At 37.3% G+C, this 72089-nt stretch overlaps 4 protein-coding genes and 1 non-coding gene across 9 annotated transcripts; 4 read left to right on the top strand and 1 right to left on the bottom strand.

Moving 5' to 3' along the window:
* Window positions 1-816: 816 nt before the first annotated feature.
* On the top strand, window positions 817-6851 carry LOC127083451 (uncharacterized). Of its 5 annotated transcripts, none has more exons than XM_051023765.1 (10): window positions 817-927; window positions 1517-1644; window positions 2234-2375; window positions 2463-2735; window positions 2820-2967; window positions 3526-4509; window positions 4654-4892; window positions 4987-5060; window positions 5970-6069; window positions 6500-6851. In XM_051023765.1, exons 2-10 carry the CDS (start codon window positions 1589-1591, stop codon window positions 6521-6523), a joined length of 2040 nt encoding a protein of 679 aa, XP_050879722.1. In that variant the 5' UTR covers window positions 817-927; window positions 1517-1588; the 3' UTR covers window positions 6524-6851. The 5 variants fall into 5 exon arrangements, with proteins under 5 accessions (XP_050879722.1, XP_050879723.1, XP_050879721.1 ...); XM_051023764.1 differs by lacking the exon at window positions 817-927 and adding an exon at window positions 972-1351; XM_051023763.1 differs by lacking the exon at window positions 817-927 and adding an exon at window positions 972-1429.
* Window positions 6852-27995: 21144 nt separating this feature from the next.
* Window positions 27996-28439, bottom strand: LOC127079976 (uncharacterized). Its single transcript, XM_051020325.1, has one exon. It carries the CDS (start codon window positions 28437-28439, stop codon window positions 27996-27998), a length of 444 nt encoding a protein of 147 aa, XP_050876282.1.
* Window positions 28440-43189: 14750 nt separating this feature from the next.
* LOC127083449 (glucan endo-1,3-beta-glucosidase 11) lies at window positions 43190-44650 on the top strand. The gene has a single exon (XM_051023761.1). It carries the CDS (start codon window positions 43362-43364, stop codon window positions 44415-44417), a length of 1056 nt encoding a protein of 351 aa, XP_050879718.1. The 5' UTR covers window positions 43190-43361; the 3' UTR covers window positions 44418-44650.
* An 11208-nt stretch (window positions 44651-55858) lies between these two features.
* Window positions 55859-61679, top strand: LOC127083448 (TMV resistance protein N). The gene is made up of 6 exons (XM_051023760.1): window positions 55859-57051; window positions 57130-58228; window positions 58320-58604; window positions 58684-59661; window positions 59769-60572; window positions 60671-61679. Exons 1-6 carry the CDS (start codon window positions 56576-56578, stop codon window positions 60986-60988), a joined length of 3960 nt encoding a protein of 1319 aa, XP_050879717.1. The 5' UTR covers window positions 55859-56575; the 3' UTR covers window positions 60989-61679.
* On the top strand, window positions 61559-61673 carry LOC127090053 (U5 spliceosomal RNA). Its single transcript, XR_007791588.1, has one exon. It is a non-coding gene; the product is annotated as a U5 spliceosomal RNA (small nuclear RNA).
* Window positions 61680-72089: the final 10410 nt, after the last annotated feature.

Below are 72089 nucleotides of genomic sequence, written 5' to 3'. Positions count from 1 at the left end.
ACGTGATTGAAGGGCCGTCAAAAATAGTTATTTTGATCCAGTATAAATAAAGGGTCTTAGTGTTAGGATAGTGTGTCAAAGTGTGTACAAAATCTGTAAATTTACCAAGTACTCGTATGAAGAAGAATCGTAAATCACAAAATGTACGTTTGTTTACACCATTGTTAGTTACTTTAAAACAATACAAATTTATCTTTACTTTTCTTCCAGAAATAGATTTCTTTACTTCTTCATTTCAAACACTCTTCTTTTACTTCATCATTTACCGTCTTAAGATTTTTTTGCTTTAAACATTTGCTTTTGCTAGTTGGTCATTATCATAAGTCCTTTACAATTTCTCTATTCATATTAGCCTTTTTATAAGTTTTTAAACACTAGTTCTACGCGTACTGTCGAAGTGTTCTTTATTACCAAAACTCATTTTCAAAACAATTAGCACATGTCCTAGGATCAATCTGATCGATCCTGCGAGTAATCAAATTTAAAAATTTAGAAGATCAGCGGTTGTTTACCAATTTTCAAGATAAATAGTAAGAAGTTGTGTGAAATATAGAGATGCGAGGGTGATATTTATAGAAGAAGCAAATCATGCATGCGCCAGAGTACTGGACTTCACACACATACAAGCATGCGCCAATGCATGTGGCGCATATACACATGCATGCGGCAATGCATATGGCGCCTACATGCATTGGTTTTGCATGCATGCGTCAAAGCTAATGACGCCTCCTCTCTATTTTAATTATTTTTTTTAAAACGGGATATTTATAAATTTAAATTGAAATCAATGGTTATTTAAAAAAAATATCATAAAAAATTCTCGGAGAATCCACATTTTAATAAATCGCGTGCCACGGCCTCTACATACTCGCTATTATCCAAATTCATGCTCCCGCGTTGAATGCTTCGCTCCTTCCCCTTTTTGAGGTTTGTTATTTCTTTCCTTTCCTTTTTCTTTGTGTTTTAGAAAAGAAAATTCTACTCTTTTTTCTTTTGTTCGATTGCATCACCACATATTACCATTTGCCCTTGCACCACCGTCTCATTTTTGTCCTCATTTATTTCCCCTGTTTCTATTTTAAAGATTTTTAACAACACACATACACACCAAAAATCGAAAAAATAATAATTAAAGAAAAAACGAACGTGTTCCTGAGTTCAACCACTTTCTCTCTCTTGTTTCTCCCTCATTTTCTTTCTCTCTCTTCTGAAACGAATTGAAATTGGCACAATCGCCAACAGAAATTCGCTGACACGCTTTGAAACCTATCTGTGCTACGCATTTATGAACTCTTATCTCCCTCTTTAATTCCTTCTCCTCTGCTATCTGTTATGAAGTTACTCTGTGGCGGTTGTTCTTTCATCCTCTTCTCACTCATCATCACATTTCATTCTTCATTTTTCTTGAATTTCAATTTCAATCTCTCAGGTCTTCTGTCTAATGCTTCGTTCAAGAATTCCGTGAATCAATGAATGCATTGTAAAGAGTGACTCTGTTTTTCGGATTTTGAAACAGGTGCTAGTGGAAAATTTGTTCAAGGTTTTGGTGATACTAACAAAGGCTTTCAAGGCGTTGTTGTTTCTCTAGATGGAGAAATGTGACGATGAACGCTGCATTTTTCCTCTTACGGGTTTGCAAATTAGGTATGTTTTCATGATTATGCATGTATAGGTGCCTTTGAATTCTTGATCGTGTGTTGAGGAAATGCTGTTGTGAAATTGAAGATGGAATTGATGTGAATTTAATTTTGACTTTAATTTATTTATTTGTTTTTTTGGTTATAATTATAGGGTTCGATTTTGTTGGATCATGCATTTATTTCTTTTTTTATGTGAAATCTTTTGTCATCTAAAATTGAAATGAGCTTTGTTTCATTCATGAGCCTGGTGCTGCGTTCTATGTTTTCTTATAAAAAATATTTGATCATAGGCAATTTACTGTTTTATGTTTTTCAAGATTCAATGAAACTTGCATCGTTCTTTTGGAATTGGAAAGGTTAGCTGGTATGATGCTATTGATTCTTTTAAATGTACAATGATATTGCTTTCAGTTATAGGGATTTAAGAATTCAACAAAGTTTTCTGTTATTGTAACCAAAAATGTTTATGTTGTTGCTGTTGGTGGTTATCTACTACTGTGTTTACATGGATTAATAATACTAAGTTAGCAGTGTTATTTGTGTTTCTGTTTTTCTCATACTGATCCAATTCATCTATGTGATGTATTTTGCAGAGACTTGCAATCTTATTTTGCAGATCTTAGTCTTTTCCTCGCAAATGATAGTAAAAAAATGTATATTTTTGTTGACAATAGACCATGGTTGAGAGACCTTGGTTCACGGGGAGCACACTTTTGGCAATTGATGGTTACCAAGGTTGATAAACACACCCCAATCATTTGAAGTAATTTTCTTTTAGGTTTTGTCCTGGAATACAAGTTAATTGTTTTTGTTTATCTGCAGTCGAGGTTGTCTCCTTTTGCATACAGCAAAAATCGAAGAGAAAAAAAAGAAGGAAAGGAGGTTTCTTCTCAACCAAGCACAAGTAAACCAAAGAACTTGTTCTCAGTGATTGAAGCAGTAGCGTCATCAAGAAAGAGAGTGTTGCTGCCTGTAAAACACATAAAGAATTCTTTGCAACTGAGCAGTGAACTACATAGAACTCTACATGGCTTTATTGTATTTGAAGTTGCATGGAACAATGTTCGTGGTATCAACTACTTTAATGAGCTCCAGGTGTTACAATCTCTCTGGCAAGCTTGTTATTTTTTCAGTTTGTTGTCTGTACTATTGTTTATTGATTTTTCTTTTATTTTTCAGACTGATACATCACTGGCTATAGAAGCTAAACTTATGAAAAGATGGGAATTTGACAATATTGCTCAAGCTGCAAGCTGTATGTCTTCATGGTTCTCAGGAACACTTTCTGAACAGCTACTTTTGAAAGGGCGCCTGGAGTCTGCCTCAGGTGGTAACAGGGATTCCTATCATTGCTTTCATGTCAATGTACATATTACATCTAAATTTAGGATAGTCTTTGTAAGAAGCATCTAGCTGTCTGTAGCTTTCACATTTCCCGTGAGAGCAGACATATACATATGTACTGAGTGATACAGACATCTATCTCAATGCACACACACATCTCATAAAATTTCTATATATGGTTTAATTAGTTATAAGCTTGGGTGGAAATGGCCCATGCTTAGTGAGAGACATTTCTGTATTTTTAATGTTACATAGAGTAGAAGCTAAAGGGACTGGACTCTGGAGGCATCTTGTCCCCACTTAATCCCTCTCTATCCATCCAATTTTCCTTAACCTTTCTTTGGGTGGGGGTGAGGGTTGAGTTGGAACAATCAGAATTATACTCAAGAAGCTTAGTTTATTATTTTATTCTTTTTCCAAACATGACCCCTGACTATAGAGTTTATTGTATCTTACATGATCGATACTAGAGTCTGCATTGTTTTTTAGTTCTGTACTAACACGGATTTTCAATAAACATTTCTTTGTGAAATTTTGACAGGGGAAATATTTTATGATGCTAGTGAAATTTTGACAGGGGAAATATTTTATGATGCTAGTGAAATTCTTCCTGAGAATGTATCTGTTGATGATGATGACGATAACATTTGCAATGGTACCATAACTTTTGAAGATAGTTTGGATACCACAACAGGAGCATATTCTGATGACGCCAAAGCGACAACTGACATGCTGCACACACCTCCTCCTTCTGGGCCTAATAAGAGAAGAAGATTATCGCCTTTTAGTGCTGAAGTGGATGTTGATAGCTATTCAGCAGCTGAAATTAATAACTCGTTGAATTGTTCTCCGAGGTCTGCATCTGTTTCTGAGGATGGGGTTGAAACCACTCAGTATAGTGATGCTCTACTGTTATTTAGGTTTAATGATCACGACCTCCCATTCAAATTAAGGGATGTTATTGTATCTGATCTGCGATTGCTTACTTTGTTAGAGGCTGGTCTTCCATCTTGGGTGATCTTCCTTCAATCATATCCAGTGTTATGCAATCTTTATCGTCCTTGGATGTGCCCGCTAGTTAGACTGTTATATGTTATAATGTCATTTGTCACTGTCCTCATTGGATTCTATGATTTATACAAAAATGTTCCAGTTCTCAAGGCAACTGCATCTCGTATATGTGGGCCTCTTTTTGATTGGATTGAAACTTGGGAGATGGTTTCAAGGGTCAAATACTTAGGGACAATGCTGTTTCTACATAACTTCCAGAAGGCTGTTAGGTGGTGTCTCGCCTTAACACATACTACACGGTCCTTTTTTTCAGTTCTTATTCAACCTCTTATAGAGTCAATTGTGGAGATTTTTGGATTTCTTCTCCCAAGCTTAAATATTTTGTTTGAACTATTAGAAAGCATATTTTCTGTCATTTGGTTTGGGATTGAGACTTCTTGCAATCTAGTGGGAGATGTGGTGGAGCTACTCTTTTTGCCACTGTGGTTTATCCTCACTGTTGTTTGGAGGATTGGTAGGTCATCATGTGTTTTGGACTACTAGTGCTGCCTGTTATTTTTTAAATTTGTCATTGCTTTTAACAACATAGCATATAATTTTCATCTGAGATACGATCTATACTAATTACCTGCATGTTCTTTTCTTCAATGTACTGCAGCTACTTGTGTCTTATATCCTCTATTTCGGATTCTCTGGGAATTTCTATATGCTCCTGTTCGTCTAGTCGTGGCACTGTTCAGTTTTCTGGCTGTAATATGCACACGCATTTTTAATATACTTGGAGAGACATGGAAGTTTCTTGGTAGCATAATCCAATTTGCTTCGTCCTCTGAAGCCACAGTCAGCAGTTATGAAGTTTCCATGTGGCGCTCTCTTTGGAATGATCTTTTTTCACAGGTTGTAAGATGGCCTATCAATAGTTTTTGGATGTATGTAATTTCATCAAAGACGGTTATCCTGATTGGCGGACTTCTTATACTTTCTTTTTCAGATTTTCCGAGCTCTCAAAAGCATAGTATATGGGCTTGTTGCCTTTTTCGCAGCCTGCAACAGGCATCGACTAAGGTATATTTTTATTCTATTCCTACATTGTCAAAGAATTTATCGATCATGTTGTTTGCATTTTTCTACTATAGCTTAAAAGACTGTTATTTAAAACTCATTGAGCAATTGCACTGACGGATAAATTTAATCATAAAGTCAATATTATATTTAAGGGTAACATTGACATGAGACATTCAATATTAGAGTGATGTGTACTTCTTTAATTGAATTTCAAGGGAACACTTGTCATTTTTGGTAGAATAGCAAAATTAATATTGGAAGTGAAGTCATTCATTGCTTTAGATGTAAGGAATTTGTTAAATAAGCCACAGGGTTCATCTAAGTGAGAATTGAAAAATCCAAATCTATACACACAGGTACCAAAATTTCTAAATTTAAAATAGTATTATAATGGCTTTATCATTTTTAGTAGAATAGGGGAATTTAGTATTGGAAGTGAAGCCTGTCATTGCTTTAGATGTAACTGTAAGGAATTTGGTAAATATGGCACGCGGTTCATCTAAGTGAGAACTGAGAAATCCAAATCTATATAGACACTACCAAAATTTCTAAATTAAAAATAGTATTATGATGGCTTTACCATTGTATTGACAATGTATTATGGCAATATATTTATGAAAATATATTTTAAGAGTAGCTTAAGAGATTGATTCTGACTAGGAAACTCCATAATCCACGTGTTAGTAGATTGAGCCTTGCGTGGCTCACAAAAATTGATGTTAGAAGGGGCCTTGAACTTTCAAACGATTTAGCTAGTTGGAAAATAGGATGTCTCTGTTCAATGAACGAGTTAGGGATTGGTAAAAAGTAACACAATGATAGACTTAAAGTTAACTTACAATTAATTTCCATTTGTGAAAAGGCTGAATAAATATTTGTCGCTAACTTTAATTTGGCGTTGTCATGCAGTATCTATAATCATGTACAGGAGTTTATCCAAAGATTATATGGTCGGTGCCAAAGATCACATCAATCAGATAATAGAAAAATTTGTTTGACAGTGGATCTGGTGAGAACTGTTAAATTGAGTAGAATGTTGTTTGTTGTGGAAAGTCTTATTCTAATTCTTATATAATAATCTTTTCTTTTTAATTTTTTAGAATCCCTGTTCCATGTTGACGTGGTATTTAGTTTTGAAAGAAGAAAAATGATAAATAAGCTGGAGCAAAACTCTCCACTGATTTAAAATGGAATTGTTTAAAAATACACAACAAATCAAAATTGATTCTGGAGCATGTAGTTGCTTCTAATAGTTACAGCATTGCTACATGTTACTTTCTGTTAAATAAATTAGATTAAGTCTATTTTTTACTGCTTCTATTTTGCAAATATATTTGATGACATTCTTGAGTTGTGCTGCTTTGTATGGAAATAAGCTATCAATGAAGACATTAATTGATCCTCAAGGTCACTTATATAATATTGACTTGAATTTCCAGGCAGAAGAAAAGAAGAAAGTTTAGCTCTATCTATCAAGATACTACTCTCGCTTTCGCAAAAACCAGTTTGACAATCCTGACATCAACCAACTGCACAGAAACATGGTGTTCAGGCGTTTAGGCATCCGGTTGTACAGCTGCTTCTTCTGCAATCCTGATACGATTACATACAAAGAGTCTGAGATATTCGTTTGCTCGGTGACAATTACATAGTCTAAGTTATCATATGTATATATGCATAGAAAACATGTAAAGCAACTAATTCCTTCAATGTATATTCAACATATCAATTTTGCATAGTTGATAACCACGCAGTATATAAATTTCTAAGTAGCATTGTGCCCGTGTTTTATCTAGAAGTGAGCAACTGCATAATAATGCCATGAATTTTAACTTATTGTTATATCCTAGGAATAAATTCAATCCTCTGGCCCTATTTAACATGGGATCTCTTATTTTAAAAACAATTAAAATAAAATATTACTACAGGCTTTAAGTAGTACTCCCTCCGTTTTTTATTATAAGTCGTTTTTGACTTTTCACACGTATTAAGAAATGTAATAATTGTGGTATAAAAATGAGAAATTATGAAAGATTTTACAAAATTATCCTTCATTAATGATATTGGAAAGATAAATTGATATAATTGAAAGGAGATAAAATAATAAATATTTAAGGGTATAATAGGAAACATAACATTAATGATTCATTGGTTTTATAAAACGACTTATATTGTGGTACAAAATATTTTTCCAAAGCGACTTATAATAAAAAACGGAGGTAGTATTTGCTAACATTTCTTAATTATATCACATATTCTTACAATATGTAATGAATACTTAAAACAAATATAAAGTAAATACTCTCTTCTAAGATAAACTTGTAAAGTTATATAAACTGTCATCAATTTTAATATAATTAACTTTTTAAAATTCTTGTGTTTTATTAAAAGGGTTGTAATAAAATTGTCATATGACTTTAACAATTGTCTATATATGAAGTTATCAAATAACAATATGAGTTTTAATTTTGAAAGTTTGTTTATTGAAACCTCAAAGTAACATATACCGGAAGTCTTTTCCAAAAATTTTTGGTGTGTTATTTCTGTGATCCGGAATTCTTTCTTGAAGACTTCCGTTTTGCATTTTAAATTTTTTTTTTTTTTTTTTTATTGTGCAGGTATGAAAATTCGTCCTCAAATATGTGTAGATACTTCTGATGCGTCTTTAACCATTCAAAGATTTGGTACACGAGAAGAGATGGTCAAATGGATTAAAGAGGTTGAAATCCATAATAAAATAACCGTTATTATCACTCGTTCAGATACTGAAACAGGCAAGAGAGGGAGAAGTAATAAATTAATATTTGGTTGTGATAAAGGTGAGAAATACAAGGATACTGATAGTGGAACCTAAAGTGCATCCAAAAAATGTGGATGCTCATTTAAAATCAGGTCGACTCCGGCTAAAGATGGGTCTGGTTGGAAGATCGATGTAAAATGTGGGGTCTATAATTATGATTTAACTGATAGATTAGAAGGTCATTCCTTTGTTGGTAGGTTGACCACAGATGAGAAGCAACATGTTGTTGATTTGACAAAGAGACATGTACCACCTAGACACATATTGCTTTCCTTGCAAGACCGAGATCCAGAGAATGTCACTCGGATTACGCAAATATACAAGCATAAGAGTATGATAGAAAAAGAGATAAGAGGTCTTAAAAGTGAGATACAACATTTGTTTAAGCTGTCATACGGTGAACTGACTTGGGGTATTTTGCTTTTTATCGCAATGTCGCGGATAGCAAGAGTCGCCACCGACTTTTCTTTTATCCAATAAGGAAAGGTGGAAAAGAACAGGAAAGACCTCAATAGATTTTGGGTTCGGGAGGTACATTATACAAAGGGAAGGTATTAGCACCCTTTGTATCCATGGTTATCCATGGGCTCTTAATTGCTGGATCACTTATATTTTTGTCTGAAAAGTGTTGGTGAATTGTTTAAAAATGTTTCGAAAAGAGAGTTTAACTTTGTAATGATTCTCGTATGAATGTATACAAAGTATTTATCTCGTTTTATTTTGAAAAAAACAGTTTAGAAAAAGATAACTTGGTAATGATTCTAGTATGAATGTATACCAAGTGGTGATTTTCTAGGACTTGCAAAGTGTGAGGGGTGGAAAATGTTATGATCCAGTAATTGAGAGTTATACCTTCCTAAGGTCTTTATGGGCATTTCCTATCCTTATGAGGGTAAAACTGTCCTTACTATTGAGAAGTAAGTAGTTTTATCCTTTGGATGTAAAAGGGTCATTGTAGGGTCATCGATAGGTCATTGAAGGCAACAGTTGTAAGGATACCTTAGCATTCGAAGGGACGATCATCATTTAACCGTAGGCTACACCGAAGGGTCATCGAGGGACAAAATCGTATTTTCGAAAGCAACATCCGAGGGACCATGATTTATTTTATGATGATTTAACCGAAGGGTCTTTGCTAAGTGTATCCCTACATTCGCGGGACATGACCGTTATACCGTAATACCGTAGGGCAGCAAAGAGAGGTCCAAAATCACATGTTTAAAGGTCATATTTTAAAGTCAATTAGGTGATTAGGATGAATATCCACATTAAAATCAATACATTAAAATTAATACATTAAAATTAATACATTAAAATTAATTAAGCAATTTAGGGTGGATCTTCATAAGGATATCCCACAAATAAAGTGGAAGGCCTAAACAGCACTCTTTTCCTGGGATATGTGAACCTTTACAAAATTCAGCAAACGGGTTAGAATACCAATCAGGGTGCAATCGAGGATTACACCGCAAAAGAAAACACAGCAGCATGAATGTCAGGCAAAACAGTGCATAATTAACATAGAATAGATCAGGTTACGCATAGGACATAACAAATATCAACGGCTGTCCCGTTCGCCTCTGCCTCGCCTAGCGAGGGCCTAGCGAATGCTCGCTACATGCTCGCTTAGCGATGTACTAGCGAGCGGCTGCGGGTTTTGAATTTCAGAACAGTATGATCTCAGCATGCTGCATGCCTTATTGCATTCAATTACAGAAATAATATGGTCAAACACTCAGGATATTCAGGTGTACTGGAATTCACATGCAAAGTCTAATTACATATCCAAAAATTCAATCATGATGCATTATGTATTTAGAGATTTACAAATTGGAAGCATAAAACAATAATGATACACAAACCTGTTTGCAATGGAGTGGTAATGCTGAATTGGCAAGTCACTTTTGGTATCGGGTTGAGTTGGGCGGCGGTAACTTCGGTGCGGATGAGCGGCCGTCAGGGTTTCTTCACTCCGACTTCTCTGAGCTACTCTCCGGGGTTGCTATGCCAGGGTTTCCGGCCGTCTCCGTCTCGGTTTTTCCTTTTCTTTTTTCTGGAGTTGGGGTATTTATAATACTCCTTTGATGACCTAATGGGCTCAGAATGAAGCCCGAAATTTTCTGTTGTCTGTCAGCTTCGCTAGGCGAGCGTGTAGCGAACGTGTAGTGAACGTTCGCTAGGCGAGCGTGTAGCGAACGTGTAGCGAACAGGCCAGTTTGGGCCATTTTCTGGATTGGGCCATTCGTGAGCTGGGCCTTTGTTCCTTTAAGATCAGTGCCATAAAAATGAGTCAGAATGCCCTGAAAAATGTCTTAAAATATTAATGGGCAAATTTTGGGGTATGACAGCTGCCCCTGTTCAATATTCTTGAACCGAGAGAGTCAGAATGGTATGTACGCCATTCATGGTCTGGAGGTGGAAGATTATTGAACACTTAGAACGCCCCAAAAATTTGCACTTGTCAATTAGTTAGTCTGGATGGAGATGGGCTTAAAGATGCCATCTAGGAAGTTTGATGATGAGAGCTTCAGAGTGCGTCGTACGTTAGAAGATATCTGAAGTCATGGGTGTCACTGGGTCATACGCCAGACCGTATAGTGAGTCATTCATTAGGCCGTCGACTTCACTGGGGAGTTAGAATGGGTTATACGCCGCTGGGGATAACAGATCAGAATGGATCATACGCTAGATCGTATCTGAGTTGCAGAATGGGTCGTCCGTTAGGCTGCATCTGACGAAAAGTAGTCGTACGCTAGACTACACCTCGGAATGTACCGTATGCTAGGTAGTATCTGAGGAAAGAACATCCAAATGGGTCGTATGCTAGACCGTATCGGACTTGTTGGAGGAGTCGTATGCTGTGCCGAATCAGGAGATAAGAATCCGAATGAGTCATACACTGCTGGGGATAAAGGATCAGAATGGATCGTACGCTAGATCGTATCTGAGTTGCGGAACGAGCCGTCCGTTAGGCTGTATCGTTACTGGGGGTGAAGGATCAGAATGGATCGTATGCTAGATCGTATCTGAGTTGTAGACTGAGCCGTCCGTTAGGCTGTACCTGATGATGAAGAGGGTAGTCATACGCCAGACTACACTTCAGAATGTACCGTACGCTAGGTAGCATTTGAGGCCTTGAAGGTCCAAATGGGTCGTATGCTAGACCGTATTGGAGTTGCTGAAGGTCGGCATGGATCGTACGTTAGATCGCATCTGAGTTGAAAGAGTCATATGTTGAGCTGAATCAGAATGAACCGTACGCTAGGCTATATCTGATAGTATTTGTATATGTTGTATTTGCAATAAATGTCTGGGATGAGCTTATAGATGCCATCGTTAGGAGGATGTCAGAATGAATGTTGACATGGAGTGTATCTGAAAGATGTATTTGAATCTGAACGTAATCGATGAAGATGTCCGTCTGAATGGCTCTCTATTTTGACTGTATCAGGAGGATAATTAACCTGAAAAATAAAGTTAGCTTCATGCCATGTCATGATGCATGAGATGTTTTATGCTTTCGAAAATAACTGCGAACGATGTATGCATGCGTATGCTGTGAAATGATGTAATGAATGAATTATGCATCTGAAAAGTTCTTCCTGAGGACTCTACTGGGGAAAACAAATCTCAATCTTCTGGTTGGGAGCTACTGGTATCGATGACCCTTTCTTAGCCGGGGATGCTTGATTTCTGTCTGATGGTAGAAATGTTCAACAGAAGCCTGGCTGGGGGTGGAAGAGATGACCCAGTTGTCTAGTAATGCCACTCTCTTCTGGGAATGACTGGCTTTGCTGGGGAATAGAACTAGCAACGGGATTCATCGGAAAGCATGGTTAGACCTTATCCACGATCCTGAAGTCTTTTAGTAACTGCCATTGCTATTTTATGCATGTATTTTGATAAACATTGATCATATTCAAATGCATATATCAATTCAAGTTAAATCAATGGACGTTTACGCAAACAAAACAGAGAAAGTAAAACAAAAGCATCTTTCTGGAAATGAAATTGTATTGATTTTGAAAGAGGGCCTATAAACAGGCAATTTGTGTACAAGGAGACAGAAATCCTAGTAAGAGGAAATCGTCAGGCAAACAAAGAGAAAGCTATGCAGAAAAAGTCCTATCGATTCTAATTCCACTACTGTCATTATGTCTTCAAGCATCTCATCTCCTGCTGTCGGATAGAAGTGATTGGCTTGTTCAGTCCCTTGAACTTGGTTGAAGCTGACAGAGAACGGGACATAGTCATACGCTTTAACCCCTAATTTTGCCTGGACCGCCTTTTCAGGTTTTCAGTCCACCAGGATACCCTTTTTTGCCCAAGCCGCCTTTTCAGGTTTTCGACTTGCCGGGTGTACGTTTTTATATGTTTATCCCTAATTTTTGCCCGAACCCTTTTGGTTCGCCGGGATGCCCTTACTTTTGCCTAGGTACGTCGACCTAGCGGGTCTCTTTTATGCGTAGTATTTTTTGACTATGTCTGCGTTCACGGGATGCGGGAAGTCCTCGCCGTCCATTGTAGCTAGTATCATGGCTCCACCAGAGAATACCTTATTAACTACAAACGGCCCTTCGTACGTGGGAATCCGTTTGCCTCTAGGATCACCTTGTGGTAGAGTGATGCGCTTTACCACCAAGTCGCCAATTTGATACACCTGTCTCTTGACTCTTTTGTTAAATGCCTGGGTCATGCGCTTCTGATATATCTGTCCATGACAAACAGCCGCAAGTCTCTTCTCATCGATCAAGTTTATCTGGTCGAGTCGAGTCTGAATCCATTCATCTTCATCTAAGCCCGCCTCTTTCATGATTCGTAGGGAGGGAATCTGAACTTCCACTGGTAAAACGGTTTCCATTCCGTAGACTAAAGAGAAAGGAGTTGCTCCTGTCGAAGTACGTACTGAAGTGCGATAACCGTGAAGAGCAAACGGTAACATCTCATGCCAGTCTTTGTACGTCACCGTCATCTTTTGTATGATCTTCTTGATATTCTTATTAGCAGCTTCTACAGCGCCATTCATCTTTGGTCGGTACGGAGAAGAGTTATGGTGCTTTACGTTGAACTGCGTGCAGAGTTCAGTAATCATCTTGTTGTTCAAATTAGTACTATTGTCAGTAATAATTCTTTCAGGGATGCCATATCGACAAATGAGATTATTCTTGATGAATCGTGCCACCACATTCTTGGTGACAGAGGCGAATGAGGCGGCCTCTACCCACTTTGTAAAGTAATCAATAGCGACAAGGATGAAGCGATGTCCATTAGAAGCAGTAGGTTTAATCTCCCCAATCATATCAATGCCCCACATTGCAAAGGGCCAAGGTGCTGTCAACACGTTCAATGGAGCAGGAGGTGCATGTACTTTATCCGCATATATCTGGCACTTGTGACAGGTTCTGGAGTGATGGTGGCAATCAGCTTCCATGGTAGACCAATAATACCCTGATCTCAGAATCTTCTTGGCCATCGTATGTCCACTAGAATGAGTCCCAAAAATACCGTCGTGCATATCTCCCATAATCTTTTCTGCTTCCTTTTTATCCACACAGCGAAGCAAAGTCGAATCGTGGTTACGTTTGTATAATACTCCATTACTCAGAAAGAACTTAGCGGAGAACTTCCTCAGGAATTTTTTGTCATTGATGGATGCCCCTTCAGGGTATTCCTGAGCTTCTAAATATCTTTTTACTTCGTGGAACCAAGGTTTTTCCCGTACTCCCTCAGTGTTAAGTTCATAACAGTATGCCGGTTCATCTAGTCGCTCAATGGTGATCCTGGGAGCTTCATTGTCCCATCTGACTCTGAACATAGATGACATGGTAGCTAATGCGTCTGCCAACTGATTCTCTTCTCGTGGGATATGTTCGAATGTAATCTCTTCAAAGTATGGGATTAATGTCATCACCCGTTCTCGGTAAGGGATGAGATTCGGATGCTTAGTGTCCCATTCTCCTTTGATCTGACTGATTACTAATGCTGAGTCTCCGTACACACTCAAAAACTTGACCCGCCGGTCTATAGCAGCCTTGAGTCCCAAAATACATGCTTCATACTCAGCCATATTATTGGTACAATGAAAACATAGTCTAGCAGTGAAAGGCGTATGGTAACCCTCGGGAGAAATGATTACCACACCAACACCATTGCCCAATGCATTAGAAGACCCATCGAAAACCATAGTCCATCGGGATCCTAGTTCGGGTCCTTCATCCGGTCCAGGTTCTTCATAATCAGTAACAAGCATGACATCCTCATCTGGGAACTCAAAATTCATAGATTGGTAATCATCCACTGCTTGATGAGCCAAATGATCGGCTAGTACGCTTCCTTTGATTGCTTTCTGGGTAGTATACTGGATATCATACTCTGTTAAAATCATCTGCCATCTCGCTATTCTTCCGGAGAGGGAAGGTTTCTCAAATATGTATTTGATGGGATCCATCTTAGAAATCAACAAAGTGGTATGGTTCAACATATACTGTCTTAGTCGGCGAGCAGCCCAAGCCAAAGCACAGCAAGTTCTCTCGAGCAGTGAGTATCTTGTTTCACAGTCGGTAAACTTTTTGCTAAGGTAGTATATGGCATGCTCTTTTCGACCAGACTCGTCATGTTGCCCCAACACACACCCCATTGAATTTTCTAACACGGTCAAATACATGATTAGAGGTCTTCCTTCAACTGGTGGTATCAGGATCGGAGGTTTTTGAAGATACTCCTTGATTTTATCGAAAGCTTCTTGACATTCATCATTCCATCTCATCTCTTGATTTTTCCTCAGTAGTTTGAAGAGGGGTTTGCAGGTAGCAATCAAGTGGGAGATAAATCGGGCAATATAATTCAAACGTCCCAAGAAACCTCTGACCTCTTTATCTGTACGGGGAACTGGCATTTCTTGAATAGCCCTCACCTTAGCCGGGTCAACCTCAATCCCTTTACCACTGACAATAAAGCCCAAGAGTTTGCCGGATCTTACTCCAAAGGTGCATTTGTTCGGGTTCAACCTCAACTTGTATTTCTTCAACCTCTCGAACAGTTTGTATAAATGATCGAGATGCTCCCCCCCCAATATGAGATCTGGCTATCATGTCATCCACATACACTTCTATTTCATGATGGATCATATCATGGAACAAAACCACCATAGCACGCTGGTACGTTGCCCCTGCATTCTTTAAACCAAATGGCATTACTTTATAACAGAACATGCCCCATTGCGTCACAAACGTAGTTTTCTCCATGTCCTCAGGCGCCATCTTAATCTGGTTGTAACCTGAGAATCCATCCATGAATGAGAACACCTTGTGTTGAGCGGTGTTATCTACCAAAACATCAATGTGCGGAAGTGGAAAGTCGTCTTTGGGACTCGCTTTATTCAAATCTCTGTAGTCTACACACATTCGCACCTTGCCATCCTTCTTCGGCACTGGTACCACATTAGCAACCCATTGAGGATAAGAAGTAACAGCCAGAAAACCTGCATCAAATTGTTTCATAACCTCGGCTTTGATTTTCTCAGACATTTCAGGACGCATGCGACGAACCTTTTGCTTAACAGGACGACAATCTTCCCTCGTTGGCAGCCGATGTACTACTATATCAGTATCCAGTCCTGGCATGTCGTCATAAGACCAAGCAAAAATCTCTACATAGTCATGTAACATCTGAATCAACCTTCTTTTGACACTGTTTTCCAAGCCTGCTCCTATTTTGACTTCTTTCTTGTCTACTTCGGTACCCAGATTTACAATCTCAACTGACTCCTCGTGCGGCTGTATAGTCCTCTCTTCCTGCAGTAACAGTCTGGCAAGTTCTCCAGGTACTTCACAATCTTCCACACTTCTATCCTCGGCTTGGTAGATCGGATTTTCAAAGTCATAATGAACAGTAGTAGAACTATTGTCAACAGGATCCAGAGTGGGTATGGATCTGCAATTTGTTACGTGAGTGTGTGTAAGAAAACATAGCTTGTTTGGAAGATGACAGAAAAGACAAAGAGCGCAATATTTGAATGCAAAAAGTCCATTGATTTATTGAATATGAATATGCTTATGAAAATGACAAAACCCTTAACAAATTAGCTATTGTGCCCCGGGCATAGACACAACGCTTGGAGAAGTTCAATTGTGAAAAAAAAAACAAAAATTTGCAACACTAAAATAGACAATAACAATTACTCCTGACTAAAGGAAATCGGGATAGTGTCTTCAGCCTTCCAATTATTGAGTCTGTCACCAATTGTTGGGAAAATCCAGCTATCCAGGTTGCAATCGCTGTCAGCATCTTCTACAGCATTAATTTGACTCTTGTCAGAGCTGAACCCTAGGCCAAATTTGTCAGGCTTGTACGGTACGTCGATCAATTGACCCCAGCCAGTACGACCACCATCTTCAACCACGGCTTGAGCGTCCTTCAGAGAAATCATAGCAGGAGGAGCACGAATAACCTTGGGTACACAGGAAGTTGGCTTAAGGACAGGATTGGTCGGAGGAACTACTTCAAATGACTGACAAGGAGTCTCAATGAATTCACCATCCATCTCGACGTATCTGAAGGTATGCACACTACTGACAATGTACTCTTCTTCTCCACACACGGTGACAATTTTGCCCTTTGTGGGATACCTCAACTTTTGATGGAGAGACGAGGCTACAGCGCCTGCCCCATGAATCCAAGGGCGTCCCAGTAAGCAGGAATAGGCAGGACGAATGTTCATTACATGGAAGGTAGTGTTGAAGACTTGAGGTCCTATCTTGATAGGCAGGACTACTTCGCCATGGACAACACTCTTCGCACCATCGTAAGCACGTACCACAATGTCACTAGGTTTCAGTTCAATGCTTCTACAATCCAGCTTATCCAGCACGGCTGTCGGCAGCACATTCAAGGAAGAGCCATTATCGATCAACACATGAGACAAAGTGATTCCCCTACACTCAATGGAGATATGCAGGGCTTTATTGTGATTCTTTCCTGCTGGTGTCAGATCAGCGTCGGAAAAGCCCAGGCCATTGTCAACAGCCAAGTGAGCAACATAATGTTCGAATTGATCGACAGATGTCTCCTGAGGCACATGAGCAGTCTTCAAGAATTTTATCAATGCATTGGCATGAGATTCAAAAGATAACAGCAAGGATAACATCGAGATCTTAGACGGGGTATGCCCCAACTGTTCTACCACATCGAAATCACTCTTGCGGATGATTTTCAGCACTTCTTCCATTTCCTGTTTGGCAACATCCTCAGTAGTAACTTCAACCGGTGCCTCCGACTGAGAAGGGCCGACTGGTTCCTTTCCTCGGTTTTCGGGAACTTGAGGTGAGATCTCTGGAGAGAATATCCTTCCGCTTCGGGTAACTTTACTAGTCCCAACAATGTCATTAGGATTAGCAGAATTATCAACTTGTTTTACGCCATGGATGTAAACATCACCTCCATAATTCCACGGAACGGCTTTGCTTGAGGAATACGGTACTGGGCCAGGCGCAGTAATGATCAGGGGAGCGACCTTGGGCTCAACAATAATCTTCACAGGTACTCTGGGAGCAGTAATCCTCACCGGACCTTTGGATCTTGCAATCACAGATATTTCTTCAACAGTGTTTCCCACCTTAGGAATCCTTTCAAAGAGAATTGTACGATCATCTATCAGCCGTTGAATACCAGTTCTCAACTTCAAGCAATCCTTGGGTCGGGATATGCAGAGATCGCAATTTGCCGCACAACCTGGAAATAAACCAGCTTGCAACAACTTCTTCTTGATGGCCAGGAGAGGAGACGTTAAATCAGCTACATTAGAAATGTGAGGATTGTTATCCACGGCATTAACAGTCTTGTCATGGTTAGGCATAGGAGCAGTGATGACATTAGGAGTCTCCGGAGGCTCAAACTCAATTTCTCCAGCTTTGATCATATCCTGAATCTTATTCTTCAATGACCAGCAATCGTTTGTATCATGCCCGGGGCTATCGGAGTGATATGCACACCTGGCATTGGGATTATAACGAGAAGAGGTAGTGTTGGGATTTGTAGGAGGATCTCTGAGGGTGATCAAATTTGCCTTTAGCATTCCCTGCAGTGCCTGTGCCAAGGTCATATTGATCCTGGTGAACTGCCTTCTTGGCCTGTCTTGTTTGGGCTGGAAGTTTTGAGATGGTGGTGCTGCAATCGTAACTGCTCCAATGTCGTGGTCACGGTTTTTCTTGTTACGACCCTTTTGACTGTACACAACATTTGATTCATTCCTCCCCTGATAGGACCTTTTGGTGCTTGCAGAGGAAGCCGCCTGTATCTTTCCACTTCGGATGCCGCTTTCAACACGTTCACCTGTCAATATAAGTTCAGTGAAACCTGATGAAGAACTTCCCAGTAGATGGTTGTAGAATGGGCCGGTCAGTGTGCCCATGAACATATCCACCAATTCTCTGTCAATCATAGGGGGTTTGACTCTGCCAGCCAAATCTCTCCACTTTTGAGCATATTCTTTAAAGCTTTCTTTAGATCCCATAGTCATATTCTGCAGCTGTAGCCGGGTAGGCGCTAGTTCAGAGTTATACTGGTACTGTTTATAGAAAGTTGTTGCTAAATCAGTCCAGGTGCGGATGTCAGAGCTCTCGAGCTGATAATACCATTCCAACTGTGTGCCAGACAGGCTCTCTTGGAAGAAATGGATCCATAGCTTCCTGTCAGTGGTATGCGGCTGAATCTTTCTCACATAAGCTCTCAGATGCATCTGAGGACAAGACGCACCATCGTACTTAGTGAAAGTGGGGATTTTGAATTTGCGAGGAATGGTCACATCGGAGACCAGACCCAAACTTTCGAAATCCAGACCGGGAGCCTTCTGACCCTCCATAGCTAGCATACGTTCTTCCAGCAACTTGTACTTATCATCTCTTGGAGAGTACTGTTCATTTTCATAATCTTCATCGTCATCCTCAGGGTTGGAGAAATCAGCATTCTCCTCCTCTGAATCATTCTCTGTCTCCTCTTCTAGACCATTCGGAATTCCAAACTTGACTCTTGTGGCCTGTCCTTTACGCCTTCTTCCCAGGTTAATGTAACTCACAGCTTTCTTGTCTTTCTTCTTTTCGAGCAAAAGAGCCTTCAGTTCCTCCTGCCCCTTGGATAAGCTTAGCATCATCTCCTGGAATTGAGCATTTTGAGTCTGGAGATCTTTGACAGTTTGTTCGAGATCCATTTTTCTGTTTGGAAGGGAGATCGTAAGAATATTGATCTTTTAGGATACCTGTTATGCAATGTTATGTCATGTTATGCAATGCATGAAATGTTTTCAAGGACTTTTGGAATTTAACTTTGCGTAAATCACCAACAAGAGAGAAATGTTTATTGCTAATTTCTTTGACCAATGTTCATTACAAAAGGAATAATAATAAAAATACAATGAAAGCTCAAGTCTCCCAGGGGCGGCTTCTTTTTGGGCGAAGATACGCATTGAGTCTTCGTTCCTCATTAAGCTGACTGGTAAGTTCTAACACTTTCTTCCTTTCTGCGACGAACTGAGTCTCGAAAGTATCCCTTTCTTCTCTCAACTGGATCCAGGATCTCTTTAGTTCCTCAACGTTGGTAGGCATATCTGGATAAGGAATGATCTGAGGAGCACCTCCTTCAGCTTCAGGTTCGACAATCTGAGGTCCGATTGCAAGATATGGCATGACAAGTTCACGAGCTCTGGCGCGTACCCATCTGAGATAAGGTTCCATAGGAATAGAATTTTTCTGTCCTAACGTACCTCTCTTCACCATGCCCCAAGCTCGTACAAATCTTTGACGGAGGCCTTGGGAATCGTTGTCATAGTCGAACATGATGCCTTCGATGATCATTTCATGTGGACCATCTCTTCGAGCACAACCAAACTGTCGCAGAGCTAAAGCAGGATTATAAGTAATACCTCCTCTTATTCCTAGGAGTGGTACATTAGGGAACTCGCCACAACGGTCAATGATGGTAACATTTTCCTTGAACTGAGGACACCAACAGATGTCTGGGTGGGAGAGCGACATTATCCTTTGAGACCATTTCAAATTCTGCTCGTTCTTCAAGACTGATTGAGGAAGGTGCGAAATAAACCACCTAGACAACAAAGGTATGCAGCACATGAGAGTCCCTTGCTTCTTCATGGTACGAGTGTGGAGGGAATGCAAAATGTCTCCCAACAAGGTAGGTACATGGTTATGAGTGAGAAATATCTTAATAGCATTCATGTCTATGAATTGGTCTGGATTAGGGAATAACACCAAGCCATAGATTAGCAATGCCAGGATGTCTTCGAAAGCACGGACATTCATAACTTTTAAGAATTCTCGGGCCTTATTTGTCAGGAATTTGGCAAGTAAACCCTTAACTCCACTCCTTGTTACCCAATTAGCTTCAATGTCGGACTTCGTCGTGTGTAAAGCTGCGGCAACTTCTTCAGACTTCAGAACCTTTTCTAAACCACTGAAAGGTATTTGATCGAGGATAGGTATCCCAAGCAGTCTGGAGAATTCTTCCAGTGTAGGTACCAACTGATAATCTGGGAATGTGAAGCAATGATGTTTAGGGTCGAAGAACTGGAATAAAACTCTCATCATATCTTCTTTGAAACCAGTGGTAACCAAATTGAGGAGAGAACCGTGTTTCTTGATGAACTGGGCATGATCGGGGAGCTCTGACACTAAATTCTTCAGTTGAGGTGAGATTGCTACAAAATTGATCCGGATGGTCTTCCTGGGAGCCATAGCCTTACAAAACAGAGCAAAGTTAAATCCCTAAGTCCTTGAAATGGTTAGTACAATGTTATGATGTCATGATGTTATGATGTTAAGATGTTATGAGGTTAAATAAATAACAAGCACAAGCAAGTCACACAACCATCATTCCTAGGTTTTAAGGCTTGCATGAGTTCCATAGGTAAGTACCCTCCCCACTGAAGTTTAGTTGGTTCAACCTGTCCTAGAATAGTAACCGGGTTCTAGAAGGATCTCAAATCACCGACCTTCCTTTAAGTCCACTTCAGTGCAACACCAAGTGGTTGACCGAAGCTTCCCTAAAGTCCAATCTCAAAGAGTGTAGTATCGAGTCTCAACCAACCCCAGTCGGAACCGAAGTCAGTTATCTCACTACTTTCTAATGGCCAGGATGAGTCAATTAGGGTTCTAAAGGTCTGGTTAATGCTTTAATGACACCACGCGGAAGCCAAATTTTTCCTCAAGTGAACATGAGGAACATCAGGACATCCAAAGTGTCACATTAACCGTAGCCATCATTTTAACCATTCTAGTATACGCCGGATAGTCGCGATGATCTATTGCTACTCACCTAAGGTACACTAGATCTGGGTGTAGGATCTTTCACTCAAGCATAAAATACCCAAGCAATCCCTTAACAGTAAATCAGACAATTTAGATAAGTGATCTTGTTTTTAAGGTAACCTCTCTTTTATCCCCAGCAGAGTCGCCAGTTCTGTCATACGGTGAACTGACTTGGGGTATTTTGCTTTTTATCGCAATGTCGCGGATAGCAAGAGTCGCCACCGACTTTTCTTTTATCCAATAAGGAAAGGTGGAAAAGAACAGGAAAGACCTCAATAGATTTTGGGTTCGGGAGGTACATTATACAAAGGGAAGGTATTAGCACCCTTTGTATCCATGGTTATCCATGGGCTCTTAATTGCTGGATCACTTATATTTTTGTCTGAAAAGTGTTGGTGAATTGTTAAAAAATGTTTCAAAAAGAGAGTTTAACTTTGTAATGATTCTCGTATGAATGTATACAAAGTATTTATCTCGTTTTATTTTGAAAAATACAGTTTACAAAAAGATAACTTGGTAATGATTCTAGTATGAATGTATACCAAGTGGTGATTTTCTAGGACTTGCAAAGTGTGAGGGGTGGAAAATGTTATGATCCAGTAATTGAGAGTTATACCTTCCTAAGGTCTTTATGGGCATTTCCTATCCTTATGAGGGTAAAACTGTCCTTACTATTGAGAAGTAAGTAGTTTTATCCTTTGGATGTAAAAGGGTCATTGTAGGGTCATCGATAGAGCATTGAAGGCAACAGTTGTAAGGATACCTTAGCATTCGAAGGGACGATCATCATTTAACCGTAGGCTACACCGAAGGGTCATCGAGGGACAAAATCGTATTTTCGAAAGCAACATCCGAGAGACCATGATTTATTTTATGATGATTTAACCGAAGGGTCTTTGCTAAGTGTATCCCTACATTCGCGGGACATGACCGTTATACCGTAATACCGTAGGGCAGCAAAGAGAGGTCCAAAATCACATGTTTAAAGGTCATATTTTAAAGTCAATTAGGTGATTAGGATGAATATCCACGTTAAAATCAATACATTAAAATTAATACATTAAAATTAATACATTAAAATTAATTAAGCAATTTAGGGTGGATCTTCATAAGGGTATCCCACAAATAAAGTGGAAGGTCTAAACAGCACTCTTTTCCTGGGATATGTGAACCTTTACAAAATTCAGCAAACGGGTTAGAATACCAATCAGGGTGCAATCGAGGATTACACCGCAAAAGAAAACACAGCAGCATGAATGTCAGGCAAAACAGTGCATAATTAACATAGAATAGATCAGGTTACGCATAGGACATAACAAATATCAACGGCTGTCCCGTTCGCCTCTGCCTCGCCTAGCGAGGGCCTAGCGAATGCTCGCTACATGCTCGCTTAGCGATGTGCTAGCGAGCGGCTGCGGGTTTTAAATTTCAGAACAGTATGATCTCAGCATGCTGCATGCCTTATTGCATTCAATTATAGAAATAATATGGTCAAACACTCAGGATATTCAGGTGTACTGGAATTCACATGCAAAGTCTAATTACATATCCAAAAATTCAATCATGATGCATTATGTATTTAGAGATTTACAAATTGGAAGCATAAAACAATAATGATACACAAACCTGTTTGCAATGGAGTGGTAATGCTGAATTGGCAAGTCACTTTTGGTATCGGGTTGAGTTGGGCGGCGGTAACTTCGGTGCGGATGAGCGGCCGTCAGGGTTTCTTCACTCCGACTTCTCTGGGCTACTCTCCGGGGTTGCTATGCCAGGGTTTCCGGCCGTCTCCGTCTCGGTTTTTCCTTTTCCTTTTGTTCTGGAGTTGGGGTATTTATAATACTTCTTTGATGACCTAATGGGCTCAGAATGAAGCCCGAAATTTTCTGTTGTCTGTCAGCTTCGCTAGGCGAGCGTGTAGCGAACGGGTAGCGAACGTTCGCTAGGCGAGCGTGTAGCGAACGTTCGCTAGGCGAGCGTGTAGCGAACGTGTAGCGAACAGGCCAGTTTGGGCCATTTTCTGGATTGGGCCATTCGTGAGCTGGGCCTTTGTTCCTTTAAGATCAGTGCCATAAAAATGAGTCGGAATGCCCTGAAAAATGTCTTAAAATATTAATGGGCAAATTTTGGGGTATGACATAAGCTTATTGAGGATGCAAGCTATGTGTATTGGAGTAGAAAAAGGGATGACTCGGAAGTTGTGAGAGAGATATTTTAGGCCCATCCTGATTCAGTTAAGTTGTTGAATATTTTTCTTATTGTGTTAGTTATGGATAGCACCTACAAGACAAACAAATATAGACAACCTTTGTTTGAAATTGTTGGTATGACATCAACCGAGTTGACTTTTGTTGTCGCATTTGCGTATATGGAGTCTGAGCAGACAGAGAATTTTTGTTGGGTCTTGGAGAAACTTAAAGAATTGTTTGTGAAGAAAGATTTGTGTCCACGAGTGAGTTTGACAGATAGAGATCTTGCTTTGATGAAAGCAATTGAAATTATGTTTCCCAGGTCGATTAATTTGCTATGTAGATTTCACATTAACAAAAACGTTGGTGCAAAATGCAAGCAATATGTGGTGAATGACATGCAAAAGACCATAGACACATTATGGATAGAAGTTGTTTAGGGTAGTGATGAGATTGAGTATGATCAACGGTTGCATCAACTTGAGCAGGCAGATGTTGATTATAGTGGATTTATTAATTATGTGAAAGACACATGGTTGACTCCACTATGTGACACTCCTAAGTAGTCAACAACAAGTTCAACAACAACCTCTTCAGTGACATCTTAAGGACTCCATAACACACCCCTGATGGGCAAGTGAAGCAGACAAGAGACATCATCCAAAGTAATGTTCATCTCACCAAACGACATGTGAAATGAAGATAACTCTGTCATCTCTCCACAAATGCGGATACCAGATTTGTGTCTATCTTGTTCAAACTAGTTCTCTGAAGTGAAGATAACCCATACCTAGAAACCCAACTCTCCATCTTTTATGGAAGAGCTAGTGGAACCCTCGATGTCATCTTAAGCCCGTGCCCAACAACCTTCAACTCTTTCTTCGGATCTCTTTCCTAAAAACAATTAAAACACATATTATAAAACACAATATAAATATTCAAATATTAATCAATTTCAAATATACGTCGTTTATTTACCTCACCAAACCATAAATGACGAGCAACATGATGCTCGTACTTTACCAAAAGAGACATATCATACGACTCTCCTAGATAGTCATCCGACTCTGTTGCAGATGTAGATGCACCCCGTCCTAAACTACGGTCTTGAATCCTACCGTCGGCACCTCGTCTTCGAACCACTATAAAATAAATTATAAATTTTTTTTTATAAAAAATAATTATAAAAAAAATACACCAGAACTCTTTTTAGAGAGTTCCGGTGTGATGAAAATTCAGTTTCACTTCCGGAACACTTTTCAAAAGACTTCCGATTAATTGAATGAAAACCGGAAGTCTTTTACGAAGACTTCCGATTAATTGAATGAAAACCGAAAGTCTTTTACGGAGAGTTATGGTAACCACTCTTCAAAACCGGAAGTCTTTTTGAAAGAGTTCCGGTTCAACGCCTCAAATCTGCAGCGAACCGGAAGTCTTCATGAATGTGTTCCAATATGTTGTTTGTGAACCGGAAGACTTACTCTTAGTGTTCCGGTTTACAATGATAAAAAGGTTGTTCCGGAAGTCTTGAAGTGAAAATGAAGTAAAATCTATTTTTTCCAAAAATATACCCTATTTATATGAGGGCATTTTGGTTCAAAAAAACCTATTGTAGGGATATGGGTATGATTGGTGGGGTATGAGATAAAACTTTCTCTTTCTTCAAATATTCATGTATCAATGGTTATGTATGTTACACAAGCAACAATAACATGAGATATAAATTAAACATTGAAACAAATTTATATACATGAGATGATTGATACACATGTATTTTTATGCGCCTCATAACAAAAAAATATGTTTCTCAGAACTCATATGTGCTTAGAGTCAAAATACTTTTATATTTCTCCGCAATAAAAAGTTTTATATAAGGCACAATCATCTATTTATTTTAAGCATATAGCCGACTCTAATGACACTCTTTTATACTAATTTTTTCTAGCAGTGTCTTTAGTATTCTAGCCATATTTGTAACTAACATTACATGAATCATAGAAAATTATAACATGATTCAAAGTATTGTGAAAATTCTCATATCACCTAAAAATCACTATGGATAGAAAACTCAACAATGTTTTACATCGTATGAAAGTCCTCTCAAATCGCTTCACGATTCAAGATGTAAATCAAGGAGTTACATTCAAGAATATAATATAATAGTCAAAATAGATTGTGGCGCGATTTCCGAGTCACTCAATTATGTCACATAAGATTATTGATGAATCTCGACGCATTTGCGCAAAAAAAAACCTAATATAAATGCTAAACTTATGCTAAAGAATAAATATTCTAAATTTTGATTGAAGGATTTTTTTTAAGATTTCTTAAGAGTCTATTTGATGTCTTTTCACCATCGAAACTCAATTATCTTCTTGTATGATTCATATACTATTTCTCAAACCTTTTTATTTTTTATCATGTTTAATTGCGTTATGAGTAGTTAGACATATCTTTTATAAGAGATGTATATTTGATCTTAGGAAGAAATTTGCACCCTTGAATGCAATGGCTAATAAAATCTATTGTTCTTATATTATATATATGATATTTATTTTTAAGGTTTTTTAATGATTAATCACTAATAAATTGATTTATGGTTTATTTTGTGAAATATGAGTGGAATTAATAAACTCTTTGAATTAGGTTTCTTACCTTAAAATTTATGTATTTATGTTAAATCTAAATGTTTAACCTTAAATTGTAATTTTTTAAGAAATTAAGGAGTTCATTTAAGTTGTTAAATAATTGTTAAATGTTTAATCATTACGAGATTACGATTGAATAATCTTTGAAATGAATAATCATATTAGTATAATAACTTTGATTAACAAGGTTAAATAAGAAATACAAGGGTAAACATAAGTCACACTCATCCCAAACATCTTTTTAAGTAGTAGTCTTACAAACTCTAGGTTTTAGCATTACAACTCTCAAACCAATTAAGACATCTTTTGTTCAACAAATAAAATGTTCTGTTAAGGTTCTTTCTCTGTTGTTGCCTAATTTAGTTGGGCTGCATCTAAGGTTCTGCTAGCATAGTAGATCACATGTAATCTTTTATCCTTTCGTTGTCTTAAGACAGTGCCTACAACAAAATCACTAGCATCACACATAATCTCAAAGGGTTGCTTCCAATCGGGAGGTTGCATAATAGGTGCAGAGACTAATGCTTTCTTAAGAAGATTAAACGCATCTAGACATTTTTCGCCAAAGATGAATTTGACATCTTTCATTAGGAGGTCGGTTAAGGGTTTAGTTATCTTGGAGAAATCTTTAATGAAACATCGGTAAAAACTGGCGTGTCCAAGGAAACTTTGGATTTCTCTAATTGTTTTGGGTGGTTGGAGGTTCTCTATTATCTCTATCTTAGCTCTATCGACCTCAATTCCCCTTTTTGACACTATGTGTCATAGGACTAATCCTTATGTTACCATGAAATAACATTTCTCCCAGTTTAACACCAGATTAACGTGTACGCATCTTTCTAGGATTTTGTCTAAGTTATCCATCCAGTTTTTAAAACTGGATCCGCACACCGAGAAGTCATCCATGAAAACTTCCATGATTTCATCCAGGAAGTCTGCAAATATGGACATCATGCATCGTTGGAAGGTTGCAGGAGCGTTACACAGTCTGAATGGCATTCCCTGATAAGCGAAAGTGTCGTATGGACACGTGAAGGTTGTTTTTTCTTGGTCATCTGGATGGATGGGGATTTGGAAAAATCCAGAGTATCCATCTAAGTAATATAAGTAAGAGTGTCTATCTAAACGTTCTAGCATTTGGTCAATAAACAGAAGGGGGGAATGATCCTTTCAGGTTACTTTGTTTAGCCTTCTATAATCTATGCACATGCGCTATCCGTTTTCTATGCGTTTTGCTATCGATTCTCCCTTTTCATTTTGTATGACCGTGACACCTCCTTTCTTTGGTACCACATACACATGACTAGCCCATGTACTATCAGAGATTTGGTAGATAATTCCCGCATCTATAAGTTTACTTCTCTCTTGACTACATTATTAATTATAGGATTTATCCTTCTTTGGTGTTCTCTAGAAGGTTTAGAATCTTCCTCTAGCATAATTTGATGCATGCATACAAAGAGAGTTATTCCTTTCAAGTCGGAGATGGTATACCCTAGAGATTCAAGGTATCTTCTTATGACTTCTAAGAGTTGATCGGTTTCACCTCTATTAAGGTTGGCATTTACTATAACTGGATGATTGAGTTCTTCATCAAGATACTCGTATCTCAAGTTCTTAGGTAGTTCCTTAAGCTCTATTGTGGGTTTATTAATGCTCGACATATGATCATGGGTAAGTGTTAAGCATTTGTTAAGGTTATCGTCAATGTAAGGTGTAACTGACTTAAATCCATCGTCATCCATTATGGGCGTCGAAGGTAGTTTTATTGTTTCGATATGCTCTTCCTTATCCAATTCTCTTATGCATTCATCAATGATATCAATTGCACAATAAGATTCGTCCATGGCGGATGCTTTCAAAACTTTGGATAGGATAAACTCTACCTTCTCGTCACCTACTTTGAAAGTCATCTTACCTTTTTTTACATCTATCATGGCTCCAGCGGTTGATAAGAATGGCCTGCGTAGAAGGATATGTATTTATTTATCCTCTTTAATATCCATTACGACAAAGTAAGTAGGGATATAGAGTTGTCCGAATCTAACTGGGATATCTTCTAATATACCTATCGGGTACTTAACTGATCGATCCACCAGTTGAAGGGACATCCTAGTTGGTTGCATGTCTCCTAGGTCTAGTCTTTCATAAACTGCTAAAGGCATCAAAGTTACGCTTGCTCCTAAATCCAATAATGCTTTGTCTATGACATGTCTTTCTAAAACACATGGTATCGAAAAGCTTCCATGATCTTTCTGTTTCTTGGCTAATTTAATTTCAGTAATTGCATTGCATTCTAAGGGTTTGGGATCATCGAGCTTGCGCTTGTTTGTTAAGATCTCTTTTAGGAATTTGGAATATGATGCTATTTGGGTAATGGCTTCGGTGAAGGGTATCTCAATGTGAAGTTTCTTAATTACTTTCATGAACTTATTGTATTGGATGTCTTGTTTAGTCTGTTTAAGCCTTTACGAATATGGAATTGATGGTATGTAGGGTGGTGGCGGTACATATGTTTAACTTTCTTGGTTATCATTCACTGCCACCTTATCATTAATATCCTTCTCTCTTTGTTTTTCAGGTTCTGCGAGTTCCTCTTTTTGTTTTTCTGGAGTAGTCACAACATTTTCTTTTGGTGGTTCTGGAATTTTAGGCCCATTATATTGAGTCCTACTTCACAACGAAATAACATTAGTATGGCCTTTAGGGTTAGGTTGAGGTTGTCCAGGGAACAATCCTCCTGGTGTAGCCTGAGCAGCTTGTTATTGTGCTACTTGAGAGATTTGGGTTTCAAGCATCTTGTTGAGGGTCACCATATAATCAACCTTGTTTCCTAATTGTGAAATCAGTTCATTAATATGGACGTTTTGGTTCATGGATTCTTTATTCTGTCGGGTTTGACTCGTGATAAAATATTCCATAATCTTCTCGAGGTTTAACTTCTGAGGTGTAATTTGTATCGATTGTGAGGGTCTTTGGGCTTGGAAACCTACTGGTCTTTGAGGAGCAGAGTTTTGGGAAAAAGTAGGGTTATTGTTCTTGTAAGAGAAGTTTGGGTGATTCCTCCATCCAGGGTTATAAGTGTTCGAATAGGGGTTTCCTTGGGCATAGTTAGCCTGGTCTGGGTTTGTTTTAGCTAGTAGACTACACTCGGAAGTCACATGTCCTGGTGTTCCACAGATTTCGCATCCGGGTTGCATTGAAGCTACGGTAGTTGTAGGGTTTATGACTAAGCTTTCGACTTTTTGAGTTAGGGCGTCCATTTTGGCGTTCATATGGTTGAAGCTGCTAACCTCGTATATACCTCCTTTAGTCTCTTTATTCTCTACTTATACACGCTCTGTACCCCATTGGTAATGGTTTTGATCCATGTTCTTAATGAGTGCACATGTCTCGGGATAAGGTTTGTTCATTAGTGCACCATCGGCGGCAACATCGATAGTCATCTTCGTGTTGTAGAGAAGTCCATTGTATAAGATGTGGATGATTAGTCATTGTTCTAATACATGATATGGACAAGCTCTTAATAGCTCTTTGCACCTTTCCCAAGCATCGAAAAGGGACTCACCGTCCTGTTGAGTGAATCTAGTAATTTGGTTATGTAGGACGGAGGTCTTACTAAGTGGAAAGTATCTAGCAAGGAAAACTTTCTTCAGTTCATTCCAAGTAATGATGGAATTAGATGGCAGGGAATCCAACCATGGTCGCAATTTGTTCCTGAGGGAGGAAGGGAATAAATGTATATGTATCACCTCAGGAGTAGCGTTATTGCATTTAAGTGTGTCGGCTAGTTGAATGAAGACTTTTAGGTGTTAGTTTGGGTTCTCTGTTGGGAGACCAGCGAACTGGTTCTGTTGCATGATTTGCAACAAAGCAGGCTTCAATTCAAATTTGTTAGCTGTAATAGCTGGGTTGGTAATACTCGAATGAGGTTATTCATTAGAGGGTAGGGAAAACTCTTTAGGTGGCCTACGGTTTTGGTCTTCTGCCATTGATTTTTTGATTCGTTGGAGCAAAAATCGAGATCTTAAGTACTTTTCTGGTCCAGCTATTGGATCTTCTAAAGTTCCGGTGATGCGAGTTCTTCGCATTGACCGGCGAGAGTTTTCCTTAATCTTGATGGTGTAACAAAAGGTTATGAAATTTGACAGTATTGGTCCCCAACAACGGTGCCAAAAACTTGTTCGCGAGATTATGAGTCTATCGGAATAACTAACTGCAAGTGTACAATCTATCACGTAGTTTTAAAAGATATCGATCCCACAAAGACCTAACTGTCAATCTATCGTTTCTTTTTGCTACGGTGTTTATCTAAGGCGAATCAATTAAATAAAGGTAAGATGAAATTAAATAACTTTAATAAATTCAGGCAAATAATATTGGGATGTGGCTCTCATCAAACAACAGTACTCTTGATTGCTTCTAAATAGGATCACTATACAGGGCAATATTTTCTACTTTGAAAAGAATGTAATTGAATAAGAATTGTCGCTTCCGCGTAGTCAGAACCGAATTTGAATCTCTAATCTATACCGTCCACTGTTACGTATGATCAACACTTAATGCATTAAAGTAGTAAATCCTATTTTAAGAAATCAGACTCTTTACTCGGTTGAAAAGTAATTTTGATTGGAAAATTTAACTTAAAAGGGTCCCAGGCTTCTGCTCTGGAAACCGGATCCTAAACCTACAAACGCGTATGCAAATTATTTTAAAACCTCCTTCTAGAAATATTAGACTTTCCTAGTTAATTAACAAAGTGCTTTCGTGGTATTCATTAATAAAAAACAAACTGATCTTATTCTTTAATGTCAGACGCCTTTCGATCTTACCCGACGTTTTCACGACTCTATTTTCGCAGTGACCGATTAAATTAAGTTTAGAAAGATTGTATTAAAATAAAAACAGCCCATAATCGAAATCCTAAAGAAGCAACACTTAGAGTACCGTCAAGTGACGGTCCTCACATCCCAACATTAATAAATTAGCTGGACATTCTTATGACAAACATGACAATATAAGTTTGAAGCTTAGAAGTAGATATTACGGAGAAGTAGTTTAAAGCAATACAATGCGATAAATAATACTTGTAAATAAAAGTGGTGCAAGGCAAGATAAATAAAGAGCGAGTAAATAAATAAAGCGGTAATAAAATGCTAAATATGATAAAAAAAACTGCTCCAAACAGAGGCTTGAATATGATACAAAGTAAATTGATGAAGACTTGTAAAGTAATATAAATGGTGGCAAGATTAAAATGCGGGAAAATAAAGTGCTCCAAACTTCGTACAAACTCAATACTCTTTGGTGTTATAACCTCTCAATGTAACGAGTTATAACTTTGATCGGTGATTTTCGTGCTCAAGATTGTGCTAAGCTTGGATGGGTTGAAAATTAAGTTTGAAGCCTATTTATAATGTTCATAAAACCTAAAATGGCATGTGAAGCTTTCTCATTTAGTGCGAGGAAAAATAGGGGAACATGGGAAGAATGGAAGACCAAGTGAGTCCATTTTATAATCTCCTGCCTTTCACAAAGGATGGCGAACGCCATGTCAAGGTGGTGAACGCCATATTTCCAACATGTGAAAGAGTGGGTCAATCCACTTATTTGTGAGTGGGACACGTCATTTCTAATATGGCATTCCCCATGGTGAATGCCATGTAGGTCGTCTTGTGTGCAATTTCCATTTTTTCATTATTTTGCCTCCGAGTTGTTTCCTTTCTTCGCATATGATCCCAATATGGTTAAATACCTGAAATATAGACAAAGTGCCCATATAACACTGGAAATAGAGATAAAGCAATAGCATAACATATACAAAATAATTCAAAATAAAAGTGTAATTTGGTGTTATCATGACACATTAACCATTTCATCTTATGCTCCACTTGATAAGCACCACATGCCCCATTATGGGTGTTTGAGACAACCAAATATGCCTCCTCTTCACCAAGGCATACGAGTAACACTCCCTCAGGGGTCTTTTTAAATAACTCATTACCAATAATTACATAATTTAAAGATCTATATTTTAACTTTCGATATGTTGACCCAACTGAGTTCTTCAAATAGTCAACCACATGTTTCCTCCAATCAGTATTGGATAGATCTTCAACGGTGCAAATCTAAAAACTCTTTGAATCCACTGACCCCGACTTTGTTAACGCCAGATACGACGGAGAAAGATTTGTTGCCTGTACTCTTCCTCGTACTTCAATCAAGTCCTCTAGTTTTTCCTTAGGCACCTTATATCCTGAAGTGATGTGTGCTAACTCGTTTGCTTCGTTTTTCTCATGTTTGGGAATATGCTGAATATACACGAAGTCGAAACACTTGATCAGTCGATTCTCTATAACAAAATACATGATCAAGTTTCCCTTAATACATCTATATTCTTTTTTTATTTGCTTCACGACTAACTCAGAATCTCCCTTTATTTTAACTCATTTTGTCCCCAAATCTAACAAGATATCGAGCCTAGCTATCAAAGCTTCATACTCAACTTCGTTATTGGAGCAAACGCCTTCAATTTTAACCTTGAACTTCGTTGGTACCTTGTTTGGGGAAACAATAAAAAAACCCAACACCAGTTCCATTCTTATGGCTAGAACCATCAAAGCATAACTTCCAAGGTTCCAATTCCAAATAATTTAAAGGTGTCTCGGCCACGACATGGTCTACGATGAAATCTGTGACTACTTGACCTTTCATGGATTTTAAAGGCACGTATGTAAGGGAATATTTTGTTAATGCAAGTGCCCATTTTCCAATTCGACTATACAAAATTGGTTTATACAACATATGTTTAATAATATCAAAATGGGAAGATACATAAACATCAACTAGATTTATATAATGCTTTAGCTTCGTACAAGAGAAGTACAAACAAATGAACATCTTTTCAATTAGACTATACCCAGTTTATGCATCATTTAAGACTCGATTGAGGTAATATATGGCTCTTTCAATGCCATTATCATCCTCTTGGGCTAACATACTCCCTATAGTCAAATCTGAGGCAAAAATATACAACCTTATACACCTACTCCTAACCGGAGGTGACAAGAAATGAGGATTTTCAAAGTATTCCTTAATCTCGTCAAAAACCTTTTGATACTCAGGCCACCATACAAACTATTCCTTCTTTAGGCGGAGTAGTGGTGAGAATGTTTGCACTTTTCCATTGAGGTTCGGTATAAACCTTATAAAATTGATCTTCCCTAAGAGAAATTGATCTTCCCTAATGGCTTTTGTTTTATTCTAATTTATTTCGACCCCTTCTTATGGACCACAAAGCTAAGAAAATCCCCTACTTGCACACAAAAAGCACATTTAAGGGGTTTCATTTTCAGACCATGTTTTCTCATTCTTTCGAATGATTGCTTGAGTTGATCGAGATGACCATTTCCAGACACTGCTTTAATAACTATATCGTCAATGTATATTTTCATGAACGTTTCAATATAGTCATGAAAGATAGATTTCATTACCCTTTGATAAGTTGCTCCAGCATTCTTTAAGCCAAATGGCATCACTACCCATTCGCAGGTGCCTAAAGCTCATGGACATCGAAATGCCATTTTCGACACGTTCTCATCTATAATAAAAATTTGGTTATATCCAGAATACCTATCTAACATACTAAGGTATTTGAAACCTGTTGTTGAGTCGACTAGCATCTCTGCGACATGCATTGGGTATTCGTCCTTTAGGGTTGCAACATTCAAGTTTCTAAAGTCTATGCAAACCCTTAATGTTCCATTTTTCATAATAACTGGAACGATGTTGGCAATCCATTTGATGTACCTTGCAATTATTATGAACCTTCTTCGTAAGAGTCTTACAATCTCCTCTTTTATCTTAGACATTATGTCTGGAGAAAATCTCCTTGGCGCCTGCTTGACTGGCTTCTTGAATGCCTTTATTGGTAGCTTTAACTCCACCAATTCCCTGATTAAACCTGGAATTTCATTATAATCCAAATGAAAACAATCTTTAAATTATTTAACTAATTCTTTTACTTCTAACCTCAGATTTAGATCAATGTTGACGCTGATATAATTCGGCCTTCTGGTTGATCTGTCACCCAAATCTATTTGCTCCAATGGATCTTGAGGCTACATATTCGTAGTAGACGCCACTGGATCCTTCTCAAAACCTAAAGGCTCATTGTCATAAACACAATCAAGCCTCAGGTCTTTTCGACTGTCTCCTTCTGAACCTGCTGACTACGGTTCTTTGACAGACTATGGTCCGACGTTGATTCGATCACCCATGTAAAACAGTTCTATTTCATTTGCCTTAACAACCATGTGTGATATCTCAGCTTCCAAAGTCTCTTGGAGTATACTCTCGACCACATAGGTTGTGATTTGATCTAATGCATCAAACTCAGTCATCGTCACCAAGTTCGTCTCCTCAGCTTGTTGCCTAGATTGCATCTAAGTCATAAAACTTTCCCCCCATAATTTCTCGCCCCCAGGTAAACCCGTGGGTTAGGTGAAGGTTCAAAGAGAAAAATTCCTCCTCAAGAGGCATGTAGGCTAACTCTGCCAGTGCACATGGCGCTATATTCACCAGGTTTCTATCAAAATTTCTCTTGCCTACATGGTTAACTTCAGCCGTGTAGTAGCCCTAGTCTGCTTCGATGTTTTCAACTATACCATCTTCGCATAAATTTCTATTCTTTGGTGTAGAGATGAAGGGACTGCCCCTATTCCATGTATCCACTTTATTCCTAACAACAATTTGTAACTAGCCCTTGAAGCTATTACCATGAAAACCATAGGTCGAGTCGTTGCCCTGACACCTGTATAGGAATTCCACGAGACTTTCACCAGCTTTGGGAAAGACAACTTCGATTTGATTCTCACTCTCTTCAAATCCATCCATGTTGAAATCTTCAGTGATTTCAACCATGTTAACAACTGCAGGCTCCACGTAACTAGCATCTACAACCTGCAGTGGATCAGAATCAATCTTCATGGGAGCTTTTACCTTAGAAAATTTAAGTCTGCTTTCGTTCAATGCATTCTGCACAAGATCCCTAAAACTAAAACATTGTGAGGTTTTATGTCCTAAGAAATTGTGATACTTACAAAACCCTCATTTCTTTCTTTGTTCTAATGGTGACACTTTTATGCTTGGAGGTACAAGTACCTGACCATCTGAAACCAACAAATTGAAAATTTCATCACATTTGGTCATGTCGAAGGTGTAAGTTTTCTTAGGGAATTTATCATTATCTTTAGGTTCTGCAGGATTCTTCCCATTTGCAGGCACAAGCAACTTACACACATATGGGGGACCTGGCTTTAACTCAGCCACATCAACCTCAGACTCCTCGACATGACTATATTCAACCCCAGACACCATATCTTGGTCTTCCATGTCAACATAAGTTATTCGCTCTTTTTTACCCTTACTCGCTCTAGCCTTCTCGGTCTTCAATCGTTCTACCTGCCTAACTATGTCTGTCAACTAGGCCAGATATCTTAAATATTGAGTGTCTAATTTCTTCCTAATGGAATAATCTAGCCGTCCAACATCCATTTCGACAAGTTCATGTTTAGGAACCTGGGTGAAGCACCTCATTTTCAGTAAACGAAACCGATTTAGGTAATCATCAATCGACTCAACAAAATTTCGCTTGATGCTTGACAATTCCTTCAGACTAGTCTTAGATTGTCCCATGTAGAACTGCTCATGGAATAACCTCTCTAGACGTACCCAATCATGGATTGAACGATGAGGTAAAGTGGTAACCCATGTGAAAGCATTATTTGTTAGAGAACTAGGGAAGTATGTAATCCTCAGGTTCTCGTTGTTAGCAATGTCACTTGCCTTAGTCAGGTAGCGAGCAATGTGTTCGACAGTAGAATCGTTTGTGTCACCAGTGAATTTTGTAAATTTAGGGACTTTCCATCCCCTTGGTAATTCAATTTGTAACACATACTCTTATAGGGGAGATGTGTAATTTGGCCTTTGCAGGCCCATATTAACCCCATTTTGAGCCATTATCCTTTCAATAATGGTTGTTAAGTTATTTTCTCCCAACAGATTTCCCTGTCGAACTTGATGGGCTACTTGGGCAGCATCATGGTTTCAATTAACAACTACCACATGTGGGTTACCCTCCCCAACATGTATTTCTTGTCCGGCCAATTAGGGGTTCCTCTACTGTCCCTAGTTCACAATATTCTCTTCTAATACTACCCCCTGGTTTCGAACCTGCCGAACAATTTGAGGTTGGGCAACTGGTTGAACCTGCACTGGGGGAGCACACAAAAAATCAGCAATTCTGGTCATTTTAGTTACCAATTATTGGTAACTCTAATTCGTATTATGAATCAATGGGTTAAATATTGTACACATCTGTTAGGTTAGTGTGTTCATCATGTCATGGTTACTCTCATCCATTTATTATCACATTGCAATAACATAACCTGTTGTTAACATACACATTACTTGGGAACCAAATCCCATCCCTATATTGGGTGGCATATTTCAACCATGGTTGCCTATGACTGAGTCAAATGCTATAATAGGGGAATATACACTTGCAGCTGTCATACCCCAATTTTGTCCGAGCATTTTAAAATTTCATAAATTCGATTTTTATTTCAATTTGCATCAGCTGTACAGCATAACATGCATTTCATCATTAATAATATCTAAAATATCAGTCGGAATAGATTCTTGAAAATACAGACAATTTTGGTTAAATAATTCCTCAAGTACGTATAAAATCAGCGGATAAAAAGTTTCGAAATTAAACTTACAAACGTCGGTATTATTATTCTACGGTTTGCGTAGTTCAACCTAGTGTGCTCGTTATTTTTTTTGACAACTTTCTCAGCTGCATTTTAATCCGTTTGAGCCTTTTAACCGGTGAAAATTTATTTCAAAATTAAAAGAAATGCTGTATTTTTTCAATAAGTATATTTTGTGCTGATCATTTTAGTGCGTCCGATTTAATTTTCCGAGCAAATTTTCACCCGACTTTTATTCATATATAATCGTTTTAATTTTGTTCTTTCGTCAAAATAGTCAGATTAAATAAATAGAATTTTTCATGTTCTTATTTTAATTTTATCATGATTATTTAAAAAATTGTGAATTTTATTTGAATTAAGTGATTTAATCCCATTTAAATCAGTTAAATCATCTAGAAGAGTCATTTTAGGTATTTTTAAAGGTAGTTACAATTTATGTTCTTTTATTTTGATCTCAACCATTAAATCGGAAATAATCAATGGCTTATGATAGTTATCCACACTTTTCCCCTTTATCCAATAAAAATGGTTATTTAAAATGAATAAATAAAAATAAATAAAATGAATAATCTCTCTCTTCCTCCAATCTTTTCCAACAGCTGGCTCTCAACGGTAATAAGAAGAAAATTGAAAACTGTTAGGCATCAGACCTACTTTCCACGTTACCTCTCTCTCTTGTCCTCCAAGGGAAAGAAAAAGAAAATACAAAAAGAGGAAGCTACCATATAGGTGACTCTCAGACCACTCTTCAATGACAGCTCTCTCTCCAAAAAATAAAGAAAAGGATTAAAAAATAGAAAGAAATAAAAAAAGGCATCATCGTTTTCTTTTGAGGCCACCGGTAACACTCCGGCGCCGTCAACGAAGCACCCTCCTTCGACCTTTTCTCTCCCTCTATTTCCGGTACTATTTCCGTCGATGAACTCTTCTTCCGCCTTCCCACAACCTCCATACAAGCCACCGCTGTTCCTCTTTTTTCTTATTCCACCGCCAAACAGATTCCGTCAACGCTATTACCTCACGATGATTAGGCAAGGTATGTTGGAAATTTGGGTGGTGGACTCGAAAAAAACTTGTTTTTGAAGGATAAGAAAAACAGATTTCATATTGTTTCTGCATTAGCTAATACCAAAGTAGATCTGAAAAGTGTTATCTCAGCGATTTGTTTTGGGAAAAGGTGATTTGAGAATGGAACCTGAAGAGGCCTTAGGTGAATTACTTCAGATGCCTTTGGGCTGTGTAACACCATTTGCAGTAGTGAATGAATCAACACGGTTGTGAGCTTGATCGTATCAGCTTGCGTCGCGACATCGTCGGGGTCAAGGATTATGCGGGATCTACAATGGAAGAACATCACAGAACAAGCGTCGAATCTTCAGCAACAACAATTCGGTTTTGTGGCTTTGAAACTCTACAACAAACTCGTCGGTATAAGATGAATTTCGTGGATGCGGTGCGATAAATATTGAAGGGATAAGATTCGATATTGCGGTAATTTTTCGATTCAAGTTTCTGTGTTATCCAAGTTGTTAATATTACTAACTTTAATTTCAATTCAATTTTTTAGATGTTATTGTTTCATGATTATTTAATGTTATATTAATTTTTGATGCTGCATATGGAATTACTTTTGCATAGCCATTAGTGATATTGTTTATTGAATTGTTGTACTGTAATTTTAATACTGCATGTGATACTGTGATACTGCATGTTGATATTGCATAATATGTTTTTTTTTCATGAATATCGTGTTCATATTGAATTGCATGGCTATTAAAAAATTTTGGTTTGTAATACTGCATGCTTGTTTTTGTTCCATGAACATGGTGCATATGAATTTGTGTCTTGATTAGTCATTTATATTATTGTTGTCTTAAATGTGGTTTGTTTATAAAATTTGTAATTATAATGTTAATAGAATATTGTGGTGCGTGTAAATTTCGATCTGATTATGTCGTGTTGTTGCTGATTTTTGGTAACATATTGTAAATAATATTGAGTGGTTGCTATTTGATTTTGATTCCATTGTAATAAAGTCGAAATATCGATCTGCGGATTCAACAATTTTATGTCGTTATGCTGCCCAAACTTCAACACATCAATTGGATATTTTCACCGAGTTATGATTTTGCGTATGACATTACTCATGTCGTCACTATGTGCAAACCGGTTCTTAAGCACATTATGACTAATTCAATTCGATCATTTTTTTTAAATCAACATTGTCACTTATTTATTTCTCTTTTAATTAAATTAATTAATTGATTAAAATTTTGCTTAATTAGTTTAATTTTGATTAATCAATTTTAATTAACCTGATTATTTAATTTAGTTAAATAATTTTGATAATTAATCTTAATTGACTTAATTAATCGATTTAACTGAGTTTTAATAAATTAATTTTAATAATTAAATATTGATCAATTCTTTTTATTATCACAATTTCAAATCATCCTCAAACTCGATTCTATTCAACTTCATCATCAATTCATAAACTAAATCCATTTCAATCTCATCGATTCAAAAATCATAAACTATTTAAAAACCAAACAATTCTCGATTCAATCGAGTCCCATTTCCATACCCTTGTAAGTAGATAGCTTTTAGCATCGCCATCAACCTCACGTAGCTTACTCTTGGGCTTTCTTACAATGAGACCTATTCGGTTTTAATTAATCGATTAGATGAACTACTCACTAATTAAATCCAATCCATTCGTAAACGTAAATTTTAAACCTCGATCCAACATCGAGTATTCTTTATTAAAATTAAATTAAAATACCTAATCACAATCAAATACTATTTCATTTAGAAATGAAAAAGGAGATGGTTTTGAGTCTTCAACTCCTCTCCTCGATTATTTGAATACGAATTCTTTTACTCGGTTAGTCGAATAATCATCATTTCTAATCCACTTAAGCACAAACAAATCAAATCCTTTTATAATAAGAAACAAAAAGGGAGATAACTTTGAGTCTTCAATTTTTCTCCTCGACTATTTGAATACAAGTTCTCTTACTTGGTTAGTCAAATAATTGTCGTTCCTTTACAAACTTCCAAACCTCGATTAAATCAAATTATTTTCATAATAAGAAATGAAAAGGGAGATGACTTTGAGTTTTCAACTTTTCTCCTCAATTGTTTGAATACGAGTTCTCTTACTCGGTTAGTCAAACAATTGTCATTCTTCTGTAAATTAATAAATTAATCAAACCATTTTCATAATAAATTGTACGAAAAGGGAGATGGTCTCGAGTCTTCGATTCCTCTCCTCAAGTGCTTGGATATGAGTTGTCTTACTCAGCCATCCAAATACTTGTCGTTTATTCTAAAAAGACCAACCATACATAAACCTATTTTCATAATCACTTAGATGAAACAGAAAGTGATCTAGACTCTTCTATTCCCTTTCTCGATTATTAGGGTACGAGTTATCTTGCTCGATTATCCGAGTAATCATCATCCAATCAAAACACCTTAATTATTATCAAATCCTTTCTATAATTAAGGATGAAAAAGAAAGTGGTCAAGAGTCTTCTATTCCCTTTCCCGACTGTTAGGATACGAGTTGTCTTACTCAACTATCTGAGTAATCGTAATCCAATTAAAAACATCTCAACCAATCAAAATATCCCACATATTAATCCAACTTGTCACCCCCATGTGACCTAAACTATTTTCAGAAAGAATACTGTTAATCCTTTCTAATGCGCACAACAAACCAATGCTTAAGCCTCCTCCGAGAGTAGACAAGTCAATGTTTAGCCATTAGAATGCGATCTAAACATTTGTTCACTAAAAGACACCAACCAACCGTAGTTCCCCGAACTACGAATGCTCTGACTTCCTTATTTGCACCATAAGGATACGTAGGCAGGAGATTGTTGTATCTTCGCGAGCACACTAATAAAAAACCTCCCCTTTCCCTTTTTGAAATTCTCATCCATTTCTACTTTCAATATTTTATAACCCAAGGATAACAAATAAACATAAATTAACACTCGAAACACAAATTAGAACTAAAAGGTTCCCGTTGGGTACAACGGACGTGAGGGGTGCTAATACGTTCCCCCTTGCGTAATCAACTCCCGAACCTAAATATGGTTGCGACGACCATTATTCCATTTCCTAAAGGTTTTATCGATATTTTCCTATTCCTTCATTGGGATAAATAAAGTTCGATGGCGACTCTGTTCGAACACAAATTTTTCCGCGACCATCGCGAGGAATCGTATTTTTCGAGATGCGACAGATGGCGACTCTGCTGGGGACTAGCTCCGAGCAAAAGAGAGTGAAGCCTAACTTAGTTCAGTTTATGTATTGTGTGTTAATCTTGTTTGTTTGTTTGTTAAGGAATAAAAGGACTACAAGTAGAATGCAAGTAAAGTAAAGGCTTTAAAATCAAAAAGGAAAAGAAAAGACAGAAATTAAAGTGCAAGTGATGTAAATTGATAGGAAAAAAGGAAATCGAAAGGCAAGTTAATGCATAAAAATGACTTTTAATGTAAAGTTGCTTGAAATGTATGAAAATGGTAGAACACATACGTACATCTTTCCCCGTTTCTCAATACGCAAGTACTTTGAGTTAGGAGAAATATGTACGATTGTGAACCCCTTACAAAATAAACTTAAGTATCCTTATATACTACTCTATGATGGTTGTCTAAGAATGGTAAATTACTCCTGTGGTGACACGTCCCAAGTCCATGCAACGGTTTTCCTCAACGCGCGCCCACATTTTTTTGAATAACCGTCGATGCCAACTCAGTTCCCGCCTTGTGACATCATTTGAATTTCCTAACTACTTTGCTAACGCCAAAACTGACTACCCTCGTCGAAGTCTTCAATGTCGACTATGTTAAGCTAACATATCCAGTTGCACTATCCACTGTAATGATGAACTTCACATGTGGCGACTGAGTTGCCATTGCTTTCATTATAATGATGAACTCCAACCTTAGCCAACATAACATAATTTCACTAAGTCCCCAAGTTCCTCACAACATATTTCGACCTTGCCACCTTCGACCAATATCACTCTTTGTGACTTCCGACCTTGAGTCATATTCGTCATGAGGACCCACTCTATTCTTGACCTTCCACGTGGCATATTCATAACTTTTCTCATTAGTAGTTGCCACTTATGGTCATGTCGAAAAATCCAGTGAAACAACGTGGAAGCACATTTTGAGACGATTTTGCATGCACACAGAACGTGATAAGTGGGGAAGAAAGACTCGTTGAGAAGTGATTATTTAGTTTTACTATAAATAAGGATTTTAACTTGGGCAAATTCGTATGTTGAAACTACTGCAGAACTCGCTTACTCGAAGTATTCGTGTCAAAGAGAGAAAAGAGTGAATTTGAATACAAATGTATGTTCATATACCATTTTATTTTTCAAAGTATTTTACTCAGATTTGCTTTTACTGTCTTTTTCTAATACTTAGTCGAAACATAGCAAATATTCCATGTCCTGTTCTTCATTTGTTCTAAGAGTTATTTTTAAAACAAAACTCTTGAGTGTTTATGCAAAAACTATACACAATAACAACAACTTTTGCACGTATGTCCTGGGATCAATCTAGTCGATCCCGCAAGTAACCCTATTTTGGAATGACTAACGGTTATTTGCCAAATTCATAGGTAAACAATCACGTGGTGGTGATAATTCTGGAAGATAAAGTTAAAATTTTAAATTGCAACTTATATCAAACTGCATAAATTATCCACTGAATTATTAAAAAAATATTCGAAAGATTGTAAAAAAAACAATTTGTTTCTCAGTTTCTCTAATTTCTACTTATATGTTGTTAAACTAAATTATAAAAATAAATTCAAAATAAATTTTAAATTTTTTAATACAAAATATGATATGAGTTACGTCAATATTATAAATATCAATTTTTTTATAGATTAATTAAATAATTAATGTATATGATATATAATAATAATAATAATCAAATATATTATTTATTCAATAAATTTATTTTTTTATTGTAAAGATTTATTTATTATTTATAATAGTATTCTTGATCAATTACCGATTAACTTCCACAATCTCGTAAGTGTTTATTGGAAAAGTATTAGATTAATAATTCAAATATCAATAATTTCCAAATTAAACTCTAGCAACACAATCCAACGTTCGAATTATCTAAAGACAATGTACTTTTGGAGTAAAACAAACGGTAAGCATCAATAAATCCAATTACTATTCCTTCACTATTCAACAAAATGAACGTTTATTTGTCGTAGAGTCACTCTAATCTCACATGTTTTTGACCAAAATGCTGCAGAAAACACGTGGATTGGTTTGAATCCAATAAAAGAATCACCCCACAGTCCCATACCGAACTCGAATTGCACAATGCACACTATCTTTCATCGGATCTATCGCACCACCGGCAACAAGTACAAACATAAAAACGGTCGTGTTTCTTTGGGCAACGTGTCATCATCATTCAGTGGGTCCCTCTCCCTTGCCACCATCTCCATCATCATGCATATAATATCACAACTCTCTTCTGTTTTCTCACATACTTCACTACCACTCATTGCTATCTCACCATGCATCGTCTACTCATTCTCTCCATCTTCTCACTTGCAGCACTACTTGCACTTGCAGAAGGTAGTTACATTGGAGTAAACTATGGTCGCATAGCCAACAACCTTCCATCTGCGTTCAAAGTAGTTAACCTTCTCAAATCACAAGGAATCAACCGGGTCAAACTATACGACACCGACCGAGCTGTTCTCCGGGCATTATCCGGATCCGGAATCAAAGTAACCGTCAACCTCCCCAACGAACAACTCTTCTTCGCAGCGAAGAAACTCTCCTACGCAGTCTCATGGCTCAACAGAAACGTCATCGTTTACCAACCCCACACAGTCATCGAAGCCATCGCAGTTGGCAACGAAGTCTTCGTCGACCCACACAACACCACCAAGTACCTCGTCCCCGCCATGAAAAACATTCACAAAGCTCTTATCAAGAACAATCTCCATAACTCCATCAAAATCTCCTCCCCCATCGCACTCACCGCTCTCGGGTCCTCATACCCATCTTCAACCGGTTCATTCCAACCCGAACTAGTCGAATCCGTTATAAAACCCATGCTGGATTTCATCCGCGAAACGTCATCGTATTTAATGGTCAACGTGTATCCGTTTTTCGCCTACGAGTCAAACGCTGACGTCATTTCATTAGATTACGCTTTGTTTCGTGAGAACCCTGGTAACGTGGATCCGGGTAATGGGTTAAAGTATTTTAACATCTTCGACGCACAAATCGACGCCGTTTTTGCAGCGCTTTCGGCTCTCAAATACGACGACGTTAGGATCGTTGTGAGCGAGACAGGGTGGCCTTCTAAAGGAGATAGTGATGAGGTGGGTGCGTCCCCAGAGAACGCTGCTGCGTACAACGGTAACCTTGTTAAAAAGATTCTCACTAACGGTGGGACCCCATTGCGGCCCAATGCAAATCTAACCGTTTATTTGTTCGCTCTTTTTAACGAGAATGGAAAGGTGGGACCTACTTCAGAGAGAAATTTTGGAATGTTTTATCCTAATATGGAGAAGGTTTACGACGTTCCGTTCACGGTGGAGGGATTGAAGAGAACCTAGTTGAGCTGACATATATTAATGGGTTCTGCATTGGATTGTATTGTATTGTATCATTAGTAATTTCGAGTGTTACTTTGAATTTGTTTGCATCAATTAAATTTATTTGTAACTAAAATTTGCTTTGCAGAGATATATTTTGTAATTCATACTAGAATGTTACTCATCGCATTATTATGTGTTGCAGTAATAAAACAGAGTTGTTGACCATGAAAATATGTTTTAATTATCTTTTATCTACTGTGTTTTCACTTGCGATTTCTTTTAATACAGAAGAAACTTATTCAGTAACTTCTTTCTGAAGCGTACATATACAGTTCGAAAACTTTCTTTTAAAGAAAAAAATTGCAATGAATTCACAAGTAATGATTTCTACTACCTTGCTACGGTAGTGACATCTCACTCTAATATAATGTTTTCTACGTCTATCTTTGATGTGTGAATAATTTTTGTAGGATCTTTTAAAATCCTTTTAAATATTTTATTTCTCTGTACAACCTTGGACAAACGTGACAACTTTTATATTTTATATTATCTTCTAGAACTTTAAAAGGCTCACACTACTTATTTACAAGAGATGCTTGTCCATTTCTCAAAATTTCTAAGGCTGCTTTATGCTTGGAAACCTCACTATTCAAGTTGAGAATTTTAGGAAGAAAAGTTTCGGTATGGATACATATCCAATACCTTTATCCAGTATGTGATACAGGTATGCATACGGTGTACGATATTTTTAAAAAAATTAAGGTACGCGTATATTAGTATAATTTTTTAAAATATAATTATAAAAATAATAAAGAAGTTATATTATTTAAATAAAACATTAAAATTAGGAAATAATTTTTAAAAAAAGAAGTTAATATATGTAATATAACATAAATAAATCACACTTAAAGTCATGATTTGATATCTATATTTTTCTCTCCAATATCATTAAAAAGAGTGACTTCTAATTCAGGTTCATCGAGAAAAAGACTAACAACTTCAAAAATATCAACTACATCAAATAGATCTCATTCATCTCCACAAATATCACACATTTTTGTGGCTTCTTCATTATAAACCTTATGAGAAGACAAAGATTTGTATGAATAATAATTAAATCATCAGTCCTCTTTGGATTACTCATTTTCAATGAGTGAATAAATGTCTAATTGTGCTCCAATCTCTCTCCACAAAAGATAAAAAAATTGATTGTGAAAGAACTTTTTTATTTATAAATAGAATAATTAACCTAATTTTTACTTAGTAAAAAAAGTTCAAATTATACCATCCGAAAAAAATTAAAAAAAGTCGGGTATGTGGTACCAAATATGTACCAATTTGTGTACCAAATTAAAAAAAAATGGTACGACTTCGGTGTGTACCGTCCGAGTACCGATACTTTATCAAAAATGGAGTATCTATGCTTCACGGTTCTTCATTCATTTTATTAAAAGCAATTCACAACTCATCATAAAATAATTTTAGAAACGAAATAACTTACTTCATAGTCCTATTGCTTGTAACATGTCATTAGGCAAATGTGAGATTAGGATTCACTGCAGTTGGTTTTTTTCCTGCATTTCTTGTATTTTATTCACAAAATTGATCCTCTCATATTTTTTATGTTTAGAAATTTGTCTTCTCTCTCCTTTTAAAGCAACACCCATCTCTCATAAATACATGTGATTCTGGATAAGAGTATGGATTTCCAACTACATGCAATTCGAATATGCAAATGTCTACTTCTAAATTACTCGAGGAAGAAGACTCATAATCTTAGTCCTAAATAAGCTCTACGTCATATGTCGTTACCGTTAAACTTGTAGTATTGTTTGCTCATGCCTTTGACTAGATTGGATTGGGACATTCGTTTTTTTATGTGTCATGGATTTCGCGCTTTAATATAAAGTTATCAACTTATCTTCCTTCTTATGATCTTCTCCTTTATTTATGGACTTCTTTAATTTATTAGTTTTTATCATTATATCTAAATCAATGTCTTTTGATGTTGCAGTTGTATCTCCTCACGAACAACTTTAGTTTTATTGATATGAGTAGTCTTCACTAGTATCATCATTCTCAGACGCTTCCTCTTTAGAATTGGAAGCCACGAGGAAAATGTGTCACTTTTATTTTTCAAACTATAGAACTATACTCTTATAGAAATATCACCAATAATAATGAGGGAATAAAAATCACCTCTCATGAGTTGTCACCCTTATCGGATAAAAATGTCTTAAGTTTTTTGAAAGCTCTGTATATGTTAGTCATAATTTAACCATGAAAAAATAAATAGAGGTCTTATATACTCACGATTTAACCTAGCAAATATTTTATGAGATTTGTTTAACTATAGTTCACTATTACAAAATATACATTTCGTAACATGCTATTACCTCAAATATTCAATCAACCGAAGTAATAGACGATATTTAGGCACCTGCACTTATTTTATTTTATTAAAAGACTTTTTACTATGGTTCTTAATAATAATCATGGTGAAAAGTAGGAAAATATCACTTTTAACCACGGTTGAAATTCCAACATCGGTGAAAAGTGACGTCTGGTCATTGGTGAAAAATAACACCATCAAATTTTGTTTTTTACTTATTTTAAGCCACTTTTCACCACACAGTTAGAATTTCAACAGTGGTGAAAAATGTCGTCTGGTCATGTGTTCGAATCCCAACACCAATATTTTTTTTTGTTTTTTTACTTATTTTTAAACCACTTTTCATCACAGTTGAAATTACAGCCGTTGTAAAAAACGGTGTCTTCTTATTTTTTTATAGATATATACACTCTCATTTCATTCACTTTTGTCATAGACATACTTAGACAAATTTTATATTATGCCTTCAAACTTCTTCCACTTATGAAACACTATTTCTCCACTAAACCAAACTTGAAAACACCATTTCTTTCATAAACGAAACTCAAAAATATTTCTTCCATTAACGAGTTTCGGAACTCCATATTCTCTCTTGTGTGCGGGTACTTTGAGTTTACATCGAAGTTTACAATGTTTTTTTCACCCCTGATTCTACCACTAAACTCTTATCTATAATGCTATAAACTAATTGTCTCCCAACGTTCAAATGCTTTTTCGTCCAACACATTATCTTTGCATGCGTGAATGGCCTTCAGTTGATCTCCATGTGTCCCTGGAAATTTGGATAAGACCAAAAAACAGTTACTTCAGTTTAAATTTTGAATCTGCCTCCAGCCGAACTCTTTCGACCTATCGAACTGAGTAATATGACCAAGTTTTTGGCGCCGTTGCCGGGGACGAATTACGTCAAATTTCGTTCCCTGTTGTTACACCGTCTAGATTAAGGCAACCCTTATCGGTCAATGCAAAGAACTCGTAGTACCATAACTTTAGAAGATCCAATAGAAGAACAAGAAAGATGCGCACGCGCTCGACTTTTTCTCCAACGGATCAGAAGAGTAATGACATAAGAACAAAATCAAAAACCACTTAAAGACTTTGCCCTACCCTCTAATGAAGAACCCCATTCGAGTATTCTTAACCCGACAATCCCAACCAATAATTTTGAACTTAAACCCGGTTTATTGTAAATAGTGCAACAAAACAGTTCGTTGGTCTCCCAACTGAGAACTCGAAGCAACACTTCAAAATTTTCATTCAACTAGCCGACACATTAAAAACCAATTATGCTTACCCTAAGGCAATATGTTTACGCTTATTTTCTTTTCCCTCCGAGATAGAGCAAGATTGTGGCTAGATTCCCTTCCAGCAAATTCTACCACTACTTGGAATGACCTGAAGAAAGTCTTCCTTGCTAGATACTTTCCACCAAGTAGGATTGTTGTCCTATGAAACCAAATAACCAAATTTACCCAACATGATGGTGAATCACTTTTCGAAATTTGGGAGAGATATAAAGAACTATTAAGAGCTTGTCCACACCATGGTTTAAAATAATGGCGTATTATTCATACCTTTTATAACAGACTTCTATATAACACGAAGACGACCATCGACGCTACCTTGGTTATTGAAGAAAATCGGTCCTATTATGGTTATGTGTTGCTAAATTTATATTTTTTAAATTAGAAGGTCGTGCATGAACAATTGCTCGATATGTATTTCTCTTCCCTTCATTACTCCTAAAGTCAAAGAAGAAGTTCAAACGATCCACCGTAAATAGCTCCAATGCACTTCTTCTAAGAAGATATCTGTAACAGGAACCCATTACTTCAACTATAAACTTGATGATGAGATGACATCAACCAACTGTGATCCTTTCCTTGGTCCCCAAATGCAGAATTTGAATTCAAACCATCCACATGAGGGCTAGTCTCATTGTCATCAACTATAAAATTTATCCTCTTACTGGTTACTTGGAAAGCATTGGCTTTTTGTGGAATTAGAAATTGGTTATGTATGAATCAATGTTTGGACATGATTATAATTTTGTTGTAATTTTAACATTGTGTGAAGTTGGAATTTGAAATAGTCATGTAATTTTGAATGGTAAATGTAATATGTATGTTTAAATGTTTGTGGCTTGTGTAATGTATTTGGAATTGTTTTGTGATTTTGAAAAGGTAATGTAATTTGGAATTGAGATTGTATACGATAGTTGCATGGAATGATTGAATTTTGGAATTAGAATTGTAATGGTTTTAATTGGGATTGAAATTGAAAATGTAATTGAAATTTGGTTTGAAATTTTTAGGTGTATGGCTTAGAATGAAAATTGGTTTAAAAAAGGTTTAGAATGAAAATGGTTCGAAAGAGTTTAGAATGAAAATGGTTTGAAAAGTTTAAGGATGAAAATGGTTCATGGTTCGAAAAGTGATTTATAAATGAACACGAATTATGACTTGGGAAATGATTTGGTTTAACATGAACATGAACACGAAATGGTTGAATTGACTTGTAAATGAAGAAATCCAACTAGAAACCAATACACATGACTTTGCATAGTGAATCAAGATTCTTGATACGGGACTAGGTTTTAGAGTGGTCTGTTGAGTTTGGTCAACTGGATGACCAAAAAGTCAGCAGTTGACCAAAAGTCAACTTAGGTAAAACTGTGTACTTTCTTTTGAACAATAGAATGTGGACCACAATGCCCCTGAACCAAAAAGCTTATGCCATGGTAGGAATCAAACCAGATGAATACCAATCAAATAAAAGGCCATGAACATGTGAGTCTTTGAATAGATCCCAATCAATGAATCAAGACCATAAATATTGATCAAGCGAATGAACCATCCATTATGGACCAGATGAAGTAGATGAAACCTCAATCTTGAATGTACACACCATTGATGATGATGCCATAGTCAGAAACTAGGGTTTCAGGGACTTGAATTGTTCATGATGATACTTGCAATCTAACACCCCTGAATTAAGGTTTCCATTATGCTCTATGCTGAATACCTATAAGATGAAAAATTCCAATACCATGTCCATCACATGAACCCTAGTCTGGGAACTCAACCTTCCTTCCATGCCTTGTGTGATTGAGGCCCTTGAATCCATGTTTTTGAGCTTTTCAAATGCAAGTGGAATGTACTATGATATTATGGATATGTAAATGAGATGAATGCTTATCATAATATGCAAATGATTAGGGTTAGTGACCTAGATGATCATTATGGAGGGTAAGGTGAATTTTGGGGTATGACAACACACTGGAAACTTTGTCATCTATGTTTAAGGTTAAATGGAAAAATGAAACACCAACTTTCCACCTCGACTACTTGGACTAGCCTACCCACAGTTTGGCAACAGAAGATGAAGTTGACGGTTATCCTCGATTCTACGACATCATGAAGTTCTTGGAAAACCAAGAGTACTTTGAAAACGCATCAATCACCGAAAAGAAGTATCTTTGGAAGTTGTCATCCAAGTTCTTTTTAAGTGGAGGGGTACTATACAAGAGAAATTATGATTCAGTTTTGCTTAGATATGTGAACAAGCAAGAAGCAAACCAAATTATAATGGAAATCCACGAGGGATCCTTTGGGACACATGTTAATGGATACACCATAGTAAAGAAAATCTTGAGGGTCGGTTATTATTGGATGACTATGGAGGTTGACTGTTACCTCCATGTCCAAACATGCCATAAATGCCAAATCTATGTCGACAAGATCCATGTGCCACAAATGCCACTCAATGTCCCAACATTACCTTGGCCTTTTGCCATGTGGGGCATTGATGTGATCAGGCGTATTAAGCCAACTGCCTTAAACAAACGTTGCTTTATTCTGGTAGCCATATACTATTTCACCAAATGGGTGGAAGCAGCCTCCTACGCAATGTCACAAGACAAGTAGTGCCTCGATTCATAAGAAAAGAAACCATTTGTCGTTATGGGGTCCCCAACAAGATCATTACTGATAATGGATCTAAACTCAATAACAAAATGATGAAAGTTCTTTGCTAAAGCTTCAAAATCGAACACCACAACTAATCGCCTTATAGCCCCAAGATGAATGGAGTTGTCGAGGCAACTAATAATAATATCAAGAAGATCATGCAGAAAATGGTGGAAACCTACAAAGATTGACACAAAATGCTCCCGTTCGCATTACATGGCTACCGTACCCCAGTACGTACTTCCACCGGTGCAACTCCCTTCTCTCCAGTGTATGGCATGGATGAAATCCTGCCTGTTAAAGTAGAGATTCCTTCCTTAAGGATTTTGACCAACGTCAAGCTTGAAAATGCCGAGTGGGTGCAAGCCCAGTTTGAACAACTGAAACTCATTGATGAGAAGCGTTTGGCATCCATCTGCCACAACCAGCTTTACCAAAAACACATCAAGAGGGCACACGAAAAAAAGGTCTTTCCTCGCAACCTCAAGGCCGAATACCTCGTGTTGAAGAATATTCTACCGATTCATATTGGCCCAAGGGAAAAATGGACGCCAAATTATGAAGGCACACATGTTGTAAAGAAGGTTTCCTCTAGAGGATCCTTAATCATTGCAATTATGGATGGTGAAGATCTTCCATCCCCCGTGAACGCGAATGCAGTTAAAAAATACTACGCTTAGAAAAAAAAGAGTCAAATAAGTTGAAAACCCAAAAGGATAACTTATGCAAAAATGGGTATCCCGGTAGGCTGAAAACCCGAAAGGATGGTCTAGGCAAGAATTAGGGATTCAGAAAAGCGAGAGGCTGCATCCCGCAAAAAATATTTCTTCACTCCTCAGCGAGTCAGTCCAGTCACTCTCCTTTAGAACCAAGATCTAAGGATAATCAAGGACATAAGGAATATAACAAAATTAGAACTTGGTGGAAATCTGAGCTATTCCATTGCCATTATAGTTTTTCAGTTTCTTTTCGCAATTACCTATTTTAGGAATTGCTTCCTTTGTACAAATCATCCACTTTTGGGATCATTTTATCAATAAAATCAATTTCCTCATACATGCTCAATATTTTTACTCTTTTTGCTTTGTTTGCGAAATGTGACTTTTCTTAAAATGACATCACATTGGAAATTTTTTGGTAAAATATCTTTTGCTAAAAAAACACTTTTAAGGGAAAACATCGAATTACGTCTTTTTCAAAAGTAACTAAAGGTAACCATAGTCCAATATACTCGGTACACCTGAAAATGCCATGCAATCCCTTGGACTTGGCCCAATCAAGAAATTCCCTGACAGAAATCCTCAACTATCGCACCTATTGCTTGCTTGAACATCAGGGATTCAGTTTCCGACATTTGGAAGTCAGTTCACTATCCCCAAACAATTTCTAATCCCAATCATCATTGACATTCCTAACAAATATTCCCCCACAAAGCCCAATCATACTTGGCATAACTTGCTAACCTTGCATTCACATATTCCCCTACAAAAGCCCGAACATGCATCAACATCTTGCATACATGACATTGCATCATAAGTATCTTCTGAAATTCACTCCTCAATTGGTACCCAAGCTTGATTCATTAGATATCGGAACCTCCCAACCGTTGTTAGGGATTTTCCTCAATAGAGTCAACTTTCATTCCCAAGATCTCTCTCTAAGTAGAGTCAGGTATTCTAGCCGTTGCTAGGAATCGTCACTGAACTAGTTTGTTTCCTCTCAAACTTCCCCAGAAGAGTCAGTTATTCTAGCCATTGCTAAAGAATCGTTGTTGAACTCCTTCTCTCCCCCACAAATTCAGATATTCCAGCCGTTGCTGAGAATCATCATTATACTTTCATCTATCTCAGAGTCATGTATTCCTAGTCGTTGCTAAGAATCACCACCAAACTTTCCTTTTTTCTAACAAAAGGTGTTTTGGGCTTATTCCCCATCCGAGTCAGATATTCATAGCCATCTCTAAAAAAATCATCCGTGAACTTCTTTCCCCAGCATAAATCGGGTATTTCAATCTTTGTAAGGAATCATCACTGATGTGTTCTCTTCCCCAGTCAGAGTCAGGTATTCCAGTCGTTGTTAGGAATCGTCGCTGAACTTTCAATTCTCCTCATCATAGTCCGGTATTTTAGCTATTGCTAAGAATTATCACTTAACTATTTGATCTACCCCAACAGATTTCAGGTATTCCGACCATTGCTAGGAATCGTCACTGAACTTCTATATTTCCTAAGTCGAGTCAGGTATTCTAGTTGTTGCTAAGAATCGTCATTGTACCTTCTTGATAAGTTTTTCCCCCAAACATAGTCAGATATGTCTAGCCGTTGTTAGGAATCATCATTGAACTATTTGGGTTTATATCCCCAATTGAGTTAGGTATTCCAACCTTTTTCTAGGAATCATCGTTAAACGACTTCTTTTCCCCACATAGTCGGGTATTTTAGCCGTCACTGAGAATCATCACCGTACCTTGTCATTCTTTCCAACTTAGTCAGGTATTTCAACAGTTGCTAGGAATCATCACTGAACCCATTTATCATATCCACCGAGTCACGTATTATAGCTGTTGCTAATAATCGTCGCTGAATTCACTTAGTTGATCCCTAGTTGATGTCAGGTATTCCAGTCATTGCTAGGAGTCGTCGTTGAATCTATATTTCCCCATCAGAGTTAGGTGTTCCAGCCGTTGCTAGGAATCATCATTATTTTTCTCCCCAGCCGTTGTTAGGGGCAGTCCTCATTTTCTTTTGCCATTTTTTCCCTCATCCCCAATGGAGTTTCTTTTCCTTTTTTTGAGGAGATACTTATGTTGCATAACATTCATCGCATTGCATAATCATCATAACCATATTCATTTTCCCCAACAATTGGTCTCACATTAAGATCATTTGCCATCCCATAAATACTTGCCCATATATAATCTCCAGCAACTCATATCACTATCATCCCCGACAGGGCAAATTTCCAGTTACTCCTTTTAGTATTTAATCCTCTCCTACCTTGATCGCATTGGAAACATTGTTATCCATACGTTCAGATCCGAGAAGATTAAATAGGGGCAACTGTCATACCCTTAAATTTACCATACCCCACATCACCTTCTTAAACCATAATCCATGAACACACATCCCATACATGTCATCTCATATGCATTTGTACCTAATGATCCACAATAATCCACAAACTCAAGGCATGAGATTCATTTGTGAAGCTTTAAGATCCTCTGCCCATGTTGAGGTGTGCCTAAGCCACCTTAACCCTAATTTCATGCTCAAGTATCCAACAAAGCTTGAAGGATCACTCAAGTCACCTTACTCACTCTCAAAACCCATTTTGGATGGTGAGTCCCCTTTGAAGACACCTCAAGATTCATTTGGTCACTCAAGGGTCCTAACCTTAACTCTTGACCCACCCTGGCTTACACAAGTCATGATTCACAATGGATCTTGACCGTGTCATTAAGGACCCATAAAATCTAAAGTTTATTCATACCCCACTGTTAGCTGACCAATTTCGGCTAAGGGAAAATGCCAATTTCGACCAGGGGACCTGTCAGAGGCTCCTCGACAGGAGGGTTGACGAGTTTGTAGGTCGACACATGCAAGCCTCGGTCGAAGTCGAAGGTTCTGAGCGGTGAAGGGGAACGTGAGCACGTAAAGAGATCGTGGGTAGTTATTCTCCAAGATGGGGGAAGTGGACCGACATATGGCATCACGAGAAGGTTTTGTAACCTCTAGACGATTATTTTTAGCTAGTATTTAAGTCAATGTTATGTGAAATTTTAGAGGGGACAATTTGAACATTTGCAGTAGGGGTAAAGCTTGAATATCAAAACGTTTACGAGAAAAAAGTCACTCTCCTCACAAAAATGTATTTTGCTTCCACTTTATATTTACAAGTCATTTAAATCTTACAAAGTTTACCTTTTGTCTCTCTTGCTTTATCGTTTATACTTTTGTTTAAGTACTTTATTGTTTTTACTTTCCATTCCCATTTTATCTTTATTACCTCCCTAACTCATCAAGAGTTGCGTTTACACCTTTCAAAACCTTTCAAGAACACTGTTTACCAAAAAACCATACACCCAAAACACTAAGTCCAGGACTCTGTAGCCGGTCCTGCAAGTAACCCTCTTATAGGAAAGCTATAGATTGTTGAGCGAAACAACACCCACACCTTTGAAACACCTTAATATGACCATTGCATCACCAACCCAAAGTTTGACACAACAATCAGTTGGAAAACAATACTTCAGAAGGTTGTTGCCTTATAAATCACTGAAACGGAATATATTGCCCTCACTAAAGCTGTGAAATGAACATTGTGACTTGAAGTTTTTGCTAAGGAGATGAAACATTGTGGCTTAAATGTGATAGCGAAAGTGCAATATAGCTGTCGAAGAATCCATCCTATCATTAGCAAATCAAACACATTGATGTGAGGCTGCATTTCGTCAGAGAGATAATCGAGCGTGGAGAAGTCTAAGTGCAGAAGGTTTCCACTGATGTCAATGTTGCTGATATGATCATCAAGACATTGCCAAGTTAAAAGTTTTTCCACTCTATACAGCTGGTAGGACTGCATGATGACAACTAGTTAATTTTGTGGTTTAGAGTTTGTTCTAAGATGGAGATTTGTAGCTTATGGGTTACAAGCTAGTGTTGCAACAAACTCTGTGAAGTCGAAGAGTTCAGTCGAAATCGAAAAGTTAGTGTAGCTGTCAAAATATGTTAGCTCGTTGTTTAAGTTAACATGTCAAATTATGCCAGATTATTAGGCCAAATTTTTAGTATGTTAGTTGAAAACTAGGATTTAGTTTTATTATATATAAATAACATACTAATCATCACTTATCCATCGATCCCCGATGATCATAATCAAAGGGAGAAAGTAGTATAGTTGAGATTCAATTCTAAGCATTATTTCTAATGTGTAATCGAAACAAGAGTCTGATTTTTATACCATTTTAAATTGTCTTTTTCTTCTCTCTTTTCTTTTACTTTGTGATTTTCTTATTAATCAAAAAGTCAATAATACTGTATTTTCGTGACATTACTTTGACAATAGTTTCATCTTCTCTCTTCCCTTTTAAAACACTCAGGCATTCACCAATATCTTTAATAATGAACTCTTTCATCTTGATTAGTTTTGACATCAATGACGGTTGGGGCTACAATACTCCATACGCTTATGCATGATTCACGCTTCAAAAAGTCCACAACTAATGAACTATTAAAATCACATTGGATTTGTTCCCATGGAATTGTACTCAAGGTCAATAAACCGCAATTGCAACGGATTCATCGTAACGGAAATGTGACCCAGCGGTTGTCAATTCCAATTTACCAGCCACCAGGGAGATGGAGCTTCTGTCAGAGCCACTTTTGTTCTAACGGAAGTTTGGTGTAGTGGTTTTGGATGCACTATTGGTGTTGCTTATACATTTTAATTTGGGTTTTGTTGGAACCTCCAAATCAAATTTGACACATGACAGCTAAGTTGGGGTGGTCCCAATAATAGTTACCTTTGTTATCTTAATTCTTAGCATGTGATCACTAATCTCTTTTATTATTCTAATGTTAATTTCTTGTCAGGTTTTTACAAAAACTAGGATTTTTATAGTTATAGTATTAATGTAAGTTAAGAGTGACTAAAATATAATTCCCAATGTGGACAATTCTCTAGAGACATTGACTCATTCGGAAGCTGAAAATCATCTTTTCACTGGCATTGGTGAGTACTCTTGCTTTGACTCCAACTGTTGATTCTCTGTGCAACTACTATCTTTTGCATCAGTATAACTTCAATCTAAATCATCAATGAAAGACTGTTCACAAAACTCAAAATGGAAGTATCATGTTTTCTTGAGTTTTAGGGGAGAAGACACGCGCTTAGGCTTCACCGATCACCTATATGCAGCTTTGGTGCGCAAGAGTATAATAACTTTCAGAGATGATGAAGAACTTGCAAGAGGTGAAGTAATCTCACAAAAGCTACTCCATGCCATTGAGGAATCTCTCTCAGCAGTTGTCATAATCTCCAAAAACTATGCTAACTCAGCTTGGTGTTTGGATGAGTTAGTCAAGATTCTCGAATCTAAACGCTTGTCAGGACAACAAGTGTTCCCTATTTTCTATGGTGTGGATCCCTCTGATGTAAGGAATCAAAGGGGAAGTTTTGATGAGGCTTTTAGGAAACATGAAGAAAAATTTGCTGAAAGCAAAGAGAAGGTGCAAAAGTGGAGAGATGCATTGAGAGAGGTCGCCAACTTGTCAGGCTGGGATTCTAAGGATCAGTAAGTGCATGTTTTGTCCTAACTCTAATGATTTTAATTTATGCCTTGATTATATGTTATGGTTTTTGTTCAATGCAGACATGAAACAAAACTCATTGAAGAAGTTGTTGCACAAGTATGGAAAAAACTGGAACTCAAATTTCCATCCTATAACGATGGACTGGTCGCGATTGATACAAGATTGGAAGAATTATATTCAACTCTGAAGATAGGTTTCGAGGAAGTTCGTTTCATAGGGATATGGGGTATGGGTGGGATAGGCAAAACGACTCTTGCCACAGCTCTCTTTAAAAAAATCAAAAGTCAGTTTAATGTAAGTTGCTTCATCACTAATGTCAGGGAGGTATCTGGTGAAAGAAACGAAGGTATGCTACAGTTACAAAATAAAATTCTTTCTCATCTGAACATCAAAGGAATGGTAATTGAAACATTAAGCGAAGGAAAGGACAGCTTAAGAAACCTTTTATCCAACAAAAAGGTTCTTCTTGTCCTTGATGATGTAAGTTCTAAAAGCCAACTTGAGAATTTGGCTGGAAGCCAAGCATGGTTTGGTCGAGGGAGTAGAATTATAGTTACGACTAGGGATAAACACCTCTTGATATCACATGCTGTATTGTTTGAAATGTATGAGAGTAAAATCTTGAATAAAAGTGAATCCCTTCAACTGTTTTGTGAAAAAGCTTTTAAAAAGGACAAGCCGGAAGAAGATTATTTTGAGTTATCTAAAAGTGTGGTCGAATATGCTGGAGGCCTTCCTTTGGCTCTTGAAGTGTTGGGTTCTTTTCTTTGCGGAAGAAGGATATCTGATTGGGAAGATGCTTTGATCAAAATTAAAAAAGTTTCACATGATGATATCGTAAACAAACTTCGAATAAGTTATGACATGTTAGAAGATGAACACAAGACTATATTTCTAGATATTGCCTGTTTTTTTAAGGGGTGGTATAAACATAAAGTGATACAGATATTGGAAAATTGTGGCTTCCATCCAACACTTGGAATAAATGTTCTTATAGAAAAATCACTAGTAACTTTCGATGGAAGAGTTTTTGGGATGCATGATATGCTAGAAGAAATGGGTAAAACCATAGTTTTTCTAGAATCTCCTAATGATCCCGGCAAACGGAGTAGATTGTGGTCTCTAGAGGATATTGATGAAGTACTAAGGAAAAATAAGGTTATTCTCAATTTCAATGTTACATTACATTTGTTGAATTGCATTCATTTTCAATTTCAATGTTACCTATTTGACGATTATTGTTAATCAGGGAACTGAACTTGTTCAAGGTATTGTTTTGAAGTCATCACCATCTATGTCATTTGAAGCGCGTTGGAACCCTGAGGCTTTCTCAAAGATGTGTAATCTTAGGTTACTCATTATATTATGCGATTTGCATCTTTCACTTGGTCTGAAATGTCTTTCCAGCTCACTAAGAGTAATTGTATGGCGGGGATATCCAATGAATACTCTACCACTTGGAGTTCAACTGGATAAGCTTGTTCATTTACAAATGGTCAGTAGTAAAGTCAAACAACTGTGGAAGGGAACTCGGGTAAAGAGCTTCAAGTAAGAGTTTTCATTTATAACTAGGATTTTCAAATACTAATCTATTTCTTCTCTGTTTTGTTCAGTATTTCGGAAAGCTGAAAGTAATCGATTTGAGTAATTCCAAAAATCTACGCCAAACTCCAAATGTCTCTGGCGTTCCATACCTTGAAGAGCTGCATCTTAATGATTGTACAGACATTGTTGAAATTCACCAGTCTGTTAAAGAGCACAAAAAGATCGAGATATTGAGCTTGATAGGATGTACGAATCTGAAAACCTTTTCAAGTACATTGGAAATGGATTCCTTGAAAATGCTCATTATATCTGATTGCTCAAACATTTCAACACTTCCGGATTTTGGGAAAAATATGATAAGCATGTCAGTGCTTAATTTAATGCACTGCAAAAATATTGTGTGCCTTCCAAATAGCATTAGTAACCTGAAGTCTCTCAAAATTCTCAATATATCTGGATGCTCAAAAATTTGTAGCCTGCCAAACGGTATAAAGCGAAACACGGCTCTGGAGAATCTTGACTTGAGTAGAACTGCTATTGGAGAAATGGATCCCTCCCTACTTCAATTAGGGAATCTCAAAATATTATCTTTAAGTGGATGTGGCTTGCCAGCTTCCGACTCTCGACAGGACGTGAGTCGGCTATATAGGAATCGATTAAGGTATTTCTCAGCTGACACGGGCTTAATATTGCCTTCTACTTTCTCAGGTCTTTCCTCATTAACTGTTTTGGATTTGAGCTATTGTAATCTCACTGATGATTCAATTCCCCATGACATTGACGGCTTATCATCATTGGAAAGACTAATTCTATCTGGGAATGATTTTCTGCGCCTACCCACTTGCTACTTTGTTAATCTTTCAAAGCTTCGCTATCTTGAATTAGAAGACTGTCCTCTGCTTCATTCTGTACCATTGCTTCCACCACATATATGCTTGTATTCAACAGATTCAGATGCAAAGGAATCTAAGATATTGGATCCTCAAAAGATATGGAAGCTGTTTGAGTCAAGCAACAAAGAACTCTTTCTCTCACCCGTGTCTTTGGTAAGTGCTTCAAGAGATTTAAATCAGGTGTCCACTTTTTATTTGTAAATGTATGTATGCATGAATTTCTGCTGTTTTTGTTAACAAGGACAAATTTATTATTACAGATAGTTGATTACCCTTATCCCGTGTACACGGAAATCCCTTCGAGATTTGATAATCATAATTTTTTTCCCTTGAGCTCATCATATGTGTCAGAAGCTGACTCAATTGCATCAATAACAGTAAAAATCCCTACTGATTGTAGTAGTTCAAGTAATGGGTGGGCAGTTGCTGTATTTGTGGCGTTGGAGGAAATTGATGAAGGCTTACGGGCCAGAGAAAAGCTGCTTGACAATACCAAACCAGATTCGAGGGGAAATGAGCACATTGGTTATTTAATCCTATTGATAATAGTGTTATTTCTTTTAATTTGTGTATGGTTTCGTGTTCCAATAAAAACCACTACCAAACACATGCGCATGCGTTGGAACTTTGATACTTTAGAACCTGAAGATGGCTCATCCTTATCTCTCTTCTCTAATTCAACAGCAAACAATAAGCTGTACCTGTTTACAATGGTAGGGAGTGGTGATTTTATATACATTCGGCGACACACAAGAGGGGAGGGAAAGTCCATGCACAGATCCTTTAGCAAGCATCGGAAGCCAGAGTTCAGGGAAAACAGTTTGTTGCGTTTTGAAGTGCAAGTGGAAGGGTGCAAGATAAGGAAGTGTGGATGGCGTGTGTTGCACAAGGAAGATTATCTTGAAGACCTTAAAGAGGTGAACAACGGTGAACTTTCTACGGCACCTTCAAATTCCGAGCATGTCAGTGGTATGTGTGAATCAACTATGGATAAATTGAAGGGAGAGAATGCTACTGCTTTTGATGTGCAGAACATAGAAAAATCCAATGAAAATTTCACTTTGGTAAGTAACCCTCTAATTCTCACACACAATAATTACGCATAAAGCTTTCATGGTATTCTTCATATAACATGTTTACTACTATCTCTTGTTTGTTGCAGAGAAAAATGTTTCAGAATATTAGACAAGGACTAGGTTTAAGCATGCTAATTTTAATGTCAATGATGGTAGCTGCTACATTATTCCCTCTGCCTGTGCAAGGTTTCGGCTTTAAAAAGCACACAACAACAAATGAAGTCCAGAATAAACCATTTAAATCACACCGGGTTTCCCGCAAAACTGTATTGAAGGTCAATACACCACAATTACAAAGCAGTCATCGATTCAATGTGAGACAACGGTTGTCATTTCCACTATACCAGCTTTCAAGGAGGACTAATTTCTCTCAGACTCACTTTTGTTCTTACTTAACTAGATGAAGTAGTTTTTGTGTTGTGCTCTATATCCCTTGACTATGGTTCCATTGGAAGTATGTTGATTTTGTCCACTCATTTTAAAATTGAGAGCTTGTTTATTGCATATGAAGCCATGATCGGGGGAAGACGATGGTGTGAGGCGTAGAGAGAGAGTTAAGGACCTTTAGATTAGAAATTCATAAGTAGGATACAATAAATTGTATTAGAAAGATCATGCTTTGTTTATCTGGAATCAATAGAATTATTAGTTCTTCAAAGTTTGTAATTTTGTTTGTGTTTTAGGGACAAGTGTTAAAAGTGAGAGCTTGTTTAGTGCATATTAGCAGGAGCACGATGCAGGAAATAAAGAATGGTTTGAAACACATGAATGTGAAGAAGAATAGATTAAAATCCCATTTGTGGATTGGAACTGAAAGAAGACTGTGTGGAGTGGAGAGGTATAGGCACGCGAGAAACATAAGGGTTGGTGTTGAAGTGTGTGGTTTTAGTCTAGAGCCCACATCGATTAGTTGACAAGTAAAAGTATGCTGTTAGCATATAAAAAGAAACGATTCCATCTATATCAAGTCACGGAGCCGTGTGATGAACACAAAGCGAACTATTCTTTCGCCTTTTACTAAAGAATACCGTGTGTGCGTCACTAAAAGCGGCATACGCCTATTTTTGAAAGAGTTCTCTTTTGAGAGCTCTGCAATACTAGTTTAAAATTGACTTAGAATGTTTATTTAAGTGGTTTAAATATTAATTATATGTGAAATTAAAATAAAGCAGTTATATAAAAGCATCTGATGGCACTACTACTACCTTTACAAGATTTCTTTCTTTTAAAATTAATTAATTTTTTGGTGATTACTAGACCAAACTTAATACTAGATTTGAGGAAGATTTTGATTGTGGAAGAAATAAATATGTTAAATAATCAAAATTTTCTTATATTATAATGTTTATTAAGATGATATTATATTTTTAGAACAAACGTAATACTATTTGAAGAACAAGAGCATGGACAATTTTAGTGACAGCCTTAATTTTTTTATAATTGATAAAAGTTTATGGATATACATTTCATCCCAAAAAATAGTTAAAAATTACTTTTATATGAAGATATTTCTTATAATGTATTTGAGGAGTCTCCTTTTTCTTAAAAAGATGAGAAAAATATAGAAAACTCACTTCAAAAATATAGATAGAAAAATGTATTCTAACACGTGTGTTGCAACATCGGGTCTCTCGCAATAAATAAATGGTATTACAGTTTGGTCCATAATTATTTGATCAAACATAACATTCTACGCAGTTTGGTTCAGAATTATTCGATCAAAGATAACACTCTACAACAGAAGATCTACAATGGAGAAAAGCTAATTTGGATGTACTAGTGCAACATGTGGAACATAATGTTTCAACATATGCAGTGCAACATCTGGTCTTATTCAACAGGCCAGATGGATGTTGTGTGGTGCGAATTTTTTGATTGGATTTCAATTAGATTTGTTGCAGATATTTTAGCAATGATTAGTTGATTTGTTTGACATCTGTTGAAGATCAAATCAAATTTAAATGGAGATTTAAATTTGAATTTGAATATAACAAATCATATTTTTTGAAGACTTTTATGGAGAAATCAATTCCATCAAGATTCTCTATTATTCTGAACGAATTTAAGTCAGAGATCCATCAGAAAAAAGTCCATAACACATTGCTATATAAGGAGGCTCAACTCTCATGGTTTAGTAAGAGACTTGTGCACAAGACTAAGTTTTTAGTGTCTAGGGTTTGTGAGTCTTTTGTTTCTTGTATTCTATGCTAATGGTATCATTAGGATTATTGTTGACTTTACCTATGTACATCACTCTATGTTTCAATAACTTGGCAGTGTTGTTAGTTTGTTTTAGTTGAGTTATAAATTTAACAATCATTGTTTTAATGGTTAAGTTGGTCATTAGGGGTTAATGATTGAGAGAAAGTGAGAGAGGTTCTCATATTTAGGGGGAGACATAAATAAAAAGTCATTAGGACTAGGGAGAGGCATAGAACTTCATAGGGTTTGGGGTTCTTATAAGACTAATTGTTCTAATTTGAAGTAGTGAATTTCCATTCTTGGATAGAGTTCCCCCTCAGACGTGGGTGTGGTTTCACCGAACTGTGTTACCAATTTCCTGTGTTATTTTATTGATTTCTGCATTATGTTATTCTTGTTGTTAGTCGCCATCATGCTAGTTTCACAAGTTGGACCAGTTGTTCCAACATCGTGTTCAACATCTGTCCATCAGAAAGAAAATTTCAATGTTGAAACATATAAAAAAATTAAGGCTAACACCAAAATTTTCCATTCTCTTAAAATTATTGCATCTATAATTTAGTTGTTCTTCAAATCAAGTATTAAGTTTCTTCTAAAAATATAATATGATTTTAATAAAATTTATTGTACATGTTTATAAGTAAAATTTGAATTTTTAGTTTCTTCCAAAATTTTCCATGCTCTTAAAATTATTGCATCCACAATTTAGTTGTTCTTCAAATCAAGTATTAAGTGTCTTCTAAAAATATAATATGATTTTAATAAAAAATTTATTGTACATTTTTATAAGTAATTTTTGAATTTTTAACTATTTTTTATATTTTATTAGAAATGAAATTTTCTTCAAATCTATTATTAAGTTTGGTCTAATAAAACACCAAAAAATTTACCAATCGTTAGTTGATCTTGTAGATATTGATGCTAGATTTGGTGGGGAGGAATGCGGTTTAATCCCCCACAACATGGTGAACAAAAAGGTAGCAATTCCGACCAACAATGAGTCTGACGGTGATGAGGATGCCATAATAGAAATGTGTGTTGTCATGGATGACTTACGCCACCACAATCAAAATTTGAAGGATAATGAACTTCACATCCAACAACACCAGATAGGCATGGCAAAAACACTTATCCCATATCCCTAATCTAACAAGAAAACCCATATTTAACTGTGGGCGGGGGTGGGAAAAGCCAATTTTTAATTACAGAGACGGGGTGGGTATACTAGTTCCAACTACACACCCATCCTCGTCCCCACCCCGGTCTAATAAATTTATATTTTTATCTTTTCTTTTAATAATACTACTATACATTTACTTTTCTTAATCTTAAGATAGAAAATTTATTAGATTAAATATAAATGATCAAGTGTTATTATTACTATTATTAAAATGACCAATGTTTAGTCTTATTATTGATTTTCATTGCTATGTAAAGAAAATTACATTTAAAAAGAATTATATGGGTGTGGGGCGGAGGCGGGGGAAACTCGTGTCTCGTTCGGGGTGGACGTGGGTGGTCATTTGTTACCCCTGACTGGGGACGGGGGCGGGGCTGGTACAAGGAGACGGGGGCGGGGCTGGTACAAGGAGGCGGGGGCAGCGCTGATAATGCTTAAACATATCTCGTTGGCATGCCTAATGACATAAGGAGGCTGGCCCTCTTGAGGGGAGACTGAAATCCTAGATCCCCCAACCTCCCTCTCATGAGATATGAGGGGGAATCAGTGCTAGAGAGTTTCAAGTCGCCATCATTGGCCAAGTTTAATGGGCACAATGACCCATGTGAGCATGTCGCCTCCATTAACATGCATATGGAAATTATTGGAGCATCTGATTCCCCGAAATACAAGTTTCTCTCCAGAACCTTCAGAGATGCATCATTAAGGTGGTGCATGATCCTGCCACGACTCTTGGTCACCAACTACCAAGACCTGATGATGAAATTGGTCCATCAGTTTGCATCAAGCAGGCACATAAAAATTTCTACCACCATCATTTTCAACATTCGCCAAGGCTCTTTTGAATCTTTGAGTGAATATCTTACCAGCTTTAATGAGGCGACTATCAAGGTCGTCCACCCTAACCAGGAAATGTTCTTAGGAGCATTCAAAAATGGACTAAGTGAGGGACATTTTAATAAAACCCTCTCCCATTGGCCATCGGCTTCCTTGACGGAGGTGGTAACACGTGCAGAGTGTTATATAAAGGCAAGGAAAGTAACACTGAAAAGAAGGCTAGAGATGTCAAAGAGAAAACAACTAGTAACCCTGATAACTCACATCAATCGCATAAGAATCATTACACCTCGCTTGTTAGAGACAAGCCGATGTTCAAATGAAGCGGGAAAATCACCGAGAGATTCACGTCTTTAAAACTCGTCACAAGCAGATATGGCATGAGGTCCTTCATATGCATGAAATTCCACAGTTGCCAACCCCCAAGTCAGACATCATGGAACCTAAATCCAGTAGATGGTGCAAGTTTTATAAAGTCAAAGGGCACCATACAAAAGATTGCTACCAACTCAAGAAGAAGATAGAGCGCCTCGTCCAAGAGGGTCATTTGAAAAAATATGTTTGAGGCGATGTCGCCCAAACGCCAAGAGGATCCAACTCTCGAGAGCAAGATGCTTCTAGGAATCTCAATACCAATAAAGACAAGGAATTGAACAATGGGAAAAAACAAACTTTTGCGCCATACCCTTAAAACCATGGCAAGAGGATTCACCAGGGGTAGGGAGACTAGTTTCACTCACAAGAGATACGCACACAAAATCCTAACGGTTGAAGGCTCGCCTACCAGCCCTAACTCAGGGAAGAAGATAACCCTAAATTCTGAGATTACTTTCTCTGAGAAGGAAGCAATAGGCATCCATATGCATGACAATGACCCTATGATCATAATTGTGAGGTGCAGTGACTAAGAGATTAAAAGAGTGCTAATTGATCAAAGAAGCTCTAAAAATATCCTCTATTGGGACATTTTTTAAAGACGTTGTCTGGATCTAGACGATCTCAAAACTTTTCAAGGTTCGTGGGTGGGGCTCTCAGGCGAGCAAGTACAATGAAGGGTTATAATTATATTACCCTGAAGACCATGTTGTGAGCTGATAAGAGCGCAATGTTGATCAATGTAAGATATTTGGTTATTGATGTGTCCTCTTTGTATAACATGGTTATAAGGAAACCTTCTTTCAACCAGCAGGGAACTTCCATATCCTTGATGTATATGTACAGGAAACGTCCACTCCCAAGTGGGCGAGTTTGGGTTATCCGGGGGGATCGAGAAAATCCCAGTAAATGTTACGTGGTGAGACTTGAGTAAAATATTTTACATTTTACTTATTCCTTGTATAAGAATATCTATGCATTTATTTGTTCTCTAGAATTTAAAATTTTCCTTATGGTTATTTGTCATGTTAAGGCATATTTTTTGAAGCAATTGTCAAGATAAATAGTTGCTACTCTAATGGAGGATTTTTTAGAAATACACTTGATAATCCAAAGATTAAAAGTTGTTATGCTATTAGCTTAGAAGTATAAGGATACCCATGTACTTTCGTATGAAGCGTCTGATGAAGAAGTCATTAAAGGAAGTTAATAAAAATGATGAGAATGAGGGTGAAGTTGAAAAAATATGAAAAAAGGTGAGAAAAGTGAGGAGAAGAAAACAAGGACGGAGAGAAAATTGTGAGTGTGTAAGAGAAAAATAAAGAGAAAGAAACTCCATATTATACTAAGTTGACATGCCCTCACTCGAAGAAGAAAAATACAAAATAGGAGTCAATATCGATTCGATACTACTCTTAATGATGAAGAAGTTAGATTGTGGGGATGTCAAATTTGTTACATATCCTTATCGTGTAACGGAAGACATGTTACTGAAATTCAAAGATTTTGTATCTTTAGTTGATTTTATAATTCTTGATAAGGAAGAAGATGTTGATTTCCCCATAATGTAGAATATTCTTATTAACTTCTAGGACATATATTTATTTGGAGACATGTGAATTCATGTTATGATTTCCAAACTAAAAAATTATCTTAATGGTTTATGAACTCTTGCATCAACCTGATGAGAATCTAAAATATTACATCAAACATTCAAGATTCATTAAACATAGAGGTTTTCACTCTTGTGGACCTTAACTAAGACGTCAGAAAGAGATCAAAAAAGTATTACAAAGCTATCGTTTAGGGTACATAAAAGGATACATAGTGTTTACCGTGAAAATTGGTAAACAACCGTTGATCTTCCAAATTACAGAAACTTTGGTTACTCACAGGACCGATCAGATTGATCCTAGGACATGTGCTATTGTTCTAAAAATCGTATATAGAAGATGAACACTTCGACAATATCCTTGAAGAAAGAATGTTTACTTAAAGCGTTCTTAAGAAGATAAATGGTAGAAATGCAAGTAAAGTGTAAAACAATGTTTGATAAATGACTGGTAATAAAGAACAATTGCTGAACTGAAAGATGTAAATAAACTTTAATTGATATAAATATAATGGTGTTGTCAAACGTACATTCTCAATTGTACTCTTTTCTCTACACACTGGATACTTTGAGTAAATATGATTGATTGTACAACAATTTAAACACACCAATCCTAACATTAGGACGCCTATTTATACTAAATTGAAATAACTGTCTCCAACGAATCTTCTCCTAGGCACTGACACGTTACACTCGGCATGTCTGCGTTTCAGGAAAACATTCCACGCCTCCTTCCCATCAAAAAACGGATAAGAATGAAATACAATTACTCTTCTATCGTTCAAATTCAAATATGTGTAGAAGTGAAATTATGTCGAAGTGATATACCGAACTTGGGATTATTCTTAAGTTTCACATTCGTCTTCCCTTACAGAAGGCAGACTTCGACACCTCCTTATGTCAATAATGCTTTGTGTCGAAATCCCAGATAATTGCAAAGAACATTCTCTTTCCTTAGTTTATCACTTCTAACCTGATGTCGAAATTTCAACCTAACAAATTTTCCCCCATACAATGCCTTTTTCGATACACCGAAGAAAAAGGTATTTTTTTCCCTTTGAAAATCAAATTCGACATCACAAAAACTATTCATCTACTTTGAAGTCACAGTCATGATGGCCGCTTTAGCAAAACGTCTCTTCAGAACCCACGTGAGGATCTTTAGGTAATCATCATGTTTCCTAGTCCTTAACTGCTACCACTTATCATGGCCATTTATACTAACACGTGTCCACTTTTTTTTAAATTTATTTATTTAATGCCTAACAAAACCGCTTCCACTTCCATAGCTTATAAATAGGCACATTCAACACTCTTCTTTCTCTCTATCTTAACTTTTCACCTTCTGATCTCCCTTAAAGAACGTATTTCCTCTACTCTTCATCTTCCTCAAGCCCAAAAAAAAACAGTTCATTTTTTCTTTCAACAATGGAATCATCTACAAAAATCTCCAAAGATTCCACCAAAACCCCCAAAGATTCCAGAAAATCTCAGGGTCTTCCCCTCTCTTACAAGATTTTGGGCCCAAATACCATGGGTGACCAACAGTATGTTCCAGAACTATTGATTGAAGAACAGAGGATGATTTTTCAATCACATGTACTGATTCCTATTTCTATTTTTGGGAAAACGCATGCAATGTTAGGACCTTTATCCAACCCAAATATTGATCATGATAGGCTTAAAGAATTTTTTTCTAACTTATCATCGGTATAAACCTATAACTTGCGTAAAAAAACTCAAGGTCAATGAGGAAACCCACACTGAGGAAAACCCTAATCCGGATAATCAGGGTAACCTTTCGACAGATGAACCCATCGACTTAACCTACATGAATAGAGGTTTCAGGGTATTTTGATCTTGTCCCTTATTTCGAGATCCTTCTGATTATTTAGGTTGGCTGGAAAAAATTGAGAAAAAGAAATCCTAAGTCTGGAAAGAAATGGGCATTTTTGACTTGATACAATTGTCGAAAATAGGACCTGGTTATTGCCAGACTATGCTAGTTTCTTCTTTGTACTTTTGGGATAGTACTCATCACACCTTTCACCTACCCTGTGGCATGGTGACACCCATATTCTTCGATATCGCTGCCATCACATGGCTTAAGCCTATGGGTGAAACCTATGATCTAGACTTCTTATCCAAAGACACCATTGGCTTCGACAATTCTAGGGTTGCCTTCACCATGCACATTGCTTATTACCTTGATAAAGATATTGATGAAGTTTCTGAAACTGAGCATATTTCTTTTCTTGCTCTGTGGTTGTCTCTCTGTGTTTTTTGTTCGAAATCTCTCCAAGTATCCAAGAAATTCCTCACATTGGCAAATCAACTTCATGTTGGACGCAATGCATGCCTCAACGAGATGATCTTAGCCAGTCTCTATGAATCTCTGGGCGAAGGAGTCACTGCCCGAAAAAACATTCGAACAAAGGGAAACTTACTAATCTCTGGCCCTTTCTGGCTACTGTAGTTATGGTTGAATGCTAGCTTTGAGGCATGTCTTCCAACTCACAACCCTATTGATATGGATGCTGCAATAGTGAAGAATAGGAGAGTCGAAGAAGCGCGCTTAGCAATGCTAACTCCAAGTGATGAAGGTCGAAACCTTCAGCAAAGCTTCACTAATTATATGATGATGTTTGCTAAGCGCTACAACTTCACTCCAGTCATGGCCCCCTTTGCCCTTAAATTTTGTCGCACGATAATTTGGTCTTATTCAGATCTTCCCAAAACCCCTCTATGCAAGAAAAAATTCTCTTCTTATTTACAACACCATCCACACAGAGGCTACCAACATTAGGAAAATAGCCAGATATGTTGGGCAAACGAAACTTATTGCATTCGCCTTCAAACCTTATTTTCTCTGCACCCACGAATTCGACTTGTGGTGGCGTGATTACTATGAAACAGAATTTTTTAATGTTTATGCGTTTCATCATCATCTTACCAAAGCTTTTACTTCTGTGAAGGATAAAGTTAAAAAAGGTATTTCGACTCACATCAAAGAAATCCAAGCATTCCAAAAGTACTTTGAAACTGCCTATAAACCCGATGATTTTAGTCGAACCGTCTGCGCCGCAACAGCCACTCTAAAGGAGAAATTTACAAAAAAATGCAATTTTTAAAATTACCCTCTTACGTTAAACCTGAGCAACGATATCGAACTGCTTTCAATATGTATCCTCCTAAATTCCTCGACTGCCAAGTGTTGAGTTTGGTGTGGTTTTTAGCCCTCCATTTTCAGACTGGTTCGTCTGTGGGGACTTTATAAAAATTCTTCGACAAGAGTCTCAGAAAAAAGCTAACTAGATGGTCTCGACTAAGCACAACTTGGACAGTATCAAAGGACACCTTCATATTGGCATAGAAGACGTTCATATAGAATTTGAAATCTATGAAGGTGTGGAATGGGGGGGGGGGGGGGGGGGGGGGGGGGGGGTTTCTACTTACTCCTTCTCTTGGTCCTTCTCACTTCTTCATTTTGCAATAATTTGATTCTTTTTTCAGTTGTAAGATTTCCACACATGAAAACTGCCCCCACAACAAAAAGATCCACTGAAGCAAGAGAGGAAGACACCGACAAAGCAACAACAACAAAGGTATGTGCATTCCATATATTAACACCTTCGACTTAGGAATCATTTTCTTATTGCTAAATATTTACATCCCTTTTTCGTTTAGGCCAGCCGAAAGCCACCGCTAACCCCTAAGAAAAGAAAGCCATACTCCCTAAAGTTACATCAGATGCATCTATGCACAATCTCATACTTCTATTCCTACAAGGAGGTGACAGAATCGGAGGATGCACAAGGTAGTCTTTGATCTTGTCGAAAGCCTCTTGTTGTACTTGCCCCCATTCAAAGCTTTCCTGCTTGAGTCGGAGTAGAGGTGAGAAGGATTGAGTCTTGCCACTTAAGTTCGATATAAACCTCCTTAAGAGGTTGATCTTGCCTAGCAACGACTGTAATTCCTTCTTTGTTGATGGCGCTTTCGCCTCCATAATGGCCTTGGTTTTGTTTTGATTAATTTTGATTCCTTTCTTGTGGACCACGAAGCCTAAGAAATCCCCTGCCTGCACACAGAAAGCACATTTTAGAGGATTCATTTTTAGACCATATTTCCTCATTCTATCGAATGATTGTCGAAGATGGTCTATATGATTCTTTGCTGAAACGTGGTTAACTATAATATCATCTATGTAGATTTGCATAAGCGTTTCGAGGAAATCATGAAAAATGGAATTCATTGCCCGCTGATAAGTTGCCCCAACGTTTTTTGGGCCAAAAGGCATTACTACCCATTCGTAGGTGCCTAATGCTCCGGGGCATCGAAATGTCGTTTTTGGCACATCTTCATCAACAATGAAAATCTGATTATATCCAGAATATTCGTCGAGCATACTAAGATACTCGTGTCTCACGATAGAATCTACTAGCATTTCTGCCACAGGCATTGGATACTCATCTTTTGGGGTTGCAACATTCAAATCTCTGAAGTCAATGCAAACCCTCAGAGTACCGTTCTTTTTAATAACCGATACTATATTAGCAATCCATTCGACATACCTGGTGGTGCGGATGAAATTGCATCTGAGAAACCTTTCGACCTCTTCTTTGATCTTCGACAGAACTTCAAGTGCAAATTGCCTCGGGGTTTGCTTTATAGGCTTCTTCCCTGACTTTATTGGCAACTTCAGTTCGACCAGATCTCTGCTCAAACCAGGCATCTCATTGTAATCCCATGCGAAGCATTCTTTGTACTCCTTTAGTAGTTGGATCACTTTGATCTTGAGTTATGGGTTGATGTTGGCACTTACATACGTGATCCTTTTGATTCCCCCTGCCCCCAAGTCGATTTCTTCCAAGGGATCCTACTCTAGCATCTTCGTGTTACTTGCGAGCGGATCTTTTTCGAAACTCGAAGGCTCGTCATCGTAGATGGCGCCGAGCCTCTGGCCTTGCACTTCGTATGGAACCTTGTCAGGTGGTTCTGGATCAAAGTCCTTACTAGGACCATCCAAGTGCACTTCTGTCTTTTTGGCTTCGACAACCATGTATTTAACTTCGGCCTCTAAGGCCGCTTTCAATTTATTTTCGAATATATAAACCGAAATCCTTTTTAATGTCTGCAGATCAGACATCATCACTGAATTCACTTCCCCAACCTGTGGGCTGAATACCTTTGATACCTCTATAGCAGAAGTCTTCTTCGCCAACTACTTCTCTATCTCACCGAAACCCATAAGTGGGGTGCAGATAGAGTGAGCAAAATGCATTGTCCGCAGGTGAAAGGT

This window comes from Lathyrus oleraceus, chromosome 5 (assembly GCF_024323335.1).
Source record: "Lathyrus oleraceus cultivar Zhongwan6 chromosome 5, CAAS_Psat_ZW6_1.0, whole genome shotgun sequence".
NCBI lineage: Eukaryota > Viridiplantae > Streptophyta > Magnoliopsida > Fabales > Fabaceae > Lathyrus > Lathyrus oleraceus.
This window is presented reverse-complemented; position numbering and strand designations above follow the sequence as displayed.

What these genes read in the sequence shown, in the direction of transcription:
- LOC127083448 (XM_051023760.1), top strand. Translation starts at nt 56,576, where the DNA reads ATGAAAGACTGTTCACAAAACTCAAAATGGAAGTATCATGTTTTCTTG. An exon ending in TTCTCTCACCCGTGTCTTTG is followed by an intron (nt 59,662 to 59,768) that starts GTAAGTGCTTCA and finishes TTATTATTACAG; the next exon opens with ATAGTTGATTACCCTTATCC. An exon ending in CCAATGAAAATTTCACTTTG is followed by an intron (nt 60,573 to 60,670) that starts GTAAGTAACCCT and finishes TGTTTGTTGCAG; the next exon opens with AGAAAAATGTTTCAGAATAT.
- LOC127083451 (XM_051023765.1), top strand. Translation starts at nt 1,589, where the DNA reads ATGGAGAAATGTGACGATGAACGCTGCATTTTTCCTCTTACGGGTTTG. An exon ending in GGAATGATCTTTTTTCACAG is followed by an intron (nt 4,893 to 4,986) that starts GTTGTAAGATGG and finishes TTTCTTTTTCAG; the next exon opens with ATTTTCCGAGCTCTCAAAAG. An exon ending in TGCAACAGGCATCGACTAAG is followed by an intron (nt 5,061 to 5,969) that starts GTATATTTTTAT and finishes GTTGTCATGCAG; the next exon opens with TATCTATAATCATGTACAGG.
- LOC127083449 (XM_051023761.1), top strand. Translation starts at nt 43,362, where the DNA reads ATGCATCGTCTACTCATTCTCTCCATCTTCTCACTTGCAGCACTACTT.
- LOC127079976 (XM_051020325.1), bottom strand. Translation starts at nt 28,439, where the DNA reads ATGAAAGTAATTAAGAAACTTCACATTGAGATACCCTTCACCGAAGCC.